The 72,089-nt window shown below is 44.6% G+C and overlaps 3 long non-coding RNA genes across 3 annotated transcripts; 2 read left to right on the top strand and 1 right to left on the bottom strand.

Moving 5' to 3' along the window:
- The first annotated feature begins 27,079 nt into the window (after window positions 1–27,079).
- On the top strand, window positions 27,080–34,566 carry LOC129528997 (uncharacterized). Its single transcript, XR_008674367.2, has 3 exons — window positions 27,080–27,449; window positions 33,682–33,931; window positions 34,346–34,566. It is a non-coding gene; the product is annotated as an uncharacterized lncRNA (long non-coding RNA).
- LOC129528998 (uncharacterized) lies at window positions 32,631–44,023 on the bottom strand. Its single transcript, XR_008674368.2, has 3 exons — window positions 43,972–44,023; window positions 43,702–43,819; window positions 32,631–32,861 (listed from the first exon to the last, which is right to left on the bottom strand). It is a non-coding gene; the product is annotated as an uncharacterized lncRNA (long non-coding RNA).
- LOC101143011 (uncharacterized) lies at window positions 40,379–46,343 on the top strand. Its single transcript, XR_008674366.2, has 2 exons — window positions 40,379–41,184; window positions 46,101–46,343. It is a non-coding gene; the product is annotated as an uncharacterized lncRNA (long non-coding RNA).
- Window positions 46,344–72,089: the final 25,746 nt, after the last annotated feature.

The raw sequence follows: 72,089 nt of genomic DNA on the forward strand, positions 1-72,089 counted from the left end.
CATATGGCGAGATGGTGAGGTCACACATCTCGCTTCGGCTATATGAGTGCAGTGAGAGGCAGGGCCTAAGGAAAATGCACTCGCAAGGGAGTAAAAAGGCCTGGCACCCCCAGAGCCAGTCGACCTCGGTTCAAATCCCAGTCTGCTACCTCCTAGCAAGTTTCTGTTTCTCTGAGCCTTGCTTTTTCCCTGAAAGAGAGCTGGGAGCTGCATCTGTGTCTGGGCGTAAGGTTATGGTAAAGATTCAATGAAATATCTATGTAAAGTGCTTAGAACATTAGTACCTGGCATTCAGAAAACATTCAATAAATGTTAGTGTTATTGTTATTATTTATTATTAATTTATTCTGCAGGGGAGGGGAGAACTATAATTTATTTTGGTAGATGTAGCAAATCACTAAGACTCCACAGGATGTGGAAATCAGGGTGTACTGTTAGGAAGGGGAGTAGGATACTGGGTGACTAAAAATGACAACTGTCCCCTCTAGCGGTGTTGTGAGGCTCCACCTTCATCATTCCTGTTCCTGAGCACCTACTGTGTGCCAAGCCTAGTGCAGGCGAGGCAGAGACGGGTGTCAACAAGAGGGACTTGGTCCCTACTCCCCTGGAGCTTGCCTTCTAGCTGGGGAGAGGCTGGCGATGAATAAGTGCATCAATAAATCACATGATCATTTCTGAGTGCTCCAAGTCCAAGATGCATGAGAAAAAAAGGGACAAGATGCTACTTAGGGAGTGGAATGGGGATGAAAGAAGTCTCATGATGCCAGTTGAAAAGGAGTGATTCAGCATTTAGTAGCTGCTGCACAGTCCCTATTGAGGAGCTGGCAGCACGTAAGTCCTCTGGACGTGTTGTTTCCAATCCACAAGATGGGCAGCAACGGGAACCCATGGTGGGGAGTGGAGGGGTCAGGGATCCTGGCTCCCAGTTCTTTTTTTTTTTTTTTTTTGAGATGGAGTCTCACTCTGTCACTAGGCTGGAGTGTCGTGGCGCCATCTCAGCTCACTGCAACCCCCGCCTCCTGGGTTCCAGCAATTCTCCTGTCTCAGCCTCCTGAGTAGCTGGGACTACAGGTGCATGCCACCATGCCCAGCTAATTTGTGTATTTTTAGTAGAAACAGGGTTTCGTCATGTTGGCCAGGATGGTCTTGATCTCCTGACCTCATGATCCACCCGCCTCGGCCTCCCAAAGTGCTGGGATTACAGGCCTGAGCACCGCGCCCGGCCGCCTCCCAGTTCTTGTGGTGCATCTTGGGCAAGTCCCTTCCCCTCTGTGATCCTCATTTTTCACATTGATGCAATTAAGGCACCGAATGGATCATCAATTTCCCCAAAACACTTTAGCCTTTCTTTTTTTCCTTGTGAGACCCAAATAAAATAGATGAAAATGAGGAGGGCATACCAGAGTGTCACTTGCGAGGTCAGCGTCTCTTTTACCTTCCCTCCAAGGCCCTGAGACACTTCTGCAGACACCTGAGTCTCCAAGGAGTCCCGCCTGGAAATCACAAGGGTACATAAAGGATGCTATAGTCGTCTTGGAATAGACAGACCTGGCTGGAATCCTAGCTTTGCCCCTTACTTGCTGCATGACCGTGAGTCAGTCCCTTGACCTCTCTCAGCTGTCTGCATCATCTTGCCAGTGGGAATTGGAATTAGGAGATCAGATCTATGTTCCACAGCCCATGTTGTATCACTGATTTGCTCTGTGTCTTGCTGAGCCCCTCCCCTTCTCTGGGCCCCAAACCTGGAGACAGATTGGGATTTCCAGCCTCTCCTGGATCATCTCTAAAAGGGGCATGGCAGGCCGGGCGCGGTGGCTCACGCCTGTAATCCCAGCACTTTGGGAGGCCAAGGCAGGCAGATCACGAGGTCAGGAGATCAAGACCATCCTGGCTAACACGGTGAAATCCTGTCTCTACGAAAAAATAGAAAAAATTAGCCGGGTGTGGTGGCGGGCGCCTGTAGTCCCAGTTACTTGGGAGGCTGAGGCAGGCGAATGGCCTGAACCCGGGAGGCGGAGCTTGCAGTGAGCCGAGATCACGCCACTGCACTCCAGCCTGGGTGATAAAGCGAGACTCCATCTCAAAAAATAAATAAAAATAAATAAAAAAATAAAAAAATAAAAGGGGCATATGGCAACTTACGGATTTCCCAAACCAGAGCCCAAGGTATGCTTCTCCTCCCACAGGGCTCAATTGAGGCAAGGAATCCAGGAGCACTGGCAGCCCCCATAGCCCAGAAATAGCAAGCCAGCTGGTGGGCAGCTGACCTTGGGGCTCGGGGCCTGAGCTGAGGCCTGTTGCTTGGCAACAGCCAGCATCACACACCGTGGGCAGCAAGGGCTCTGGTGGTGACCCATGCCTCCAGCCCAGCCCAGATCTGCCTGGGTGCTAGAGAGGGCTGGCGAGTGTCCTTGGAGGCTTGGAAGAAAAGCTTCCGTCTGCAGGAGCACTTGCGTGTGGTCCTGCCGACCTCCAGCTTTCTAGTACCTACTAGAAGGGCCAGCGACTGTGTAGTTATTATTATCTTTAATCCTGATGAGAACTCCGCAAATAAGGTCATCCTGCCCTCTTTATAGGTCAGGGAACCGAGACAGCCTGGTGAATGTCTTGCCAGGATCAGGTATTGATTCTGCAGCACAGCCCCTCCACTGTGGCTGGAAGAGGGGTGGAGGGTCTGTAGCTCCTAGGTAGGGTTCAGAATGGGTTCAGTGGGACTTGGAAGGTAAGCGGAAGGTGATTAGAAACAGTGTTTGTGGGCCTGATACCCCCTGAGTCCTGCTGATATAAGGACTACAAGTCCAGGGTGTGACCGCAATGGTGGTGGTGGTCCCAGAGGCGAAGTTTTCAAGGCCCTGAGCTCCTTGCAGTGGGATGGGCCTGCATGGCACGTGGGCCCTGGCTTGGGGAGGAAGGCCCTTTGGTGAACCGGCTCAGGATCATGGGCTGGGAAGCACTAAGCCTCTGGATACTGACTGTCTCTTCAGACACCACCACATCCAACACCACGACCACCCGGCTTGGATCCTTGGGGAGTGCCTCAGAGCACTGAACAAAAACACCTGCACTGTGTATTGCACAAACCTCAGGCTCAAGCCTGCACATCTCTGCTTGCTGTCTGTGGGGGATGCTTCACAGACGAGTTCCCCTTTCTGGGTGTTATGAGAATTTTTCATGAGATATTTATCCTCCTTCTGTTTTCTTTTTTTAAAATTATACTTTAAGTTCTAGGGTACATGTGCACAACGTGCAGTTTTGTTACATATGTATACATGCGCCATGTTGGTGTGCTGCACCCATTAACTCGTCATTTACATTAGGTATATCTCCTAATGCTATCCCTCCCCCCTCCCCCGACCCCATGACAGGCCCCGGTGTGTGTTGTTCCCCTTCTTGTGTCCAAGTGTTCTCATTGTTCAATTCCCACCTACGAGTGAGAACATGTGGTGTTTGGTTTTTTGTCCTTGTGATAGTTTGCTGAGAATGATGGTTTCCAGCTTCATCCATGTCCCTACAAAAGACATGAACTCATCCTTTTTTATGGCTGCATAGTATTCCATGGTGTATATGTGCCACATTTTCTTAATCCAGTCTATCATTGATGGACATTTGGGTTGGTTCCAAGTCTTTGCTATTGTGAATAGTGCCGCAGTAAACATACGTGTGCATGTGTCTTTATAGCAGCATGATTCTCCTTCTGTTATTATTTGTATTATTCCACAGTTGAGGCCACTGAGACTCAGAGATGTTAAGTGACTTACTCAAGCTCACACAGCTGGAAAGGGCAGGGCTGAGATTCAAGGTTATTTATTCCAGTTATCTATTGCTGCATAACAAACCCATAACATAATGACTAACACAGGAACACATACTGTGTGCATAAATGTACAATTTGGGTAGGGCTTGGCAGAGAGCTCATCTCTGCTCCTCTTGGCATTAGCTGGGCATGGAGTTTTCTGAAGGCTCATTCACCATGTGTTGGATGTGTGGTCTCGCTGTCCCCTGCAACCTTAGCTGAGTGCCTCTCCATGGGTCTGGATTCCTTCCTCACAACGTGCTACCTGTCTCCAGAGCCAGCACTCTCCCTCCCATCAAGGATTGAATGAGTCAAGAATAAAGCATTAAGCCAGGGGCAGTGTTTCACACCTGTACTTTGGGAGGCTAAGACAGGAGGATTGCTTGAGCCCGGGAGTTCGAGACCAGCCCAGGCAACATAATGAGACCCTGTCTCTAACAACAACAACAGCAAAATAGCCACAGTGAGCTATGATTGCAAGGCAAGCAGGCAGGCAGGCAATCAGGCAGACAGGCAGGCAGGAAAGAAGGAAGGAAGGGAGGGAGGGAGGGAGGAAGGGCAGGCAAAGAGCTGTCTGGAACTGAAAAGTCCCCATATAGGATCCAAGCAGAATGTTCTGTTCCTGAGCCCTGCAGGGCCCTGGTAAGCCTGGAGGTTAGGATGGAACCAGCTGTTTCCAGAACCTCCCTCCAAAAAAGAGGAGGATGGAGAAGGGACTGGCCCTGGAAGTCCTGAACTGGTCAGGTCAGGGAGCCAAACCATAGAGGTTTCAGGCAGAAACGAGCCTTTCAAATGCCAGACTGCCCCTGATACAGCTGTTCCCCTTAGAAGTCTTGGTTCAGGCCAAGAACCAGGAGCTGCCCTGCTTCCGCCTCTCGACCCCACTGTCAACAGTGCCACCTCCCAAATGTGCTGCGTCCACACACTTCCTCAGCCCCCATGGTCACACCGCAACTCTGGCCTGGACTGGTGCAGTAGCCTCCTCACCGTCACTGGCCCAATTCTAACACATTCCCACTCAGCAGCCAGAGATCTTTTGAAAGTGTAAATCAAACATCACATCGCATCACTTGGCTGTTCAAACATCTGAGGACTTCTTGTCCTTAGAATTAAATTCGAACACAAGAAACAAAAACAGCCTGGGTACAGTGGCTCACACCTGTAATCCCAGCACATTGGGAGGCCAAGGCAGGTGGATCACTGGAGATCAGGAGTTTGAGACCAGCGTGGCCAACATGATGAAACCCCATCTCTACTAAAAATACAAAAAATTAGCCGGGCATGATGGTGTGCTCCTGTAATCCCAGCTACTCGGGAGGCAGAGGCAGGAGAATCGCTTGAACCTGGGAGATGGAGGTTGCAGCAAGCCAAGATTGCACCACTGCACTCCAGCCTGGGTGACAGAGTGAGAGTCTGAAAGAGAGAGAGAGAGAGAAAAGAAAGAAGGAAGGAAGGAAGGAGAGAGAGAGAGAGAGAGAAAAGAAAGGAAGGAAGAAAGAGAAAGAAAGAAAAAGAAAGAAAGGAGAAAGAGAAAGAAGGAGAAAGGAAAGAAAGAAATTAAAAAGAAAGAAAAAAGAATTAAATTCGAACTCTTCAAACTCAAACTCCTACAAGACAGCACTGCATCTCACCTTTGCCCTCCCTGCTCCCTCTGCCTGGAACCATCTCCCACATCTATCTGTGCTTGGCTGGTTTCCTCTTGTCCTTCTGGTCTCAGTATGGAGGTTGCCTTCTTGGAGAGGTGCTCTGACCACGTGGTTCAAATCAGTCCCGACCCCCACCTTAGATCTTTATTATCTGGTGACATCACTTATTTATTTATTTATTTACTTACTTTACTTTACTTACTTACTTACTTACATACTTACTTACTTACTTTACTTACTTACTTACTTACTTGCTTTTTTCTTTGCTCCCCTCTACTGAGCTCTGGTCTCTTGAGCTGATCCCAAGTATCAGAGTCAGGGCTTGGCACAGAGTAGACACACAATAAGCCGAGTGAGAGTCTAATGAACACACACACACCTCACTTGGAGCGCTCTCACTCGTGTCCACTCAATCATATGCTGAGACCCTCTGCCACACTTGCAAACACAGACACACACTTCTCCACCCCTAGACACATCCTGCGCGGGAGCTCCGAGATGCGTGAGCGCCTGTAACCAGGGATGCTGCCGCCCCCTCCTGGAAAGATTGGGAAAGTACAGCCAGAGTCTTTCTGGGAAACCACTCCAATGCTAACCTCAGGCTAATCCTAACTCCCCTTCCTTGCAGACAGCTGTCCCTGACCGGGCAGGGTCTTCAGATCATTTCTGATATTTGGCCTAGGGCCTGGGCTGTATGTTCTTACCAGGTGCGGAGGAAGGAAGGAAGGAAGGAGGGGAGGGGAGGGGAGAGGAGGGGAGGAAACTGACGGAGGTAAGAGCATTCACCTCTTTCCCTCTCCAAGGCTCAGTTTCAGGATCATTGTCATAGGTCTGACACGAATCATGTGCAATAATTTTTTGTACATTCATAGGTTTGGAACAAGGTATAAAGGGCCTTGAATGCCAGAATGAAGCCTTGGGTTTTATCCTGAAGTCGTTGGGAGCCACTAAGAGTTTCTGAGCAAGAGAGGGACAGGATCCGAACTGTGCTTTGGAAAGATGAACCAGCCGGTGTGCATTCATGCATTCACTCATTCGTTCATTCATTCATTCATCTAACCAAAATGTGCTTTAAACATCTTTTGCATGCCGGGCCCTGGGAATACAGCAGTGACCAGAGGTGCTGTTGGACTTCATGGAGCTCATGGCCTCGAGTGACATGTGTGGGAGTGGACACTTGGACACAGAGGAGGCATCACCCCAGTCCTAGGCAAGGTGAGCCCTGGGGCAACATAAGGCTCACATAGGCGTCTTAGCTTCTGCCCTGTATGTAGACAGAGCAGGGTGGGAGTCAACTAAGCCACTGATTTAAGTACAGACCCTAGGACAGGGGCAAGCCTGTTGGTCCTCAGCTCCCATTCTAGGTCATGAGAGTCCAACTTGACCAATGCAGGAGGTGTATCTGTTCATTCCCCTCCCCAATCAAATAGATGCAAATAACATGCAAGAGGTCCGAATTTAAAGTGTGTTAGTGTTAAATAAATGTATTATGGTCTGCCTGGCGCAATTACAGTCAAACTCAACATGTAGGATGTGACCCACATGAAATACTGAACCGATTTTAGTATCTGACAGCATATTCACTTTGGAGACGAGAAGAGGCAGAGGCCCAGGGACACACCATATGGAGAGATGCACACACGGGCAGGTGTTCATGAATTTACTGCATTCAGGAGGTGAGAAGAAAAAAGAGACAGATTTCATTTTCAGCTCTGGCTGGAGTTACGGTCCTTCCTTTGAAGGAACATGGATGAGGAGCTAGAAGTCCTAGGTACTAGTCCCCACCACAGCCACTTGGTAGCTGTGTCAATTCTAACTGGCCACTGTATTCTCATCTGTACAATGGGTCCAATGACAGGGAAGCATGAAGGAGACCATGGAGGTGTCTTAGGTTGGGATCTCCAGAAGTTGACCCTGAACCAAGGATTCCTGTGAAAATGACTTACTGTGTGTGAAGCATTTCCAGGAACAGCTAGAGGAAGGGGAAGCAGGCAGGGCCAGCAAGGGTGTGTTATCACCAAGCCCCACCAGGTCAGTCCTGCAAAGGAGGTGGCATAAGTCATACCTCAGAGTTGGCCCACTTGGGGGGCAAGGGAGCTGGGGTATTCATACTCCTGCGCTCATTGGTAATTAGAGGGAGTAAATTCCCCTCTGGAGGACATACCTTTCCAGGCACTTCCAGCTCTCCATACATACAGGGAAAGCTGGGTCGAGCAGGCTACGAACTGTCCTCTGAAAGACACAGGTGCTGGCTGCTGGGAGTGACAGCATCCTGGGAGCTGCTGTACACAGTATGGGACCCAAGGGATGGTCTACTCTAGGACGGGAAGTGCTTTGTAAACTGTGAAGTGTGGCACTGGGATTGAGGAGGGTCCTCATCTGGGACTTCCTGCAGCTCACTGATCCGTCTCAGCCAAGTTGTCTTTCCTCGTGGGTCTATTTCTTCCTGGGCAATTGAAGGCAACAACACACACGGATTGTCATGGGTGGAGGGGTGTGGTGAAATGGTAACTACTCTGGTGGTGAGGCTGTGGAGAGGCGTGCACCTTTATGCACTGCTGGTGGGAGTGTAAATTGGCGTAACGTTCTGTGGAAGGCAATGTGGCAATGTCTATCAAATTACAAATTCACAAATCCTTCAACCCAGCAATTGTATTTATAGGATTTTGTCCTACAATAGATACTCACACACATGAAACAACATGACAGGCTTATCCGCTGCAACTCTGTAATAGCAAATAAATTAAAACAATTATTAAATAAATTATATACCCTCATGAAATGGAATATCCTACAACAATAATAACAATAAAAAGGAGAATGAGGAAGTGGCCTCTGTATTGTTACTGGATGATCTCCAAGCCCCATAGTTAAGTTACAAAAAAGCAAGATGAAGAACTGCATATGATATTTCTTTAACAAATTCTTCTATAGCCAAGTATTGTCTTAGGTGCTTTACAAATATGAATCCACTTAGTCCTCCTGACACTCCTGAGATAAATATTATTATGTCCATTTTACAGATGTGAAAACTGAGGCACACAGGTTAAGTAATTTTTTAAAAAACAGGTGTGCACCACCATGCCTAGCTAATTAAAAAACATATATATATATATATATTTTGTACATATGGGATCTTGCTATGTTGCCAGAGCAGGTCTTGAACTCCTGGGCTTAAGCCATCCTCCTGCCTTGGCCTCCCAAAGTGTTGGAATTACAGGCGTGAGCCACCACACCCAGCAGGTTTAGTAATTGGATGAAGGTCAGGAATCTAGTAAATGGCAAAACTAGGATTTGAAGAGGAAGGGGCTCCAAGAGCTGTGTTTTTTGTTTCAGCTTTATTATTATTATTATTATTATTTTGAAAGTTTTGGGGGAACAGGTGGTATTTGGTTACATGAAGAAGTTCTTTAGTTGTGATTTCTGAGACTTTGGTGCACCCATCACCCGAGCAGCGTATACTGTACCCAGTGGGTAGTCGTTTGTCCCTCACCCCTCCCACCCTTCCCCGAGTCCCCATAGTCCATTGTATCATTCTTATCCCTTTCCATCCTCACAGCTTAGCCCCCACTTATAAGTGAGAAGATACAATGTTTGGTTTTCCATTCCTGAGTTGCTTTACTTACAATAATGGTATCCAACTCCATCCAGGTTGCTGTAAAGGACCTGTGCCTTTGTATTACTAGGTTGTATTTCCTCTCTGTAGCTGAAGATTACTCCTAACTAATCATAACTCCATTTCCCGGTGATTGGTTTGGCAGTGATTGGTTTGAGGAGGGAACACAGCCCAATTCTGGCCAATGAGATAGGAGGGGATGTCTGCTAGGAAACTTCCAGGCAAGATTTTCTCACTGATGAAAAGGGATGTCTGGGGAGGCCATCTCCTCTGCTTCTTGAAGTCATGGTGAAGCTGTGGATGGAGCAGCCACCTAGTGATTGGGAGAGTCCGAGCCTGAAGTCAGAGGCCCACACACTGAGGATGGAGGAATGGGAAGACAGGCATAACCTGGGACCCTATAGTCATTGGGCCACTGAGATAACCAACCCTGGGCGTCTTGATTTGTGTGATGATAGACATCTTTACTGCTTAAGGCAGTGGATCTCAAGCTGGAGTGGGCATTAACATCACCTGTTAAAGCACAGGTGGTTGGACTCCACCCCCAGAATTTCTGATTCAGTAGGTAAAGCCAAGAACTGGCCTTTCTAACAAGGTGATGCTGATGCCAGCTGGTCTGGGAACCACACTTGGAAAACCATCAGTATAAAGCATTTTAAGTTAGAATTTTCGTTCATTAACAAAGGAAGCAGCCAGGCATGGTAGAGCTCACCTGTAATTTACATGCAGCTGCTCTGGAGGCCGAGGCAGAAGGATTGCTTGAGCCCAGGAGTTTGAAGCCAGCTTGGGCAACATAGAGAGACCCCCATCTTTAATTATTTAAAAAGCCAGAGGCATCCTGTGACCTTGAGTGACGTGCCTTTCAAATCCTCTGGAGTAAGGGGTGCCAGGGGTTGGGAATCAGAGCACCAGAGCAGGGGCCAGGAGCCCAGGATTCTCCAACCCTCCTTGTGACCTTGTGCAATTCATTTCTTCTCTGCAGGGTCTGCTCCCATCTGTCATGGGAAGGAGGTCAGATGAGACCACAGCTAACTTTCCTTCTGGCTCCAACACTCTGTGTTCCAGGATTCTCCAGAATGGAACAGTCTGACCTTGGGGATTCTAGCAGGATCAAGTCAGGTCCCCTTCATCATCCCCTCTCTCCCTCTCATGCCCCGGGAGGCTTCCACTCCTGCAGCATCAGGCACTGGGAGGCAGAGTGCAGCTCCACAGTCATTTTTAACATATTAAAGTTCTGGACAGAAAGCTCATTTGAAGCCTGTGTTTGTGCCGGGAGAAGAGGGGCCAGAGCCAAGCCTCTCCCCACGGGGGTTTCATCTCCCCCGGCTTGAGCAGAAATGCGTGGTCACAAGCAAGCATCCAAAAGGCACGGTGCCCACGCCTGCGGGACCACTCCACTCCCTAGGGGTTCTGAATATGAAGTCTAAACAGACTTTGGCAGTTTCTCCCTCTGTATTCAATCAACCTCCGAGTACTGTCTTCCACCCCCTAAGTGTCATTCAAATCTGCCAGGCTCACTATCTCTTTGCCTCAGATTCTTGGAACAGGCTCAAACAGGTCTCGCTGCCACGGTCTTGCCCCCTGTGCCCTCCTGCCCCACTCTTAACACGTGATATGGCCTTTGGATAAAGTCTAGACTCCTGAGCATGGGAGACCCACAATGCCCTTCAGTGTGGCCCCTGCCACCTTCTCTGGCATCCCATACCCTCTGTGCTCCAACCGAACCAAAGTACTACAGTTTCTGGAACATACTGGGCTCCCTTTCATCTCTGAGCCTTTACACACGCTGTGTCTCCTTCATGGAACACAGAGCTCTGCAGCCTACCTGCCTTCATGCAGCACCCCCGGTCTCAGTGGGGATATCATTCCAGGCAGGACCAGATACACGATTTGTGGGACTTAGTGCAAAATGAAAAAGTTCAAAAATAATTAGGAATTTCAAGATGGCAACAGCAAAGCATTAAACCAAGTTTAGAGGCCGGGTGTGGTGGTGCATGCCTGTAATCCCAGCTACCCAGGAGGCTGAGGCAGGAGAACTGCTTGAACCCAGGAGGCGGAGGTTGCAGTGAGCCGAGATCATGCCACTGCACTCCAGCCTGGGTGACAGAGTGAGACTCCATCTCAAAAAAATAAAAATAAAAAAATACGCCAAGTTTAGGGCCCTTCCAAGGGCAGGGCCACATGTGACCACACAGGTCACATGCCCACAAAGCCAGCCCTGCTCCAGGCTATCACCCCAGAGTGTCCACTGGGGCCTCGTCTGTGCCCCCACAGCCCTCTGTGTGTCCTTATCTCAGTACTGACGGCCTGCAGTGGGTTTGTCTATTTTTCTCCTCCCACTAGACGATGAGTACCAGGGGGTAGGACTCCCTTCTGTCTTGTTCCAGGTATGTCCTGGATGCCTGGCATAGAGCTGGCAAAGTAGGCACTTCAGAACTATTTGTTGAATTGCCATTCAGTGTGTAAACAATCTGTTCAACAAATGTTTTTCCAGAGCCTCTGATGTGCCAGGCACAATCCTAGGTGCTTGGACTACATCAGTGGACCAGAGTCCCTCGCTCCTAAGCGTGTACATTCCAGCAGGGAAGACACACAGTGCATGCTTTGCAGTGGGTTCTCTCAGAAGCAGACCCTGAGTTAGGATTTGAGCATAAGTAGATTGTTTGAGAGAGACAGGAAGCACCTGGTTCTCAGGCCTTCAGACTCAGATTGGAACTAACTACGCCACCAGTTTTCCTGGGCCTCCTCCAGCTTGCAAACAGCAGATAGCGGGACTTGTCCGCCTCCATAATCACATGAGCCAATCCCTCGTAATAAATCATTTTCTATCTATGTCTATGTGTAGATATCCCTTTGCTTCTGTTTCTCTGGAGAACATTGATGACTACACGGCTGGCGTCTCACCTGCGGAGCGAGGGGAATGGTGGTATCTATCCAGCACCTTTTGTTCTTTAGTGGCCAAGGGCTGCTCCCAGGGCCCTCAGCTCCTGGGCACTTCTGGGCTGGCCCGTGCAGGCTGAGCAGCTCCTGCAGCTTGAGGAAGTCCTCAGGCAGAGTCAGTGGTGCTGCCGTGAGCAGCTATGGGTGGAGAGAAGGGTGGAAGGGCCCAGAGGGATGCAGGAGTGCCAGAAATACACTAAAAATGAAGTGGGTCCTAGTGAGAGCTGTAAGTGGAGCACAGTGAAGGGGGCTGGGTGTGCATGTGGAGAGAGGTCTCAGAATGCACTTGACCTGGAACTGACCTCTCAGACCTCAGTCCACCCACAGCTCTTGGCAGCAGCCGGTGGCCCCGACACTCAGTCCCTAACCTACCTGCACTCCTGCCCCACCTCAGCCCTTGGTCTCATGCCATGGTATTTTCCTTTTAGCGTTTAATTCTAGCCATAAATTACAATTTCACAGACACCAATGGCATGAGAGATGAGGACGCAGATTGCCAGAGACTTTTAATTTGCTGTCAACAGTCCCTCCACTGGCCCTGCCAATCTAGGAGAGCTCCATCTACCCCTCCCTCCGGCCTGATGACCTGGAGCAGCCTCCTACTGTCCCGATGTGGAGGAGGGTGCTAACCGCGGTGATGTCAGCGGAGCCTCAGCTTCCACAGAGGGTACGCATGCCTGGGACACAGAGACCGGCTGCCCCAGTGAAATCACATTTGTCTTGATTTTGCCTTGATCTGCAGCCCTCACATAAAAACAGGATTCTGAGGTTCAGCACAGCTGATGCACAAGGCCAGGTTCTAATTTGCTTCTGTGAGGACTGAGTCACCCACTTTGAGCCGGAACAGCCCCCCTCCCACTGCCCCACACAACCACTTCCAAAAGGAGAATGATGCATGCTCACCTGGACAGTACGTAGACACATACCTGATTGTTTCCTAAGTCTTTTCACATCTATGATCTTGTTTGCCCCCCAAACCAGCCTACAGCTTTAGTGGAAGAAGTGTTGATATTCCTGTCTCAGAAATCAGGAAGCAGACATTCAGGCCATTAAGACAAGGTTGCCCAGCTAGTAAGTGTTGGGTAAGTCTAGAACCCAAATTTCCTAAGCCTTTATTCAATGCCTTCTCCATGACACCAAGCTGTGTCTGCCTTCCATCAGCCCTCTAGTAGGGATAAGATCTTGGAGAAGCAGTTTTTAAATATTTTTTAATTGAAATATAACATAGATCATAAACATACAGCTCTATGAATTTCACAGAATGAACACACCCATCTATCCAGCATCCAACATCCAGGCCAAGAAACAGACCATGTCCTCCAGAAGCTTGGCCACCACCCATCACTATTCATGGGTAAGTACTTTTACTTCCAGTTTTGCCTTTTAGCCACATCTTTATCCCCAAGGTATAACCCTTCAAGAATTTCCATTCTTGGTGGGGGAAGAGCAAAACCGTTTCTGAGTGGACATAGTTTAATGATCAAAGCTCTAGGCTGAGAGTCAGGAGGCTGAGTTCTCTTGTGACTTGGTTCCAAACTCACTGTGTGACTCTGGGCATGTCATCTGTCTTCCCTGGACCTCAGCTTCCCCATCAAAAAAACCTCAGTGATTTCCTCTGGCCTCTCCGCTTAGAACTGGAGCTGGAACCCCTCTTTGTGGGCCTGAAGTTTTAGTTTCCTATGGGACCCCAGCTTTCTGCAGCAGCTGACGGCCTAACCACAGTCCATACTGACCCCTAGTGACTGGCCTGTATGGTCTCTGTGGGGCTGGCCGCAGCATATGCTTGTCCCCTTTGGAAGTTGCTAATAGAAGTCCATAATGGGTGTGTGTTCTGTTTAGGATGAGAACGGCTAATGCCTTTTTGGGATGGACCGGTCCCCCATAATTGCCAATACCTGTAAACTTTTCCTGAGTGCTTACTGTATCCTAGGAACTCTGCTAAGGGCTCTACGTACATATCTCGTTTCATCTCCCAACACTCTGATGAATAGATATTATTCTTATCTCTTGTGTATAAGCTAGGGACCCCTTTGCAAGTAAAAGAGTGCCTTCTTTAAAACAGGACATTTAACTGTATAATCATATAATGAAGTCTGAAGGAGGCCTGTTCTACATTGTTGCAACAGCTCAAGAAAGTTGTCATCTCTGGCCAGACTTTTTCTGTTTTTCTCTTAACCATCCTTGTCTGTTGTGCTCGATTGCAAATGGCCCCATCAAAACATAGAGTCTATTTCTCCACCTTCTGAACCCAGGCTGGCTATGTGACTGTCTTTGATCAGTAGAATGCAATGGAAGTGAGAGTGTAAATGTTCTAAGCCTAGGCCTCCACTCTTGTCCGCTTGAAGTGTTGCTGCCGTGTGAATAAGCCTGGGTCAACCTCCACCTCATGGAGGGAGACTCAGCCATTCCATTGGACACCCCAGACATAAAAAGAATCCCAGGCAATACCATGTGGAGCAGATATAAGTCATCCCAACTGAATCCAGCCCAAATTTCTGACCCACAGAATCCTGAGCAATAAATGTTATTTTAAGCGACTACATTTCAGAATATTTTGTTTGCAAAAGCTAACTGATACAGCTGTGTTGGCTTTTTGTCCTCAGGTTTGTTGTCTGTCTCATGGTTGCAAAATAGCTGCTGTCATTTCATAAAACCAAAGTCAAAGAAGGAAGAAGGGCATGGATTAAAAAGGAAGTGTTTTCTTGCAATGCTCCTCAATTTTATCAGGAGTAATTTTTTTTTTTGAGACTGAGTCTTGCTCTGTCACCCAAGCTGGAGTGCAGTGGTGCCAATTCAGCTCACTGCAGCCTCCGCCTCCTGGGGTTCAAGTGATTCTCCTGCTTCAGTCTCCAGAGTAGCTGGGACTATGGGCATGCACCACTTTACCCAGCTAATTTTTGTATTTTTTAAGTAGAGACGGGGTTTCACTATGTTGGCCAGGCTGGTCTCAAACTCCTGACCTCAAGTGATCCACTGGTCTCGGCCTCCCAAAGTGCTGGGGTTACAGGCCTGAGCCACCAGGCCCAGCCGAAATGAAATTCTTAATAGCCTGCATGCTCCCAGATAACTCACTGGAGCTTGGTTTTAAGCTCACTAGGCTGTCATATTTAAGCAATGTGATCCCATTCCTCCCTCCATAGCTGATTAGATCCTTGATCCTAGCTGAACCAATCTCTTTCCTGGGAATATTGATTTGGGACAAAGAGCTTAGTTTGGATTGGTCTCTTGAATGCAGGAACTGTTATATAAAAGCATTGCAGCTCTTGGTGGTTGTGGCAGAGAAGCAGAGAAAGCCAGTTTGCATTGAAGGAAGGGTACAGCAGAATGAAGTGAGTGACAGTCTCTTGCAAGACTTCTGGGTCCCAGTTCTGGGCTCTACCTTTGTCCTTGGAGCATCAGGAAAAATAGCTGTGTCACTGTATACTTTCTTCCCTTAAGCTAAAGTTGGGTGGGGGTTGGGGGGCAAGGTCTCTGTTATTTGCAACAAAAAATCCTAACTCTTGTAATGGGATTCTCTAAGACTCAGGGTTGAAACTCAAAGGCAAATGGGCTCAAAGTCAGGCAGGCCCGGGTGCAGGGGGGACCTTCTCACACCTACCCCAGGATTCCTGAGAAATCTGGTGAGATGAAGGGCATGGAAGCCTTGTGTGAGATTTTATATGAACTCATACTCATTTATACAAGCTCACTGCACATAAAAAGAAGATGAAACTCTCCACCTCAGGATGTATATACATAAAGAAGGTCATGGTGAAGGAGAGGGTGTGATAAGACTTATGATTGGCTGAGCTTTGTCTCAGGTATCAAAGTCCCAAGACTTTATGGTTGGCTGTTACTCATTTGTTTTCTTTTCTTTGGCTGAAGGAGCACAGGGTGGTGATAGTGGAGAGGATGGAGCAGAATGAGAGACATTGGAAGGGACTCAGTGTGGAACAGAAACACCACTTGGGAAAGCAGGTGCCCAAAGCTGGAACTGACATTGAAGGCATCGGCCATCTTCCTGCCCAACCCTGGAAACTCAAGGATACCTTGAGGAAATCTTTAACAGCCAAGTGTTCTAGCCAATCATATTTAGATCTCAAGAGGCAAGGAGGCCCCAGCTCACACAGGGGTTGGATGAGAACATAGAAGATTGCAACTCGAAGCACTAATCCCTGAGTACAGCTGCAGCAGCATCTGAAGAAGGCTGAGGTAGACATACCCAGGAAGAAACATGAATCACAATTGCTCAAAGCTAGCTAAGGGTGACCTTGTGACCCACTTCTGGCTAACGAAACCTAAGGAAAAGTCTGCCACGTTGGATGTAGGGTGAGGGTGGGGGTTCTCGAAGTGTTTTTTTCCCCCTTCTGCCTTGAACACAGGCACGATGGTTGGTGTGGTGGCAGCCATCTCTTTACCATGAGTGAAAGGTCAAGAGAATCAGAGTCACGTCTCCTAACATAGTTGAGCTGCTGAACCAAAACTAGCAGCCATCTGCCTCTGGCCTCTTATATTAGAAAAACGAACCTCTATTGGTTTAGAACCAATACAGTTAGCTTTTCTGTTTCTTGCATTGAACACATTTCTAACTGGTATAGAGGAGGATGAAGGAAACTGCTCCCAAAGGACTTGGTTTTACTCATGTTTGAGAATTAAAGACAAATTCACAGGACAATTTAATCAGATGCCTGGAATCACAGGCTGAGCTCTAGCCCCAGTAGAGAATAGAAAAGAACTGCCAAGTCTCATTACCAAAGGCACAAAACAGCCCTCCAGTGAAGCATCAAAGTTAATGGTGTATCTCAATCTCATCCACTGGCAAATCCAAGGCAGAAAAATGACTCCAGTGATGGATGCCACCACATCAGCTGTTAGCTTGCTATGGTTTTAGTCCCTTAATCACCAACAGCTTCAGGATCCCACTGGAGAGATGGGTGATCAAACACGAGGTGAGACAGCTGAGAAGGGGTGCAATGCCTCTAGCTTGCAGGAACCAGAGTAGGCATTCATGGGCAAGAAGAATCCATCAAGAGCAGGTAACTACTGTCCCTATCTTATATGTATAAGAAAACAGACAAGATGAGAGTTTTAGGAGCTTTGTTTGTGTTTAAATTGATTATTCATCAAACACTTATTAAGTACCTGCTGTATACCAGGTCCTAGGCTGGGTGTCAGTGAGATGCCCTGAGTTCAGTGAGGACAATAAACTGTGAAAGCAAATAACTACAACATCAACCAAAGGGATCCTGGGAGTCTTGTCAGAGGAAGAAAATGCACTGGTGTCTTGGGGAGGGAAATAACTTGGACTCTGCGTTGCTGGTGGATGGGAAGAAGTGACTCAGTTCAGCTCCTCAATTACTTTTGGGACATGCATGATGTGAGCATACAAAACTAAAAGGAGAAAGAGGGAAAGAATGGGCTTATCCATGAGGACAGGGACTCTGCTCCTGATTGGTCCCTAGCACCTATAACATGCTAAATGAACACACTGATTAGGCATGTATAGTACTGCAGAGGCACTATGCTGGGTACCTTAGGTATATGGGTGGAGGAGTTATTGCCATTTTTCGGAAGAGAACTGCGACCCAGAGAGGAGAAGTATTGATCAAGCCCTCACAGCGAGTGAGTGCTAAGTCAGGATTTGAACTAGTTTATGTCTAAATCCAAATCCAGGCTCAATCCATTGCACTCTGCTGGATCCTTCTACTAGTCAGGACATGTTCAGAAAATTCAACTAAAATGGAATTAAACAGGAAAGGAGATTTATAGGACCATGTAACCAAAGAGCCTAGGTGTAGGTTCAGGTAAAGGTTGATGACATCAGTCACCAGGGGCCCATTTCCTTTGGCTCTCACAGCATTGTATTGCTTAGCTTCTTCCTCTGGCTTTACATTTGCACCATCATCAAATAGGCCTTGGTTCTCCTGGGCAGATGATGGTTCTCCTGTTCTAGACCTCGTATCGTCTACAGTATTGACTAAGGGAAGAGAAAAGGCATGCGCTGGTAGGCTTTATGGGGGGAAAAAAAACCTCACCTTTCCAGAAATCCTGGCATTTTCTTATATCTCATTGGCTCCAGTGAGTCACGGGCCCATCCCTGAAACATCAGTTTACGACTCCTGAGGATGACTTTTATACATGGATAAAACTATTTTTGATTACTTTAGATTTAATATTAAATGTATTAAGGTTAGAAATTATTAGTTCTAAGAAAATTCTAGTTCTTAAACTTTTAAATCCAGCTTATAAATCTTGCTTTTTAACCTCTAGATCTAGTAAACTTTAATAACCAAGTTTAAGGAAGCCTTTGCAATTAACTTAAACATTTTTAACTGTATTAATAAATTTAATATAATTGGTTTTCTTTTTAGGTACTTTAATTATCTGACTAATAACGTGTTATTTACTTATTTATTTACTTATTTACTTATTTATTTATTTATTTTGAGATGGAGTCTCGCTTTGTCATCCAGGCTGGAATGCAGTGGCGCGATCTCAGCTCACTGCATCCTCTGCCTCCCGGGTTCAATCCTGAGTAGCTGGGATTACAGGTACGTGCCACCACGCCCAGCTAATTTTTGTATTTTTTAGTAGAGATGGGGTTTCGCCTTGTTGGCCAGGCTGGTCTTGAACTCCTGACCTCAGGTGATCCACCCACCTTGGCCTCCCAGAGTGCTGGGATTATAGGCGTGAGCCACCAGGCCCAGCCCAAAACCTTTTAGATATTTAAATAACGCTTGTAATATATTGACCCTTAAGCCTTCTTAAATGTACCAAATCAGTTTACACACTTAACAAAATTGCTTATACTTTTTAATGTAAAATCATAAATCTAAACCAATTACTCAATTACACATTTCAATTAAAATAATGAATTAATCTCTTAGATACTCCAATATGACCCAAAATCTTAAATGTTACAAGTACTAAAAAAATACTAGACATGAACAAATTGTTTCTGAACCAAACATAAAAAATTCAAGTTGTGGATATGATTTATTCATTGTTTCTGTGAACAATACTAAAACATTTTGGAATTAGACTCTTCCCCACTTCAAAAACACTTACAGCATCCTTGGCGAGACAGTGTCCTTGTCACAGAGCAAAGCATACAGATAGACTTGTGAAAGATTGGGCTGTGGCCAAAACATGATTCAGGGCTGAGCTGCTGTTGAGACATGCTGAAACATACTTAGAGTTGCCACAACAGGGACCCCATAAATTCTACAGAGGTTGTAGCAAAGCAGTAGTGAGGGGTAAGAGGCAATGCTTCAGTCACATAAGCTATTGTAGCCCATCATAAGGACTTTAGCCCTGAGTAAGAAGGGAAATCTTTGAGGATTTTGAGTAGAGAAGTGATATTCTCCTGATATTAACGTTGGACATAAGGCCCAATTCTTACCAATGAGTTGTGAGAGGAATTGTGCCTGAAGGTTTCTGAGAAAGGTTTTTTCAATCTTAAAAAGAAATATGAGAAAGCAATCTCCTAACACACACTGTTTTATTTTACTCTAGATATTGTCTCATGGAGATATGATACCTGGAGCCATGGCAGTAGTTTTATGACTATGAGGAAGTTAGATGAAAACAATCTGACACTAAATACAACAAAGATGAAACTTTTAAAGAACAGCTTTATAGACATATAATTCACATACCATATGATAGACCTACTTCAATGGTTTTAAGTATATTCACAAAGTTGTGCGACCATTACTCCAGACAATTTTAGAATATTTTCATCACTACAGAAATAATTTACCATTAACAGTAGCTTGCCACTTCCTCTCAACTTCCCCAACTCTAGGCAGCCATTAAATTGCTTTCTGTCTGCATAGATTTGCCTATTTTGAACATTTCGTATAATGGAATCATATGACATGTGGCCTTTTCTTGCTGGCTTCTTTCACTTAGCATAATATTTTCAAGTTCGTCCATGTTGAAGCTTATATCCGTATTTCATTCCTTTTTATTGCTAAATAAGATTCCATTGTATGGGTATATCACATTTTATTTATCCATTAATCACTTGATGGACTTTCAGGTTGTTCCCACTTATTTAGGATTCCAGGTTTATCTCTTAAATTGTTTTCTAAATTTCATTTTTAGATTGTTGCTGGCATATAGAAATACAATTGATTTTTGTATATTTACCTTGTATCCTGCATAGTTTCTGACTTGTTCATTTATTATAATAGTTTTGAGTGATTTTTAAAGGTTTTATCTATACAAAATTATGTCATGTTTAGTAAAAATAGTTTTACTTCTTCCTCTCCAAGTTAAATGTCTGTATTTATTTTTCTTGCCTGTTTTTTCTGGTTATAACCTCCAGAATAGAAGTGGCAAATATCCTGTGTTAGTTTGCTAAGGATAAAACAAACAAACAAAAAACAACAAAAAAAGAAGTGGCAAATAGAAGTGTTGAGAATGGACATCTTTTTCTTGTTCTTGATCTTAAGGGGAAAGTATTCAGTTTTTCATCATTATGAATGATGGTAAGTGTGGGTTTTTGATAGAGGCCCTTTATCAAGTTGAGAAAATTCTTTTGTGTTTCTAGCTTATTGATCTTTTAAAATCATAGAAGTGTTGTATTTTCCCAAATGCTTTTCTGCCTCTGTTGAAATGACCATGTTGTTTTTCTCCTTTGTTCTATTAATATTGTATATTACATGAATTGATTTTTGGATGTTAAACCAGCCTTGCATTCCTGGGATAAATCCCACTTGGTTGTGGTTTATAATACTTTCTATATGTTGCTAGACTTGATTTACAGGAATTTTGTTGAAGATTATTGCATCTATATTTATGAGAGATATTGATCTGTAATTTTCTTGTAGTGTCTTTGCCTGATTTTAGTATTAGGGTAATATTGGTTTCATAGGAGTTGGGAAGTGTTCTCTCTTTCTATATTTTTTTGAAGAGTTTGTGAAAGATTGATGTTAATTCTTCCTTAAACATTTGATGGAGTTTACCAAGCCATCTGAGCCAGAACTTTTTTTTGTGATAAGTTTTCTGATTCAGTATCTTTACTTGTTATAGATCTATCAGATTTTCTATTTCTTCTTGAGACGGTTTTGATGGTTGTTTCTTTTTAGGAGTCTGTGTGTTTCATCTAGTTTACCTAATTTATTGGTATATAATCGTTGACAATATTCCTTTTTAGATTTTGTAATGTCTCCCCTTTTATTCCTCATTTTAGTAATGTGAGTTTTTTTCTCTCTTTTTTGTTTTTTGATCAATCTAGCTAAAAGTTTATCAATGCTGTTCATCTTTCCAAGAACTAGTTTGGGTTTTGTTGGGTTTTTCTCTATTGTTTTTCTATCTATTTCACTTCTTTCTACTCTATATTTACTATTTCTTTCATTTAGCTTTAGTTTGCTCTTCTTTTTCTTGTTTCTTAAAGTGGAACATGGAGCTGTTGATTTGAGGTTTTTCTTCTTTTTAAAAATATGTATTAACAGCTATAAATTTCAATCTGAGTGCTGCTTTAGAGTGTTTTGTTGCTTTTCCACATATTTATATAATTCTTTGCATGTCTCACAGTTTTTTTTTACCTTTCCTATGGTACTGAACAATGTTTTTGAAAAGTGGACATTTTAGATAATATGTTGTAGCAACTCTGAATACCAGTTCTCCATGCTCCCACAGATTTGTTGTTTGCTTGTTTATTTGGTTAGTAACTTTGCTAGAGCAATCCAGGACTCTTTCTATGTATTCAATATTTCTCCCAATATGAAAGGACAAGAGAAATAAAGCTTTCTTACATAATAAATATTCTTTTTATATTTCAGGAAAGTCTATTTCCCCCACAGGGTGCAGCATCTGATGTTGTTCCTCAGAGAGCTCAGCCTTGGGCATGAGCACAGCCTCTCTAGGATGCCACTGGTTTTAGCAGGGCTCTCTTTTACTGTCTTTTTCCTTTATCTCTGTTATGCTGTCTGCCTCTGTTGGTATCATACCTAGATATTAGCTTCTACCAGTTGATGGTTGATTGTTCTATTGTTTTTGACAGTGCTGTGAGGCAAAAAATGCTCTACAATAGGATTCTGTGATATTTGGGCCCCTTTACAGGGGTAGTCTTTAAGGCCAGTTTTTGAGTCTTGTTCTGATCCCAAAAGAGCTTTTCTTAACTGTCTCTTTCCCTGATTCTTCGTGTTAAACTACTAGATGGTTTAGGTTTAGCTTCTTTTTTTCAAGAAGCTACTTGTCTCCTTGTAATTGCTTACTACCAAAAGATCCATTGTTTAATTACCAACAGTTACCTCTCCTTGCCCACATTCATATTTTGTTCATATCATTTGATTTGAACTTCCCTCTACACTCTGTTCACAGTAAAGCCTGTTCCCCTAGTGGAGAACACTGAAGCTCTCTGTTCTGAAGGCCTTTCTCTCCCTCTGGACAAAATCTCTACACCACTGCTTCAGAGCTAGGGGTGAAGACAGCAGCCTCTTCCTCTTGCAGCAATATCCAGACTTTACAAGTAGTGTGCTTGTGGTGGTGGTTGTCTCTGGTCTGCTCAGTTTGCCTCTCCCAGTGCAGAACTTCTCCCTTATGAGCAACATGAAACGAGGGCAATCAGGGTCCCAGTATTCTCAGACTGACAAGTCTCGGGTAGAGCTCCTACCCTGTGAGTGAGCGGGGACAGGGTAGAGAAAGGAACTCCAGATCTCTCAGCTGCTCTTGCCTGGAATTTAGCTTCTACAACATAGAGCTAGGGGAGTAAGTGTTTCTGGTAACCTGCAATATTCCTGCCCTCTGGGGGAAGAGGAAATCCTATGTTCTTGTCTGCACCCACCTGTGGCAGAGCTTCATCGTGCTGAGCTGGGGGAAGGGGAAAGGAACAGGCTATGGCTCAGATACCCCAGATGCATGCTATTCTTACCATGAAATGTTTCTTTATTTGCTATATGCCTTTTTTCTTCTTCTTTTTTTTTTTCCTAGAGTGAGTGATAGAGTGATGGAGTCTCACTCTGTCGCCCAGGCTGGAATGCAGTGGCATGATCTCGGCTCACTGCAACCTCTGCCTCCCAGGTTCAAGAGATTCTCCTGCCTCAGCCTCCCAAGTAGCTGAGATTACACAGGTGTGTGCCACCACACCCAGCTAATTTTTGTATTTTTAGTAGAGATGGGGTTTCACCATGTTGGTCAGTCTGGTCTCAAACTCTTGACCTCACGTGATCTGCCTGCCTCGGCCTCCCACAGTGCTGGGATTACAGGCATGAGCCACCGTGCCTGCACTATTTGCTATATATCTTTAAGACAGTTTCCAGAGACTATAAATGCTTCTTTTTAAAAATAATTTTTACAAGGTACAGTTTTTTTCACCAGGGAAATATCTACACAGCTCCTCAGATGGCTATTCCAGAAATTGTTTCAAAGATGGGACTCAGATCTTTTAATTAGCCAACCCTGCCTACTGACTTCTTCAATTTCTTGTTATGTGAGGTTAAAAAAAATTCCTGACTGGGCACAGTGGCTCTCACCTGTAATCCCAGCACTTTGGGAGGCCGAGGCGGGTGGATTATGCGGTCAAGAAATCGAGACCATCCTGGCCAACATGGTGAAACCCTGTCTCTACTAAAAATATAAATATTAGCCAGGCATGGTGGCATGCGCCTGTAGTCCCAGCTACTCGAGAGGCTGAGCGAGGAGAATCGCTTGAACCCGGGAGGCGGAGGTTGCAGTGAGCCAAGATTGTGCCGTGCACTCCAGCCTGGCAACAGAGGGACACTCCATCTCAAAAAACAAACAGACAAACAAAACAAAACAAAACAAAAAATTAGCTGAGCATGGTGGTGGATGCCTGTAATCCCAGCTACTTGGGAGGCTGAGGCAGGAGAATTGCTTGAACCCAGGAGGTGGAGGTTGCAGTAAGCAGAAATCACACCACTGCACTCCAGCCTGAGTGACAGAGCGAGACTCTGTTTCAACAAAATAAGTAAGTAAATAAACATTAAAAAATTTTTTTAAATCCTTATTGTACATTTCTGTTGCTCATGGCCAATAGCGTCCTGATTGATCTTAAACTTAATGAGGACTGAACCAAGGCCAGCAGAGTTTTTTTCCATCTAGAAAGGTGACAGCAGGTAAGGCCTAGCCTAAAAGATATTCATTCACAACACCTGTGACACTTTAGTGCTCCATTTTTCTGTTTATTGGCATATCTCTTCTACTAGACTGTGGTCTCTTTAAGTCAGGATCACATGTCTATTTTGTCTTAGAATTTCCACTCTCCAGCACTGGGGCTGTTACTTAGTATACGTATAAAATATTGGCAAACTAATGAATAACTATTGTCAGGGTAGCTTAATTACTTTAGAGCTATTTGCCTTTTGGTCTGTCCCCACAAATGTCCTTGATTCATTTTGGTGCTTCGGACCGGGAACTGACCTACCCAACCGGTCCTATTTATCTCTGCTACTGAGAAGTCTGATAATGTAGGGCTTAGGGTTTGAATTTTGTCTCTGTTACTTTGCCTAAAAACGTTGGGCACATGCTTTAACTTCTCTGTACTCCAGTTTTTCATCTGCTCAATAGCATAACAATACCAGTCAACATTAAATGTTATAATAATAGTAACGAACATTATTGAATGTATACTGTGAGTCAAACACTGTTCTAAACTCCTTACATGTATTATTAGCTGCTGCCAGCCTCACAGTTACCCTACAGGATAAGTACTACCATTAACTATCATTATCCTCATCTTTCTTTTTTTATTTTATTTTTGAGACAGAGTCTCCCTCTGTCACCCAGGCGGGAGTGCAGTGGAGCAATCTCGGCTCATTGCAACCTCCACCTCCCAGGTTCAAGCGATTCTCCTGCCTCAGCCTCCCGAGTACCTGGGATTACAGGCATGCACCATCACGCCCAGCTAATTTTTGTATTTTTAGTAGAGACAGGGTTTCACCATGTTGGCCAGGCTGGTCTCCAACTCCTGACCTCAAGTTATCCATCCGCTCAGCCTCCCAAAGTGCTGGGATTACAGGTGTGAGCACACGGCGCCCGGCCAATCCCCATTTTGCACAAAACAAAACTGAGGGATAGACAGGTTAAATGATTTCCCCAAGGATACACAGATAGTAAGTAATAAAGCCGGGATTTGCACCTAGGTGTTCCGTTCTAGAATTCTTACCTACCATCTATAATATGTGTATACATGGCCCTTTGAGTTCAATATATGCCTGCAAAATCGTTTGCCATAGAGACCTTTTTAAAACAAAAATCTGATCATTTCACCCACCTACCACTGCCACCCCAGTTTAAAATGTATCAGTGGTTCTAATCCACTCTTAGGATCAAAGCAAAATCCCCTATTATGACTGATGAACCTCACCCACCCGGGCTCTCTCAGATCACCCTCCCTGTTACTGTCTCTGCTCCAGACACTCTAGCGTCCTTCTGCTCCCTCACACTACCAGGCTTCTCTATCTTGCCATAGGACCTTTCCATATACTGTTCATTCTGTCTAGAATGTTCTCCCCATCATCCTTCCTCCTCTCCACTTTTTTTTTTTTTGTTTTTTTTTTGAGACGGAGTCTCACTCTGTCGCCCAGGCTGGAGTGCCGTGGCGCGATCTCGGCTCACTGCAAGCTCCGCCTCCCGGGTTCACGCCATTCTCCTGCCTCAGCCTCCTGAGTAGCTGGGACTACAGGCGCCCGCCACCATGCCCGACTAATTTTTTTTAATTTTTAGTAGAGATGGGGTTTCACCGTGTTAGCCAGGATGGTCTCGATCTCCTGACCTCGTGATCTTCCCGCCTCGGCCTCCCAAAGTGCTGGGATTACAGGCGTGAGCCACTGCGCCCGGCCCCACTCCTCTCCACTCTTAACTCCTGCTTATTCGTCACTTCCTTGGGGCAGCTCTCCCTATCTCCCCAAACCAGATCAGGTCCTTTCATTAGAGGGATTCAGGGCAGCAGTTACCTTTCCTTGCCCCACATTCATATTTTGTTTGTGTGCTTGTTTGGTAGCATTTGGACTGTAAGCTCCAGGAGCATTGCTTGTTTTTGATAATCATTATATCTCTAATGCCTAGTTAGAGACTTGTACCTGGTAAGGATTCACTTAATATTTTTTTGAATATGAAAGAAAGATTATTCATTCTGACCTGGACTGTAGCACCAGGCCAAGGGCAGGAATCCCAAAGCTGTGTTGAAACTTGCCCAATGCAGCTGGTTACTTCAGCCAAGTTTATCTTGATAGCCTCATCCATTTATTCATCAAAGATTTATTCAGTCTCTAACATGTGTTTACTATTGTTCTAGCAGGTGGGGATTCAGTGGTGAGCAAAACAAAGTCTTTGCTTTCGTGAAATATATTCTGGTTGTGGGGGACTGAGTGAGTATATAAGAAACAGGCCGGACACCATGGCTCACACCTGTAATCCCAGCATTTTGGGAGGCCAAGGTGGGTGGATCACTTGAGGTCAGGAGCTTGAGACTAGCCTGGCAAACATGGTGAAACCCTGTCCATCTCTACTAAAAATACAAAAATTAGCCAGGTGTGGTGGTGTGTTCCTGTAGTCCCAGCTACTCAGAAGGCTAAGGCAGGAGAATCACTTGAACCCAGGAGGTGGAGATTGCAGTGAGCCGAGATCGTGCCACTGCACTCCAGCCTGGGCGACAGAGCAAGGCTCTGTCTCAAAAAAAAAAAAAGGAAGAAAAAGAAACAGATAAGTAGGTTGAATAATGTCAAGAGGGAGAAAACGAAAATAGATTGAGTAGAATGGGGTTGGGGGGAGGTTACTTTGGCTACAGTGGCCAGGGAGGCTTCTCTGATGAGGTGGCGTTTGAACAGAGACCTTCATACAGTGACAGAGCAGACCTCTGCAAAGACCTGGGGAAGAACATTCTAAGCAGGGGAAGGGCACACACTTGTGGAAGGGCAGGAAGGCCCTGGGCTTTAGCCTGAGGGCAGAGTGCAGGGCATCACACCCCAACCTCAGAGGGCAAGCAAGTTGACAGCTGCACACCTTTGTCGAGGTGTGCTTAAACTAGTTTGGAGCCACCTCTTTGAGGTCCTGCCAGAAGCCTGCATTCAGAAACAATGGAGCCAGAAATGAGTCCGTTTAAGAGCCACTTGTGCCCATTCGCCCACACCTCAGGCGGGTCAAGCAGGCCGCTGTCACATTCACTCAGGATGTCTCTCTCTGGAGGTGCTTCTGGCTGCAGAATTGTTTTCAAAACAGAAGAACGTTCTGAATTCCGCCTTCCCCCACTCCCCTCTGTCAATCTATTGATTATGTGTGGAATGAACTAGAGAACTCAACTAGGAGATGAAGAAAAACCCTCAGAAACCTCAAGGCCAAGAGGACGTGGTGGAGGCCAACTTGGGGGTTGCAGGACATCACCCACCTACCCACGAGATGATCCATTAATAGCTCGGTGGTTCTCACACCTGAGCAGGCATTGGCGCTACCTGAAGCTGAGATGAAACCCAAATGGCTGAGTGCCGCACCTACAGTGTCTGATTCAGTGAGTCTGGGGCGGGGCCTGACTGAATTTCCTACAATACGGGTGATGCATTTCTTTTTTATTTTTCTTTTTTAATTTGTATTTATTTATTTTTTTGGGAGACAGAGTCTTGATCTGTCACCCAGGCTGGAGTGGCAGTGGTGTGATCTCAGCTCACCGTAACCTCCTCCTCCAGGGTTCAAGTGATTCTCTTGCCTCAGCCTCCTGAGTAGCTGGGATTACAGGCATGAGCCACCACACCTAGCTAATTTTTGTATTTTTAGTAGAGACAGGGTTTCATCTTTTTGGCCAGGCAGGTCTTGAAACATGGCGAAACCCCCTCTCTACTAAAAATATAACATGGTGAAACCCCATCTCTACTAAAAATACAAAAATTAGCCTGGCATGCTGGCGCACGCCTGTAATTTCAGCTGCTTGGGAGGTTGAGGTGGGAAAATCGCTTGAACCCAGGAGGCAGAGGTTGCAGTGAGCCAAGGTGGTGCCACTGTACTCCAGCCTGGGTGACAGAGCAAGACTGTCTCAAAAAAAAGAAAAAAAAAGTTCTAGGGCACTGAGCAAGTTAGGTATCCCCTGTATTCCTCAGTTTCCTCATTTATATGTCAGAGAGGTCTTCCTTGACCTCAGTTTACATTGCTCCCTTTCCTGATTTATAACATACAATACAATTATTGTAATATAATAGAATATGAGGTAAGAGATGATGACAGCTCCAACTTCATGAATTTGCCAGGAAGATTTAGTGAGTTCCCTTGTCCTCAGAAGAGTGCCTGGTACATAGTAGTGTTGAGTTAATCTTTGCTCAGGTTTTTCTGAAGTCATTCTGACGAACGCTCAGGTGTGTTGAACCCTCCTTGTTTGTACCCAGGTCAGAGTGGACAGCCCTTATCAGAATCACCTGGCTACTTGTCAAAAATGAGGATTTCTGGCCAGGTGCAGTGGCTCATGCCTGTAATCCCAGCACTTTGGGAGGCCAAGGTAGGTGGATCACGAGGTCAGGAGAGCGAGACCATCCTGGCCAATATGGTGAAACCCCGTCTCTACTAAAATACAAAAAATTAGCTGGGCGTGGTGGTGCGCACCTGTAGTCCCAGCTACTCAGGAGGCTGAGGCAGGGGAATTGCTTGAACCCAGGAGGCAGAGTTTGCAGTGAGCCAGATTGCGCCACTGCACTCCAGCCTGGCGACAAGGTAAGACTCCGTCCCCCCCGCCCCCACCAAAAAAAGCGGATTTCTGCTCCCCAGCCCAGATCTGCAGGATCCTAAGCTGAGGGAGCAGATGAGGCTCTGGATTCTGCATTTTTTTTAAAACCATTGCCTCTGGGTGATTTTTGTGCAGAGTAGGCTGGAGAGCAGAGTGGAGTTAAATGAGTCTGGGTTTGAATCACCTTGCAGTTCGGGTTTGTATTACTCAGTGCCAGTGGGGCCCTGAGCAAAGTACTTTGCTGGGAGCCAGTGGAGCCTCACATACTAATGGAATGAAGGGTGCAGATGCCCTGGTGCACAGAGCCCTCAGCCCTCTGCCCCACCCCTGGCATGCCGGGAGTGCTCCACCATGTGGCTGTGGGCTCCTGGTGGCTCTGTCTCCTCCAGAGGGCCAAGTCAGCACTGGACACTTCCTCCGCACTACCAGAATCGGCCTCAGAGTCACCCAGACGACTCTGGTGGGCTTAACCCTCCTGGGTTCCCATTTGTCAAATATGGCCCTGTTCTCTCTCTTCCTTCCTTCCCTGATTATTAATACCTGTGGAGTGAGGAGCCCTATGTGGGGAACAGAGCTGGGTTAATGGAGGAAACAGAATCACAGAGAAATTTTACACTTGCAGCTTCCTGTTGTAAGTACCTTCATGTGAAAAAGCATCCTTTCTTTGTGTTTGAACAGTAATTATTCTTTTGAAGTTAGTTGTAGCATGTAAGCTGTCAATGCTAAATATTGGATATAGGAGAAATGACATGAATGAATGAATGAATGATGAATAAATGAATGAGTCTATGGATGATGAACTGATTAATAAACAGGCAGAAGTCCTTTGCCTGAGCAAAGAAAGCAGTCCCAACAAGAAGTGGGCAGCAGAGACACTCTGCACCAAAATTGCATCTGGACCCCTGGAGGGGAAAACTCTCTTCCTCCTGTCCTCTCACCCATTGCCCATATAATTGTCCACTAGACTTAAAGGCTTTTAAAAGGGTGAGACCCTGAATTTGGCAAACTCTCTTATTTCTTTGCTTTTTGGAGGTATATTTTTCTCTAGTTTCTTAGTTGATGCTCTATTTGAAAAATTCCAACCTGGTCTTAGGATACCGTAAGAAAAGGAACCTCCTCCACATTTCAGGGAGGTAGCGATATTCACTTCACAGTAACTTACTTTTGGATGGTGCTTTATAGATTGCAAAACATCAGCTAGCCCCCCACGAACAAGTGTAAGACTCTCTGCTCCTCTATGCTTGGCACTAACGCCCAACCCAAGGCAGGAGCTCCAGCAACGATGTTGAATAGACCATGTCTGATTTGAGCCTTTAACAACTAACATTCGACTTTTATCATTGGAAACAGGATCAGAGGGATGGCGTGGCCATCCATGGTTGCCCAGCCTAGATCAGAGCTTGGATGTGGGAGTCACATCTCTGGTGATCTACCATGGAGAAGGGCATGGAGGAGGGCCTGGCACTGGTAATACAAAGGATGGGGATTCACAGCAGAATGAGATGGTTTCAGTCAGGGGGACTTGATTTAAATCCAGACTCTGCATCCTGACTAAGTCCTATGACCTCTCAGCCTCTCATTCTCCATCCTTGAAATGGGAAGGGCACACACAGCTATTTAGCAGGGCCACTGGATTAAATGGGAGCACATGTGCAAGGCACTTGACCCACAGGTAGAGAATAGTAAATGTTAGTGCCCCCCTTGCACCCCCAAACACCGAGAATGACCTCCATGCCTCCCCCTCTTCCATCCCCAACCTCATGTGAGTTTTGATGGTACGATGAACACGTTCTCCACACCGTATTAAAAAGTGACATGAGTCAAAGGCACAACAACAGCTTCTTTGTTCCCAGATTTTTCAAGAAAGAGACATCTTAAGCTCTCAGTTGCACTCTCCCTGGCATATCCTGGCTAGTTTCCTGAAGAATGAATGACAAAGCTGATTGCTGCTTCACAGAGAGGAGGTGGAAAAAGAAAATGGGATGCATAATTTGTTAAGGAGCAAGTTTTTCAAATGTCAGTGACTTAGCATCAGGGAGCTGCAGGCTAGGGGGCCTATTGGGATTCTGCTTCTGGGAACTTCTGTGCCATCATTTTGCTCGATTAAATTCTGTATTTCAGCCCACTCCGCCTCTATTCATCTGCTTCAGTGCAACACTCCTAATTTGAGTAGCTCTAATTGGCTCAGATGGACGGCTGCAAGGTAGACACCCTTCAAGGATGGCACACTTCGGGGGCTGTTTATAGCGATGCTGAACTTTAATCAAAGATAGCATGGGAAGAACACAGCTTTGGAGACAAACAGGCATGGGTCATTTTCTGCATGACCTTAGGTAATACTAGGCCATTCTAAGCCTGTTTCCCTGCCTATAAAATGGGGATTATGTTGTGACTTCCTAAAGCCATTGCAGGGATAAATGAGGTCAGACATGGTATTAGTGCCTGGCACAGGAGGCAGAAATTTTTTACAATAAGCTGCTGCATTTTCATAAAAATGTTTTATTATGCCAAAGAAAATGTATGAATTCTGAAATGCCAGGTAGCATGATGGCTCTGTGAGCAATGTGGCACTAGTGACATCTGTTGTCAAATTTCAGAGATTCACAATCTCCTCCAGGTCATTACAAATCCAGCCCTTATTCCTGTGGACTACAGTCTAAATTGAGAAAATAAAATATGAACACGATGTCTGGAAAATGACTTTATATTTAGGCACTTAGATTAGAATGCAGGTTCAATTCTCTGGCTCCAAATGTTAGTGTTTCTATCAGTTATAACAAATAAATATGCAGAGGCAAAGCTGATCGACCGTTTCATTCCTTTTAAGAAATGGCGAGATGAACAGCTTCCCTAAGTCAGTGTGTCACAGCATTTAATTTCATGATGTTGTCTAGAAACTCTGTGTACTGTTTTCCAGGCCCAAACATATCACTCATTTACAAGAAGAAAATCAAAAGACAAGCTACCAATTCCCAGTAATGAGGGTTATTTGTTGATCATAAACGTAGACTCCATTCCCAGTGGAGGAGAGGCAGGGGCTCTTGTAGGATTAGAAATGATAAGGAAAAAACGCCAACAATCACGCACAGAGCGTGGAGTCAGAAGCCCAGGAAGTGGAGACCTCTGGGCCCCTGGTTACGTGACCTTGGGCAGGTCACCTGCCCTGACTAGACCCATCTCCTCATCCTGAAATAGGCAGCAGTCCTTCCCATTCGTCCTGTTCACACTGAGGCTTTTCAGAGCCAGCTCTTTATTCCTTGGATCTTTTTTCAATCTTTACAAAATCCAGTGAGGTTCGTGACTTGCCCAAGGTCAGAGATCTAAAAAGAAGCAAAGCCAGGATTAAAACTGTAGTCTGTATGCTGTCCCTATACACTATAAAATAATACGAGAGCTATTAAAAATATGATGACAGTAAGGACCACCAAGACATTGAAGTAAAAAGAAAAATACTCCTTCATTCATTAATAAATATTTGCTGTCTAGTATGAGCCTGGCACCGTTCCTGGCACCTGGCATCAAGATGATGGTGGCAGCTGAGCATAATGGGGAGACATACAATAAATAAGCAAGTAAATGACATAATTTCAGGTAAGGCAAGTGCTGTGAAGACAGTAGAACATGGGTTTTCTTTTCTTTTCTTTTTTGAGACAGGATCTGACTCTGTTACCCAGGCTGGAGTGCAGTGGTCCAATCTGAGCTCACTGCAACCTCCACCTCCTGGGTTCAAGAGATTCTCCTACCTCAGCCTCCTGAGTAGCTGGGACTACAGGCCTGCACCACCATGCCCAGCTAATTTTTGTAGAGACAGGGTTTTGCTATGTTGGCCACGCTGGTCTCAAATTCCTGGCCTCAAGTGATCCGCCTGCCTCGGCCTCCCAAAACGTTGGGATTACAGGTGTGAGCCACCGTGCCCGGCTGGAACATGGGTTTTCAATGATGAAGGTGAGGGGTAGCAAATTTAAATCGAGGTTGGGAAAGTCCTCTCTGAGGAAGTGACTTCTGAGAAGAGCCATATAGGGCTATCCTGAGAGGTCAAAGTACAGACCTCCTCTTTGCAAGGGCAAAACTCCTCAGAAGGAACGAAGCTCGCCATGGTGAGGATCAAGAGGAGGCTGGTGTGGCTGGAACTCAGTGAGAAAGTGCTAGAGGATGAAGGCAGAGACAGGCAGGCTGAGTTACGAGGCCTTGTAGCTCAGGAGTCTAGATTTTCTGTTAAGTGAAGACAGGAAGTGAGATAACTGAGTTAGTTATTTAATTAATGTAAAAAAGTTTTGTAGGAGGTGGGGGACAGAGTCTGGCTCTGTTGCCCAGGCTAGAGTGTAGTGGTACAATCTCGGCTCACTGCAACCTCCGCCTCCCAGGTTCAAGCAATTCTTCTGCCTCAGCCTCCCTAGTAGCTGGGGTTACAGGTGCGTGCCACTACACCCAGCTAATTTCTATATTTTTAGTAGAAATGGGGTTTCACCCTGTTGGCCTGGCTGGTCTTGAACTCCTGACCTCAAGTAATGCTCCTGCCTTGGCCTCCCAAAGTGCTGGGATTACAAACATGAGCCATCACACCCGGCCAAATTCATGTAAAAATTTTAATTTGACTTATTGTTAAACAGATGATATGACTATTTAGAGTCGTAGGATTCAAAACTCAAAAGCGCCAAAGGCAGAGAGTCTCCCTCCCACCCTATCCCCTTACTGTCCAGATCTTCTCCCCGGAAGCCATTTAGTTACAAGGTTCTTGTGTTTTCTTACAGAGATGTTATCCACATACGAAATCAAACGTGCACACACATGCATCCTCCCTTTTTCTTTTACAAATGGTAGCATAATATTCACACTCTGTTTTTTTGAATTCTTGTCTTGGAGAGCATTTGTGGCGGTATTGGTAGAGTGTTTGCATGGTCATTTGTTTGTCTTGACTGCATGGTATTGCATTGCATAAGGTACTGTTATTTATTTACCCAGTTCCCTATTGGGAACCATTTAGGTTATTTCACTTGAAGGTTTTAAGGTAACATTCTGATTTATATTTTAGAAAAATCTCTCTGGCTGCTGCCAGGAGGCTGCAGTGTAGGAGACTGAGCATGGAAGCCCCAGCCCAGCCCTGCCCAGTTAGGAAGCAACTATTGTATTCAGCAAACCCTGCTGGCTCTAACGAGAAGTATCATCCTGAGTGCATCACCATCACTTCTCACCTCCATGGCCTCTCATTATGCACTCTCTGCCTCTACTCTTGCCTTCCTGGAGCCGTTCTCCAGCCGTTAGCCAAATGGGTCCTTTCAAAGGTGAGTCAGCTCTTGCCACTTCCCTGTTGAAAACGTCAATGTTTTCCCATCACAGCTCAGGTAATATTAAAATTATTTCCTGTGGCTTCCGACTACCTCCCGACCTCACTGGCGCCTCTCTCCCAGGTTCCCTGTGCTCCGGCCCCTCATCACCTGGGATGGGGTTGTCTGCACCGCTGTCCCTGTGCCTGATGTCCCCACACACTCGCTCCTCCTCCACCTTGGGGTAGTCCCAGCTTGAAAGTCCTGACCTCATCCCCTTCCCCGACACACCCCTACTCCCTGTCACATCACTCGAATGTGCTGCCTACAACTGGTGGGAGTGAAACCACTTAGTTTGCCAACTTTGAAGGAATCCTGTGAAATGCTCAGGTAACTGGCACCAATTTCCCATTTGTTCCCTTGACATTTCAGTGCTGCTTATGGATTAGTGCTTTGGGCAGCTGCACAGATAACCCACCTTTTGATCTGGGTCCGCTTGGCACAAGATACAATAAATGTCACGATAAATGTCAGCCAGGATTACAATGCTTCCTTCACAAACCTTAGCACAGACGGTTTCAATAAAGATTGCTTGATTAACTTTTTTCTTCTAATTCAATGCCATTTTAATCATGTGCCTACTTTTTGCTTAAAAGGGCTGTGAATTTCATTCTGACAAAATAAATTATTTTCCAAAAATGTACACAATTGCTTTGGCGATGTTCAATTTTCATTTCTTTGCTTGGTAACAGTGCTTAGCATTTAGCTGAGACTTCTTTTTGGAAACTCTGCCTCCAGGAGAAGTAGCTAAAAGTCTGAAAAGTAATATTTGATGTATCATAAGGGGAGAGTTATTAAATTCTTTTATTAAATTTAAGTTTTTATGAAACAGAACATCTTCAATGTGGAAGAGCTACATAGAATCACACTGAATGACTTTAAAGACATTTATTTCAAAGACTGCCATGTATCACACTGGTTAACAGTCACTCTGGATACAATTTTCTTTAAAGAGACCACTTCATTCCACTACAGCCACTTCAACTGCTTCCTCAATGGCTTAGAGAGGTCCAGGGGTGTTAGAGAGTCAGTGGGAAGTCATCCTAGAGATCATCAAAGTCTATCTTCCTCCTTTCTCAGAAAACAAATACCTGATAGTGTTGGTGCTTCCTTTCTCAGAACAATTGTGTTCCCTGAATCATACACAGTGGATGTTTTATACACAAAATTGTATTCTGATTGCATATACATACTATGCTAATGAATCACCCTCCAATCCATTTGTACAGTGCTCTATCTGTAGAGTTATAGAAATATCAGTGTTTGCTCAAGATGATCCATTGGGATGAGAAAATATTAGGACTTATATTCATGGTTATGTTTATTTGAAACTAGGAGAGATACTAAGTTTTACTAGTGTTTGCTACATGGCCTGACCCCAAAGGCCACACTGGGTCATGTGTCATGGGTGGTAAGCATGGGGGCATCAGAGTGGTAGCCCGTGGCTCTTTCACTGACTTCTTGGCCTTCGGTGTATTACCATGTGTTACAGTTTCCCTGCTAGAGGAGGTTATCAACTCATCAACAGGGCTCATTTGGCAAAACCTAGATCCCTAAATGATATGATTTTTACAATACTTTAAAAATTGGCTGTATCTGTTTCCAGATTTTTTCCCCTAAGCATCTACTAACAAATAGTTATATGTATTAGAAAACAAAAAGAGAGCCGGGCACAGTGGCTCACACCTATAATCCCAGCACTTTGGGAGGCTGAGGTGCACAGATCACTTGAGGCCGGGAGTTCAAGACCAGCCTGGCCAACATGGCAAAACCCCATCTGTATAAAAAAATACATAAATTAGCTGGGCGTGGTAGCATGCGCCTGTAGTCCCAGCTACTTGGGAGGCTGAGGTAAGAGGATGGCTTGAGCCCAGGTGATTGAGGCTGCAGTGAGCCATGATCACACCACTGCACTCGAGCCTGGGAGTCAGAGCGAGACCTTGTCTAAAAAAACAAAAACAAAAACAAACTCAAAAAACAAAAAAAGCTCATAATCTACATACACCTCTTTTCTTCACTCAGCCATATGGTTTGGGCATCTTTTCATGTCACTATATATAGCTCTACCTCATTTTTCCCTACCTTATTCTTTTAAATATTTGCATAGAGTTCAGCAGTCATCCCTCTCATTACAAGGTTAATTTGTTCCTAAGAAAATTCATAGGGTGAATTTTCATAAATGGAAAAGATAATTACTATTTCAACCGATGGTACACAGTTACTGCACAATTTCAGAAACAAAATACACACATGATTCTCAAAGTTATAAAATTTTTTTTAAAAAGCAGTATAAGAGAGATAAAGGAAACAATGCAAGTGATGCCTGAGTCTGTTACTTACAACCCGCACCAACTATGTCACCAAAGAGAAGACCGTGTGGAGGCTGCTCCAGAGGCTCAATATCAGTCTTTGCTAATGCAGTGAAATCCTCACAAGCCAAAGAAAAGAAATTTAATGAAAATTAAACTCCTTCTAAAGTCAAAGTCTTGAACTTGCATGGGCATATTTTAGGGTAAGACTCTTTCCCATAGTATGGATGCATTATAATTTATTTCCCAACTGTTCATTATATGGACATTTGGGTTCGTATTAATCTGCCAGGACTCCCATAACAAAATACCACAGACTGAGTGGCTTAAACAACAGAAATGTATTTTCTGACAGTTTTAGAAGCTGGAAGTCCAAGATCAAGGTGTTGGCAGCTTGGTTTCTCCTGAGGCCTCTCTCCTTGGCTTGCAGATGGCAATCTTTTCAATGTATCCCCACGTGGTCTTTCCTCTGTGTGTGCACCCTGGGTGTCTCTCTCCTTAGAAGGATACTAGTCATATTGGATGAGGTCAATATGAGATCATTACCCATATGACCTCATTCAACCTTAATTACCTCTTTAAAGACCTTATCTCCAAATACAGTGGCATTCAAAATCATTAGGAGTTAAGATGAATTTTGGGGTGTGCAATTCAGTCCATAACTGAGTTGTTTCTCATATTTTTCACAGATATTCCTCACCTCACACGCTCCTCAATCCATTCTAATCTCATTTCCACCCTCAGTGCTCCAATGGATACTTCCCTCCTCTGAGTGCTACCTGGTCAATTGTGATTGTTGCTCCTGTAAACAACTACAGTGTTCTCCTTCTTATTGGTTCCATGATGTTTATCATCCCCCCTGCCGCCGCCCAATCTATTCTCCCATAGACATAGTAAAATGCATTTATAATCTAATCACCCCACTCCTTATCGTGATACTCTTCCCTGACTTCTTGCTTTTGAATTAAGATGCAAACAACTTAGGGTGGTGGACAAGCCCTTGCAGGATCAGATATCGGTCCACCTCATTCATACCCCAACAGCGTCCTCCAACCCACTTCATTCCAGCCACACTGGCTTGCTTTCATCCCATGAGAAAGGTCAAGTCTTTTCCCACTTCAGGGCATGAATTGTGTCCTCTGCCAAGAACAACCTCCTCTTTGTCTGTCTCATCCTTCACACAGATTAAAAGTGAGTTTCTCAGTGAAGCCCTCCTTGACCCCCACTTGTCAGGTTGCCATTGTCCCAGGCTCCCACAGAATTCTGGATTTTCTCTGCAGTGGTTATTACACATTGCAGTCACTAGAGCGATTGTTTCATATGCATCTCCCCCACCAGACCAAGAGCTTCTGGAGAGCAGGGGCCACATGGAAGATGCTCATTCCTGCATCCCCAGTGCTCAGCCCAAGTCCTGGCACAAAGTAAGTATTCAATAAATATTTAATGAATAAATAAATTCGTTGCATTTGGCTGTTTCCTCCATTTGGAAGGCCCTTTTCATTCTCATCCATCTGGCAAGTTGAGGCCAGCCAGCTCCTATATCGCTCTGATTAGACTGTGAATTACTTTCATGGCAGGACCTGTGTTCCCAGTGCCTGGTAAAGGGCATGGTGCACACAGTAAGCCTGCCAGTTGAAGCAGATCATTTTTACTTTGTTATGTGTCCAGGTCCTACATCACTGCCCTACTGAAGGTTCTTGAGTCAAGAAGCAGATGAAAAAATCATCAACCTTCTGTCTGATTCATAATGACTATCACCGGTAGTCATTTATTTTGTATGATTTGTCTACAAATCATACAAAATAAAATTGACAATGGTTAAGATGGCACCTGTGAAATTTGCTATGAAAAGAACTCAGAAGACTCACATCTTAAAGGTAACACTGGAAATTACAAGAAGCAAAGGAAATCAAATCTGGTTGAAATAATCAATGCAAACTAAAACAGACTGCCCACGTAAAATTTGCTCCTTACTAAACATTTATAGAGGACTGCCATTGACAGATTTTTGGACCCACAAAATTTTGCCAAAGGAAATGGAACTATGGCGGCTGGGCATGGTGGCTCATGCCTGTAATCCCAGCACTTTGGGAGGCCAAGGCAGGCAGATCCCTTGAGCCCAGGAGTTCGAGACCAGCCTGGGCAACATAGTGAAAGCCTGTCTCCAAAAATGAAAATCAGCCACGCGTGGTGGTGCATGCCAGTAGTCCCAGCTAGTTGGGAGGCTGAGGTGGGAAGATTGCTTGAGCCTGAAAGTTGACGCTGCAGTGAGCCATGATGGCGCCACTGCACTCCAGCTTGGGCAAGAGAGTGAGACCGTGTCTCAGAAAGAAAAGAAAATAGAACTTGCTAGTGACAATGCCTTTTAGCCAAAGACCACCAGGACACACCTGTAGTTGAACAAGTTGGGTTGCACTGAGGGAGAGTACATACCATGGCAGAACTATGGGGGGTATCTTCGAAAAGAGGTGTTATAAAGAACCTATTATGGATTTGAGCTTTTATGGATAATTTAAGGAGGGCCTATGGAAGTTGGATTCGCCCTAGATTGAAAGTGGTCAGGAAGCAGAAGCCAATTCCATGATTGGGTATCTCAGTAAATCTAATCTATAGAGAAGGCAAACTAGAAGAAAGATAAAACTGTAATTAGTTAGCAGAGGGCCGGGCACGGTGGCTCACGCCTGTAATCCCAGCACTTTGGGAGGCTGAGGCAGGCAGATCACGAGGTCAGGAAATCGAGACCATCCTGGCTAACACAGTGAAACCCCATCTCTACTAAAAATACAAAAAATTAGCTGGGCGTGGTGGCGGTCACCTGTAGTCCCAGCTACTTGGGAGGCTGAGGCAGGAGAATGGCATGAACCTGGGAGGTGGAGCTTGCAGTGAGCCGAGATCCTGCCACTGCACTCCAGCCTGGGCGACAGAGCGAGACTCTGACTCAAAAAAAAAAAAAAAAAAAAAAGGAGAGAGAGAAAAAAAAGAAGTAGCAGTCACTCATTTTCTCCAAGACGGGTGTTTGGTATTTTGTGAGTGGCACAGTGACCGTGTTTTTGTCTGTGCTTAGACAAAATTTCAAAGTAGATTTGCTATGTCTCACTTTATCAGGCTCTCTGTAACCATATCTGAGGTTGTTATTTTGTGACGCTACGTACAATAGGAGGATAACATGGTGGACCTGTGATGCCAGGCTAGCTTCTGAATGTCGGGGTTGCCTTTTTTTTTTCTTTTTCAATAAAATGAGCATGAAATACAAAATATCACAATGATGGAAACCAAAGTAAAATCCGACATACAAATTTTAAAGAAGTAAAATCTTTATCATGAAATTTATATGTAAAAGAATCACTCAGTAAAGACAATTTCCATAAAATAAAAATGGATATGGATACTATTTAACTATGTTGTATTAAAAAAAACTGATCAAAGAATTGGTTTAATGGAAAATGCTCTGGAAAATTCTTTTGCAACAGTTCATCACTGTTGATATAATCCTAATTAAAATTATCGGACTCCAGTTTTGGTGGAGATGTAAATTTGCTAGTGTCTTTGAAGAGCGATTTAGTCATATTCATGAAAATTAAAATTGCATTTGGCCTTTGACATAGAAATTTTACTTCTGGAAATTTACAGAGAAAGTTGCACGTGTGCACGTACATACAAGGATATTACCACGCCACTCTAGTATTTTTTGTAGTAACAAAGACTGAACAAACATTAATGTCCTCCAGTAAGAAGCTGATTAAAATTCAGTATGAGACATCCATTGTACCCAAAGCTAGGTGGCCTTAAAAAGGTCAGAGTCGCTCAGCGACAGGGCTCGGCCCACCCTGGTGCAAACCCACCCCGCGGTGTGAGGCCAGGAGGGTGCGGTCACGAGGCGCCCAGGAAGTGTGTCCAATGCCTGAAGCAGCCCCCACCCCGGCGGTCCTGAGTCTGGGTCGCGCTCTGGTGTATCTCTTTTGACGTCTACTACCCACAGCCTGGGGCAGGAGAGTGGCGACGGCGAGGAGCAACTGCACGCGACTTGGGACCTTGCCCTGCTCCGCGGCCCGCGTCACCATGGCAACTGCAGGCCGCCAGCACTGACGGCGGGAAAATGAGGACCGGAGCCGGGTTACAGGCTTGGACTTCGAGCAGCTCAGGGAGAGTCTCTGCGTCCTCCAGCCCCCGCTTCCCTTCACGTCGGAGATCCTAAGCCCGCAGCGAAGTCCGCAAAGAGCTTTCCCCGACGCCTACGAGACCGGAAGTGCCTGGGCCCAGGTGGAGGAAGGACCCGCGTGGCCTCCTCCGCGCTCTCCCTGGGGTCCGTGCCCCTTCCGGCGTTTCTCCCGCGTCCTTCACCATGGCAACTCGGGCGTTGGGAGCGTGGGCTGCGAGCCAAGTGGGTGGGGAGCCGCTGGGCTCTATCCGCCAGCCCACGAGAAGTGACGAAGGTGACGGGAGGCCGCAGGGACCTGAGGGCGGAGAGAGGAATTCAGAAAGTGCCGGGCGGCGGCTTCCGTTTCCTCTGCGGGGTCTCTGGGTGGTCGTGGCTGGGAGCTGCCGGGGCCCGGTGGCCGTGCGCCTCTGCTCCGGGCAAGCTCTCCCTGCAAGGCCCGGGCGGCGGCAGGGGGCAGTAGCGGCCCGCGATGCTCGGAGGCTCCCTGGCACGGAGCTCCCGGGCTGCGGCGTCCAGATCTGGAGAAGCCGAGGGCCTTGGTCACACTCAGAGCTGACGTCCAGTGCGGCCCTTGCTGAGGACTCGAGCAAGCAGATCTCTACCCAGCCCCCGCCCCACGCGCACCCAGCCTGGGTCAGCTCGCCCTGCCCTCAGCCACGCAGCTGGTGGCTAAGCGCGGGCTCCGGGTTCAGGCTGCCTTGAGCTCTGCTGGTTCCCTCTGAAAGTGGTGATAATGATAGCAGGTATCTTGGGATTGCTTTGAGTATTAAACGAGTTAAATGTACTTAGTACAATTTCTGGACTTAGTGTCTAGCACGTGGCAAGTGCTCATGGGCTTGCCTGGGGCAAGTTAGTTGACCTCTCAACCTTGCCTCATTAAAAAGTGGGGATAATAATAGTACCCACTTAATATCATTATAATAATTATAGTAGTTAATATTTGTAAAGCCCCTTGCCTTCAAGAACTTAGGACATTAAAAAAAAGATTGTGAAGTCCCTAGAATGGTGCCAGGCACATAGTAAGCTGCCTCTGTTATTACCATGGTCATATTGTTGTTATCACTATGTTAAATAAAATTTATAAGAAGCTATTGGTTTGGACTGAGCTCCTGCACTATGCCCAACAGATCAACCCAACATGGAGTCACTTATGCTGAAGTTCCATGCCACCAAGCTGAAACTAAGTTGCTTATTTGACTTTCCTAGAAATTAGGAGAGAGAGACAGTTAATATAGCCAAATCCCCAAATAAACCAGCTTTAGCTGGCGTGATGAGGAAGTCCTCTCTGCTTTAACCTTTACAAGGAAAATAACTTTGAAACAACCAATTCGCTTTTTGTTCTGTGTTTCTGCTTTCTTCAGCCCTTTTCTGTCTATAAAGCCAGCCTCCTCAGCTCAGCTCATCAGAGCACTCATTCTGTTTTATAGAACGAGGCATCGGCTGATTCTAGAATGCAAATATAAGCCAATTAAGATTTTAAACTAAATTGCTTGTAATTTTTGTCTTTTGACAACTATTATCGTCTGTTTGCCTTGTGAGGTTGGAAAGGATTGCACTTGTCCTGCTACAAGGACTCTTAGCCTCTGGCTGGATTACAGAAACATTTGCCTGCATTTCTCCTTTTATTTCCCAAAGTTTTTCAGCCTCTTACATGGTTCTGTAGAAGAGGCAGGATCGTGTCCTTAAAAGACCACTGGGCTGTGAGTCAGGTGGATTTTGGTCTTGATAATGCTACTTGGGCAGGTCACTGTTTCCTCATCCATCTGTAAGCCTCTTTCAACAAAGGGTAGCTGGTATTATCTATTATGCATGTTTAGCCTTTCCGGTAAGGTAATATATTTAGTAAAACTAAATTAGCATCTGTCAGCAACTCTCCAGGGTAGTAGGAGAAGGTGGCAGGTGCTTTGAGGAAGTTACAGATGAGAAGCTATGGGATTCTGAGAAGGGAGAGTAAGCTTCTTAATTTATACTTTAATTTCTAATAAGTAGAAATGTCAAGATGTACGGGGGTCAGATGAGAATGATTCTACCCCTCCACCCCACTAAAAAGTCTGGGAAAGTGAATTTTCCCCTCTGAGGCCTTCTTATTTCTCAGTTGGAAATAAAATGTATGTTGGCAGCTACATTCATTATTGCTTGCAGTGTAATCCGGCCCCTGTTATGGATTCCCAGACTTGGGCTCCTGGACTGACTTCTTCCATTGGCAAGAACATCATATTCACCATATTCTTCTCTTTCTCTCTCTCTTTTTTTTTTTTTTTTTTTGAGACAGTCTCGCTCTGTCACCCAGGCTGGAGTGCAGTGGCATGATCTTGGCTTACTGCAACCTGCAGCCTCTGCCTCCCCGGCTCAAGCAACTCTTGTGCCTCAGCTTCCCAAGTAGTTACAGGCATGCACCACCATGACCGGCTAAATTTTTGTATTTTTTAGTAGAGATGGGGTTTCACCATGTTGGCCAGTCTGGTCTTGAACTCCTAATCTCAAATCTGCCCGCCTTGGCTGCTTCCCAAAGTGCCGGGATTGCAGGTGTGAGCCACTGTGCCTGGCCCTTTGTTTTTTATTTGTTTGTTTTTGAGACAGGGTCTCACCCTGTTGTCCAGGCTGGAGTGCAGTGGCACAGTCACAGCTCACTGTAGCCTCGTCCTCTAGAGCTCAAGTGATCCTTTCACCTCAACCTCGCTAGTAGCTGGGACCACAGGCGCACACAACCATGCCCAGCTAATTATATTTTCATTTTTTGTAGGAACGGGTGGGGTGTCTCTATGTAGCCCAGGCTGGTCTTGAACTCCTGGGCTCAAGGGATTTTCCCTCCTTGGCTTCCCAAAGTGCTGGAATTACAGACGTAAACCGCCGCACCTGGCCTTCTTTCTGTTTTCAGAAACCCTCCCTTCACTCACCAGAGTGTAAGGTCCCTATTTATCCTACTTAGGTTAATGCACTAGGTTAGAGTAAGCAGTGTTTCCTAGCAGTTACGGGCATTGGCTTTTATAGTCAGGGGATTTGAGCCCTGCTGTGATTTTGAATCAATGTCTGAGCCTCAGTTTCTTCATCTTCAAAACAAGGACAGTAATACCCCGGGCTGTTGTGATGATAGCGTGAGATCTTGCACTTAAAGAATCCAGCATGGCCAGGCATGGTGGCTCACACCTGTAATCCTAGCACTTTGGGAGGCCGAGGCAGGCAGATCATGAGGTCAGGAGTTCAAGACCAGCCTGACCAACATGATGAAACCCCGTCTCCACTAAAAATACAAAAATTACCCGGGCGTGGTGGTGCAGATCTGTAATCTCAGCTACTCAGGAGGCTGAGGCAGGAGAATCACTTGAACCCAGGAGGCGGAGGTTGCAGTGAGCTGAGATCGTGCCATTGCACTCCAGCCTGCATGACAGAGAGAGACTCTGACTCAAAAACAAAAAATAAAAAACAAACAAATAAAAAAAGAATCCAGCGGTACCTGCTAGGACAAGTGCTCAAAAAAAAATGTTGGCTGCTCTTTTTAAAAATATACATAAATAAATATGGGGTCTTACTGTGTTGCCCAGGCTGGTCTCAAACTCCTGGCCTCAAGCCATCCTCCTGCCCTGGCCTTCCAAAGTGCTGGGATTACAGGCGTGTGCCACCACACCCAGCTGGCTGCTCTTTTTTAGCACTGTCATCATGGTTATTACATTGTTAGTTCACAAAAGGCAGGGTGATTTTTGTAGTCTTTTTCTTCTCTTTATTGCCTGGCAGATCTCTTTATTGCCAGCAAATGTTTGTTGAATGAATGAGTGAATCCACCCAGGAAGCTCTAGTAGCAGTGAATTTCACATTGCCCTGACTAATAGCAGCTCTGCGCCAGAAACCATATTCAGTCCCATTACCTTGTTGAATCCTCAAGTTTGATGACTTTGTCTAGCCTTCCAATTTGGCTCCTGAAGCATTGGTGTCATTGATTCACAGCCCAGAAGCTGGGAGTAATGTCTGCTGCAGATTTCTGTATTGTTTCCGTAATGAAGCTGACAGCAGCATAATATCCGTAGCCTGTGCTAAGATAGGAGTTGGGTGTCATGCTGACGTCAGGCAGTGTGTTCTCATCTCCCCAAGGATGAGCTGGCTTCCTTGATGCAGTTTCCTCATCTCATTAGTGCATTGCTTGACATTACACTTCTGAAACAGCAGGGCTCAATCAGAGTTTAGCACTGCAACTCTATCAGGGTGATAATGTCACAGGGCATCAGATTCCTTCTTTTGTCCCTCTGTGGCCACTTCCAGAGAAGTGTAGCAGCTATAGGGGAAGGACAGACCAGGGAAGGTCTTTTTGCTTCTTCTGATCCACTCACTGTATTTGAGTTTTGGGTTAGAGAAGCCTTTAGAAACCTCTAATTTAGTACTTTTTAAATACTGTTCTGTGGGAGTTTTGGAATTCGTAGGACTCCCTCATCCTGCCAGGAGCTGTTTCTGGGGAGAATAACTACCTAAACAGGTAGAACTTGGGGCATCCTACCTCTGGTTCAACCAAAGTGAGCCCTGTGACATCTCTGGAACACTGAAGAACAAATTGCTTTTTATTCCTCAGTAGAGACTCTGAAAGCCAGTCAGCAACATTGTTGAACTTTGAGCAAGCTATTTATGCATTTGCAGTGTTTATTCATTCATTCAGCACATTCTCAGACACTCTACTAGGGGGCTGGGGATAGAGCAAGAAATAAAATAAAGATCCTGCCATCAAAGAGCTTACATTCTAGTAGGAGGAGACAGACAGTAAAATATGTGCCATGCAGGGCCTCTCCAAGGATGTAGAATGAACAGACGGCTGAAGGAAGTGAGGGCTGATAAATGGTGGAAAAATGTTATAAGCAGGAGAAATAGCTGTGCAGTCTCTGAGGTAGGATGCCAGAGCAGCTGGAGAGGAGGGAATGATAGAGCCAGTGGAGGTAGACAAGAGGCTGAGGTCTAGATTACCAGGACCTTGGAGCCATGGAAAGGACTTTAGATTTTACCCAGAAGGAGATGGGAGGACATTGGAGAGGTGAAAGCAGAGGAATGACAGGACTTGATTAATAGGAACATTCCGGCTACTGGGTAGAGAATAGAACTTAGGGAGTGAGAGTGGAAGCAAAGACCAAGGAGGCTTTTAGAAGGGTCCAGGTGCGAGGTGACAATAGCTTGGACTGGCATAGTAAAGAAAGGTGAGAAGCACTTGGACTTGGGATGCATTCTGAAGGCAGACCTTACACGTTCTGCTAATGAGTTCTATGTTGGGTGGGAGAGAAAGAGGAATCGACCGTGACCTCAAGGCTTGGACCTGTGCACCTGGATGAAGGGCGCTGTTTACTGAGACATTTGTCACAGTCACAGTTTGCCAATTCAACTGCTTTTCACGATGGAGGAGGAACTGCTCTAGGGTGACGTCAGAAGGTCTGAGACCAGGAGGGTGTTTTAGCTGAGGTTTTCTCATAACAGTCACTTGCCCACAGTCACACAAGTTGGATCTAGAACTAGAGCAAATGATCCCTGGTGCTAAGGCTGCATAGTGCCTATTAGCATCCACAAAAATCTCATTTCTGTTTGGCTGCGCTTTAGGTTCAGGCAGCTGGTGTATTTTGATGTCTTGGTGGTTCCATGCTGTGAGAAGAGTTTGTGTCATGAAAATTAGCAGCCTTCTCTTTTCTCCCAGGAGCACCATTGAAAGAGAATTAGACGAACTGGAGTCTACTCAGAAGAGGCTGTTGGGAATGGCCCTGGCACCACATCCTGAGCAGGGATGGCCGATGGAATGGGGAGAAGACTCAGGTGGGGCTTGAGTGTGTCCTCTGATGACTGAAGAGCCTTGGGAGCAAGCATCCTTCCTGCTACTATGTGTTTGCTGGTTCCAATGATACATAATTTGTGCTTTTCGTAATTAAAGTATTATCCTGTAGATCTTGATGGTGTTGACTACTTCCCCTTGGAGGCGTGTGACCTGGAGATGAGGCTAGCGTATCCCACCACCATGTTTCCCCAGACCAAAAACTGAAGCAGCCTAGGGGGTTTCAGAAGTTTTAAAACTGGGCCTCTTGGGTCTTGATCTACAAGGAGATGAGATAGTTCCTGTGTGGGCACGAACGAAGGTGGGGGCCTTGCGCCAGTGGAGGAGTCCAGGGGGAAGAGCCTAGAGGAGGCAGCTAGGAAGCTTGTGGCAGCTACAGAGGCTACATATGTGTTGGCTTAGGGCCAGAGGCCTGTCCTATGGAGACTTGTCTGTTCTGTCATTTAGGAATATGTGCAGCTGCAAGAAACAGAATACCACTTAAGGTGCCTTCAGAAAAGCAGGGCTTTATTTTTCTCTCATGACAAGAGATGTGAATTGGTCTTGGTTCAGTTGCTAAACGTTGCCAGCAAGAATTCAGGCCTCACATCTCCCCTCCCTTGGCAGGCTGGCTTTTGTTCTCATGGCCACGAATTGCCTGCCTCGGCTCTGGGCATTAAGCCTTCATTCGGGACGGGAAGAAATGGGAGAGGGAGGAAGGGGCAATGCCAGCTGGGTCTTTTTTTTTTTTTTAACATTCTTGTTCTCTTTTAAGACTTTATTTATTTAAGTGGCTTTAGATTTTTTTTTTTCTTAGATTCACAACAGAATTGAGTGGAAGATACAGAGATTTCTCATACACCTCCTACCCACCCTCCACACCCACCGTCTCTCCATCATCAACATCCCTGAATCAAGTGCTGTATCTGTTACAACTGATGGACCTGTATTGACACATCACAGTCACCCCAAGTGCACAGTTTACATTAGGGCTCACTCTTGGTGGTGTACATTCTGTGGGGTTGGATACTTCTGTGATGACATGCATTCACCGTTATAGTCTCGTAGTCTTATACAGAGCAGTTTCACTGCCCTAAAAATCCTCTTCAATGCTTCACCTATTCATCACTCCCTTCCCCCAACCCCTGGCAACCACTGATCTTTTCACTGTCTCCATAGTTTTGCCTTTTCCAGAATGTTGTATAATGGGAATCATATAGTAGGCAGCCTTTTCTGATTGTTTTTTTCTTCATTTAGTAATATGCATATTGTAATATGCAATACATATCAAGCCATGTATTTCTATGGCTTAGTAACTCATTTCTTGTTTGTTTGTTTTTATTTTTTGAGATGAAGTCTCACTCTCGTTGCCCAGGCTGGAGTGCAATGGCACAATCTTGGCTCACTGCAACCTCTGCCTCCCGAGTTCAAGCAATTCTCCTGCCTCAGCCTCCAAGTAGCTGGGACTACAGGCACACACTGCCACATCCAGCTAATTTTTTTTGTATTTTAGTAGAGACGGGATTTCACTATGTTGCCCAGGCTGGTTGTGAACTCCTGAGCTCAGGCAATCCGCCTGACTCAGACTCCCAAAGTGCTGGGATTACAGGTGTTAGCCACTGCACCTGGCCGATAACGCATTTCTTTTGAGCACTAAATAATATTCCATTGTCTAGATGTACCATAGTTTATTCAATTACCTACTGAAGGACATCTTAGTTGCTTTCACGTTTTGACAATTATGAATAAAGCTGATGTAAACATCTGTGTGCAGGTTTTTATATGCACATAAGTTTTCAGTTCTTTCGGGTAAATACCAAGCAGTGAGATTGTAAGAGTGTGTTTAGTTTTGTTAGAAACTGCCAAACTGTGTTCCAAAATAACTGTACCACTTTGCATTCCCACCAGCAATGAATGGGAGTGTCTGTTGCTCCACATCCTCACCTGTGTTTGGTGTCATCAGTGTTCCTGATTTTACTCATTCTAATAGGTGTATTGTGTCAGTCTTTTTTAAATCAGGAAAGCCAAAACTTTCCCAGAATCCCATCCAAATCCCCACCCCAGCAGCCTTCCACTTGGCCAGAACTACGTCACTATGACCATCCCTAGCTGAAAGAGAGATGGGAAAATGAGTATTTAGTTTTGGAACCTCTCTGGGAGAGGCAGACAAGCGAGAAAGGGGGAAGAGCCCCCAGGGCAACACTGTCCAGTGGAAATAGAGCCACATACATAATTTTCAATGTCCTAGTAGCCACATTTTTTAAAAGGTAAAAAAAGAAACCTAGGTGAATCAATGTTTAAACATTTATTTTATCTAACCCAATATATCCAAAATCATTTCAGCATGTAATCAATATAAAAATTATTTAAGAGATATTTTACACTCTTTTTTAAAATAACGTTTTCAGGCCGGGTGCAGTGGCTCATGCCTGTAATTTCAGCACTTTGGGAGGCTGAAGGGGGGCGGATCACCTGAGAAGTCAGGACTTTGAGACCAGCCTGATCAACATGGTGAAACCATGTCTCTACTAAAAATACAAAAATTAGCCGAGCATGGTGGCAGCCATCTGTAATCCCAGCTACTTGGGAGGCTGAGGCAGGAGAGTTGCTTGAACCCGGGAGGCAGAGGTTGTAGTGAGCTGAGGTTGTGCCATTGCACTCCAGGCTGGGCAACAGAGCAAGACTCCATCTCAAATAAATAAATAAAGCTTTCAAAATGTGATGCATATTTTGCACATACAGCACATCTCAGTTTGGACCAGGTACATTTCGAGTGCTCAGTAGCCACATGTGACTAATGGCTGCCATATTAGACAGCACAGGGGTAGACGGCATGTTGGGTGAGCAAGCCGATTCTTGCCACGCCCCTTTTGCTGCTGCTAGTATTCTCTCTAATTATTTCCTTTTCATTCTCCCAGTTTGTTTTTAGAAAATGCCATCCTGTCTTAGCCTGCTGAAGAGAAAGAAGAAAGGGGGTTGTGGGTTGTATTTGGGCTAAAGTAATAATTAGGGAGACAGGAGCATCCTGGGGCCAGGCAAGGTAAGAGCAGTGGAATTCAAACTTTCAGAGCCCCAGGGGACTGGTGAAGGCTGGATGGGAGGAAAGGGACAGCAAGAGGTAGGCCAATTGCTGTTGTGAGGAAGAGTAAAATTCTTAAGTCAAAATCAAAATAAAGGCTGGGTGTGGTGGCTCATGCCTGTAATCCTAGCACTTTGGGAGGCACAGGTGGGAGGATCACTTGAGCCCAGGAGTTTGAATCCAGCCTGGGCAAAAAAGTGAGATCCCCATCTCTACAAAAAAGTAAAAATTAGCCGGGCGTTGTAGCACACACTTGTAGTCCCAGCTACTCAGGAGGCTAAGCTAGAGGATTGCTTGAGCCTAGGAGGTTGAGGCTGCAGTGAGCCGTGATCAAGCCACTGCACTCCAGCCTGGACAACAGAGTGAGACCCTGTCTCAGAAAAGAAAAAACAACAACAACAAAAAGAAAACTCTGTTGTTCTCTGATTACAGAAGTGAAACTTTTATAAAATATAAGGAAAACAAAAGCACTGAATAAATCTCTCTCTAATGTTAGTGATAGTCACTGTTAATAGCATATTAATTGTATATTTTATTTTATTAATTTTGTTTATACTTGTATATGTATACATGTATATGTAACACCTGTTTGTTTTTTACTTTAAAATATATTATGAACCTTTCCCCGTGTCATTAAGTCCTTTTTTTTTTTTTTTTTGGGACAGGGTCTCACTCTGTCACTCAGGCTGGAGTGTAGTGGGACAATTACAGCTCACTGCAGCCTTGACCTCCCAGGCTCAAGTGATTCTCCCACCTCAGCCTCCCAAATAGCTGGGACTACAGGCATGTGCCACCATACACAGATAATTTTTGTATTTCTTGTAGAGATGGGGTTTCACCATGTTGCCCAGGCTGGTCTTGAACTCCTGGGCTCAAGAAATCCTGCCTTGGCCTCCCAAAGTGCTGGGATTACAGGCATGAGGCACTGTGCCCTGCCTTTAAGTATTCTTTTAAAATAGGATTTTTAATTAGGTGATTGGATGGGATTTCATCCTATGAGTATACTGTAATTTAATTCAACCAGTCCTCTTTTGTCGGACATTAAGGTTTAATCAAGATTTGTCTGTGATAGGCAATGTTGCTATAAAATCTGTAATCAATCTTAGTGCACATTTCTGATTTGCTGGTTGAGGGGGTATAAATATTTTAGGGCAATTTATGCATATTTTCATCTTCTTTCTTTGTTTCTATTTTTTTTTTTTGAGATGGAGTCTCACTGTGTTGCCCAGTCAACAGAATGAGTGTAGTGGCGTGATTTCCACTCACTGCAACCTCCGCCTCCCAGGTTCAAGCAAGTCTCCTGTCTCAGCCTCCTGAGTAGCTGAGACTACAGTTGTGTACCACCACACCCAGCTAATTTTTGTATTTTTAGTAGAGTCGGGGTTTCACCATGATGGCCAGGCTTGTCTCAAACTCCTGACTTCAGGTGATCTGCCCACCTCAGCCTCCCAAAGTGCTGGGATTACAGGCATGAGCCACCATGCCCGGCCCATATTGTCATCCTCTTGAAACTGTACTAATTGGAACTACCTAACAATATTGTAGGAAACATTTTTCTCATTTTATAAGAAAAAACTTTCTAACAACCAAAGAAAGAATGGGAGGCAGCAAGCTTTCTGTCATGAGGCCTGTTGGAGTATGGGCTATAGCCATGGTGTCGATTCTTTTTCCCTCACTGACACTGAGCATTAGTTACAGTGGCCCATAAAGGGGAAAGTTGCCTTCTCTTGCCCTTAGTTGGACATTACAGAGTTAGATTGTTTGGCGGAGGCAATAACTTAAGAAATAAATAACTGCATTGGGATCAGCATCGGGCTAATGACCTTTAAGGTTTCCCCCAACCTTAAGGACCTACGTATGATACTTATACATATGAAGTTTCTGTGCTGATTCTGACATAGCCTGTACTATGCTTGTCTGTGCTCTCAGCAGGTAGGGACATGGTGAGCTCCTCAAGGGATTTTCCCAAAGTACGAATCTCTTTGAGGTAGCCAAGTTTCTCCCAGAGGATGAAAAGCATGTCGTAAAATGAGCATCGTGTTGTTCACCTCTTCTCTATCACTGCTGATCTTCCATCTAGTCATTTTATTAGTTGCTGTATTAGTCTGTTCTCGTATTGCTATAAAGAACTACCTGAGACTGGGTGATTTATGAAGAAGAGAGATTTAGTTGACTCTCAGTTCCCGGGCTTGGCAGGAAGCATGACTGGGAGGCCTCAGGAAACTACAATAAGGGCAGAAGGCGAAGGGGAAGTAGGCACAATCTTCACGTGGTGGAGCAGGAGAGACTGAGAGAGCAAAGGGGGAAGTGCCACACACTTCTAAACCATCAGATCGCATGAGAACTCCCTCACTATCATGAGAACAGCAAGGGGGAAATCACCCCATGATTCAGCCACCTCCCACCAGCCCCTCCTCAATTAGACATGAGATTTGGTGGGGGGGACACAAATCCAAACCATATCAGTTGCTTAGACGGGGATGTTGGAGTCCCCAACTGTAATGTGGGTTTATCTATTTCTCCTTTCAACTCTTATCATTTTTTGCTTTCGCTTTTGCTGTTATTTGGTGCATGCACATTTAGAATTGTTATGTCTTTCTGGTAAATTGATTCTTTTATCATTATGTAATGTTCCTCTTTGTCGCTAGTAAATTTCTTTGCTTTGAATCTACCTTATCAGATATAAATGTAGCTACTCCTGATTTTTTAAAATTAATATTATATTCTTTTACTTTCATCCTACCTATGTTATTGAATTTCAAATGAGTCTCTTATAAGCAGCATGTATTTGGATCTTTTTTAAATTCGCTCTGCCAATTTCTATCTTTTGATTGTTGTATCTAGACAAGTTACACTTAAGATAATTACTGATATTAGCTAATATTACTGATATTGCTAATTGCTGATAAATTACTGATATTACTAATTACCTCTTAGGTGTGCAATTTTATTGTTTTCTGTTTTTTCCTTCTAGTTCTTATTCCTCTGTTTCTCTCTCTTGTCTTTCTTTGGGTTTCTTGAACATCTTTTAGAAATTCATCTTGATTTATTTACAAGACTTCCAAGTGTATCTCTTTGTATAATTCTTTTAAAGGTTGCTGTCAGTATTACACTATACATATGTGACTTAACCATTTTGAGTGAAGCGTGGAAATCTTACTTTCATTTAGGTCTATTTACCTTCCATGATTTTAAATATAATTTGCATGAGTATCAGATAGGGTTTTATTTTTTGCTAGAATAGGTGAATATGACTTGTAAAATTCATGATGAGAATAGTCTATTGTATGTACACATATTTCTAATTGTTTCCACTGCACTTTTTTCCTTCTTGATGCTCCAAGATTCCTTTTTTTATAATTTCCTTTTTATTTGAAGAACTTTCTTTAGCCAATCTTTAAGGATTTAACTGATAGTGTCAAATTCTTTTAGCTTTCCTTTGTCTGAGAATGGTTTTATTTCCCCTTTATTCATGAAGGATAATTTTGCCAGATATAGAATTCATGACTGACAGTTCTTTTCTTTCAGCACTTGAACAATGTTGTGCCACTTCCAGCTGGCCTCCATGGTTTCAGGTGAGAAATCTGCTGTCATTCTTATTGGGTTCCCCTATAAGTGGTGCATAGTTCTTCCCTGGCTGCTTTTAGCATGTTTTGTTTGTCTTCAGTCATCAGAAGTTCAATTATCATGTGTTGTGGTATGGATTTCTTTGGGTTTCTCTTTGGGGTTTGCTCAGCTTTTGAATCTGTAGATTTGTGTCTGCCAAATTTGGAAAGTTTTCAGCCATTATTTATTCAAATACTATTTTAGGCCCTTTATTCTCCTCTCCTTCTGGCACTTCAGTGATACAAATGTTGGCTTTTTTGTTATAGTCTTACAAGCCTTGGAAGCTCCGTTCATTCTTTTTTCAGTCCATTTTCTGTATTCTCACATTGGTTAAATTCGTTGGTCTGTCCTAAAGTTCACTGATTCTATTCCGTCATCTCCCCTCTAATATTGAGATTATCTGTTGAGATTTCTATTTCTGTTACTGTATTTTTAGTTCTGTAATTTTCATTGGTTCTTTTTTATAACTTCTATTTATTGCTGAGATTTTCTATTTTTTGTTTTAAGAGAATTGGTAATTGATTTTTAAAACATTTTTATGACAACTGCTTTAAAGTCCTCTCAGATAATTCTGACATTTAATTCACCTTGGTTGGGATCAGTTGATTGGTTGTTCTTTCTCATCCAAGTTGTGATTTTTCTGGTTCTTGGTATAACAGATGATTTTTAAAATTGTATCTCAGGCATTTTGTCTGTTATGTTAGGATATTCAGGGTCCCATTTAAATATTTTATTTTAGTAGGCACTCACTGTGTTTACATTTGGCACACAGGTCCTGGCCCACTTTTGTGGACTGTGGTTTACATGACAGTTTCATTCTCAGAGCCTTTACAATGTTATTTGGGTCTGTTTGGTGTATTTGGCACTGCTGGGGCTCTCACAGGTCTTTGCTGGTGCTGCTTAAGGGGGCAGAAGGACTTTCCCCAGACCAGGGCCACTAGATTTCTCTCCACTGATGAGTGGAGTCTCAGGTCTGTGGAGACAAAGAGGCTTCTTAGGCCATGCCCTTTTGGCAGAATCAATTTTTCTTTTTTCTTTTTCTTTTTTTTTTTTGAGATGGAGTCTCACTCTATTGCCCAGGCTGGAGTACAGTGGCACGAACTTGGCTCACTGCAACCTCCACCTCCCGGGTTCAAGTGATTCTCCTACCTCAGCCTCCCAAGTATCTGGGACTACAGGCGCCCACCACCACACCTGGCTAATTTTTGTATTTTTAGTAGAGACAGGGTTTCACCATATTAGCCAGGCTGGTCTCGAACTCCTGACCTTGTGATCTGCCTGCCTTGGCCTCCCAAAGTGCTGGGATTACAGGCATGAGCCACTGCACCCGGCCGGCAGAATTTCTTTTATTGGCGCCACGGGCTACCTCCTATGTCCCTGGGTTGGGGGAATGGAGTTTCAGGCCTATGAGGATAGAGAGCCTTCCTGGACTGGGCTGGGCTGGGCCGCTTGTTATGGCTGAGTTCCTCCCACCAGTGCCACCCCACTACCCTAGTATCTCTTTGTGAGGTATGGAAGTCTCAGGCCCAGCAGGGAAGAAGAGCACTTCCCTTGGCTGCCTTTTTTCAGTTTTTTTGAAGCAGAACTCCCCCTCTATACCTTGTGTGAGTACTGCCAGGCTCACCTGGTGTTGTTGGAAGGGCTCTTGTTAAATCTGAGGGAGGAATGAGCCCACTGAGCTGCTTTCTGTTGCTAGGTTGGGGATCAGTAATGCTGGGCCCACGCTGCCTTCTGTTTGGTGGGAGGACAAAACACAAGAAATCTTCAGTTACTTTTATAACACTGCCCTGGCCTCCTCCCCCTTCCTTGCTTCTCTGGCCCCTTGTACAGTAATTGCTTGTTGAGTGACCCTCATGGTTGACTTGATGTTGTGCCTGGCACTTTGTCTGTACCTGAAGCACTCTAAAATTGTACCATTACAATGACTTGGGGGAGCCAAGCCCTGCTTGTCTTTTCAGAACACATACCTTATGCTTGTGTTGCATTCAGTCAAAAGCCTGTATTTGATGGCTAGGCAGGTCTCACTTAAAAGAATAACAAGAAAGCAGAAAAGAAAAAAATAATAATTGAAAGCTCTTCTTCATTGTTCCATAGGTTCGGAAAAGCACAAAAACTCTGGGCAGCTCTCTAGTGGGATTTTCTTTTCCTCCCTAGTGTGAATATTCTTAAGAGCCAGGAGGCTTAACAAACTCTGGGTTCTTATAGGAGCAAATATGGGTATATCAGACAACATTTTCACAATTCCCAGCCATCTTTTTTTTTTTTTTTTTACATATTTTTATCTCAAGTAAAAGGTCTTGTTGTCCATTATCAATACAGAGCTTCCTTCCTTTAAAATATTCATCTCTAAGGGTAGGCTTTTGGTTTTGATTTTGTTAAGGAAAGGGCTGTGGCATGTCCTCTGCCCACATGACCTTCCTCATCTGCCTGAGACGTCATCCTTCAGGTCCAGCCAACATTTTCCTCCTCCTTTGAAGCCTTCCCTAACTGCTCCTGCCCAGCGTCCTCACCCTCCTCTGAAGTCCTAACTGCTCTATCTGAACCATGTAATTTTATACTGTTTTGCTATCTCTCCTGCAAGGGCATTTGAACTCTTTTTTCCCCTTTTTTTTTTTTTTTTTTTTTTGAGACAAGGTCTTGCTCTGTCACCCAGACTAGAGTGCAGTAGCACAATCATGGCTCACTGCAGCCTTGACCTCCTGGGCTCAAGCGACCTTCCTGCCTCAACTTCGTGTGTAGCTGAGATTACAGGCATATGCCACCACTGCCTATATAACTTTTTTTTTCGTAGATATGAGGATCTCACTTTGTTGCCCAGGCTTGTCTCTCATTCCTAGGCTCAAGCAATCTTCTCGAAGTGCTGGGATCACAGGCGTGAGCCACCACACCCAACCTCATTTAACCCTTGCTTAGTGTTTTAGTTAATTCCATTTAGAATAAAACCCAAAATCTTTTCATGCTTTACAAGGACCTTTATAATCCTGCTACCTTCCAAACTCCCTACTCCTCCCTTCCTCCCTCCCTTGGCCTCAGCCACACTGCCCGTTCCGGTCCTTCAGATGCCAAACACACTTCTGAATCCCTAGCACCTAGAACACTCAATGAATGTCTATTGAATTAATTAATTAATTTAAATAAAGTTTATTATCTCGCCATAAAAAATGAAGTCTGTGCTTATTTTAGAATTTTGGGAAATATAAAAATGTAGCTTTAAAAAGCCCTATAGGTTGGGTGTGGGGGCTTACGCCTGTAATCCCATCACTTTGGGAGGCCAAGGCAGGTGGATCACCTGAGGTCAGGAGTTCGAGACCAGCCTGGCCAACATAGTGAAACCCTGTCTCTACTAAAAACACAAAAATTAGCTGGGTGTGGTGGTACATGACTGTAATCCCAGCTACTTAGGAGGCTGAGACAGGATAATCGTTTGAACCTGGGAAGCAGAGAGGCTGCAGTGAGCCAAATTTATGCCATTGGACTCCCGTGGGGGCAACAAAGCAAGACTCCATCTCAAAAAAAATAAATAAAAAGTAAAAAGCCCTATATAATTCCACATTTGAGAGGCAAAACATAATTTATACCTTTTAAGAAATATTTCTTTCCAGTCGTTTTATTATTTATGGCATTTTGGTTGGTTTGTTTTAATATGGTCTGTTCACAACGTATTTTATGTAGAATTTGACCTTTTTATGTGTGTATGCCTTGTTTTTCCTGTTATGTTTATTTATTTATACTGCTCGTTATTCAAAAATAATTTGAGGCCCTATTGTCAGAGGCATTTGAACCAGAACGACTCCATCTTGAATCGGGGCTGGGTAAAATAAGGTTGAGCCCTATTGAGCCGCATTCCCAGGAGGTTAGGCATTCTAAATCACGGAATGAGATAGGAGGTTGGCACAAGATACAGGTGACAAAGACCTTGCTGATACAACAAGTTGCAGTAAAAAAGCCAGCCAAAACCCACTGAAACCAAGATGGCTGCAAAAGTGACCTCCAGTCATTCTTACTCTCCGTTCTGTGCTAATTAGTATGCTAAAAGACACGCCCACCAGCACCATGATAGTTTACAAATGCTGTGGCAACATCAGGAAGTTATCCTATATGGTCTAGAAAGGGGGAGGAGCCCTCAGTTCTGGGAATTGCCCACCCCTCTCCTGGAGAATTCATGAATAATCCACCCCTGAGCCCTCAGTTCTGGGAATTGCCCACCCCTCTCCTGGAGAATTCATGAATAATCCACCCCTTGTTTAGCATATGACCAATAAATAACTGTAAGCAGTCGAGCAGCCCACGCCGCTGCCCTGCGTATGGAGTAGCCATTCTTTATTCCTTTACTTTCTTAATAAACTTGCCTTCACTTTACTCTATGGACTGGCCCCGAATTCTCTCTTGCACGAGGTCCAAGAACCCTCTCTTGGGGTCTGGATCAAGACCGCTTTCTGGTAACACTATGAGATATAGAAGTACATACAGTATTTCTTTCTGTTGTCTGCAACATGCAATCCTGTGCTTTGTTCCTACCAAGTGTTTATGGAGTGAACAGGGAATTGAGTCTGGGGAAGCTTGTTTTCCAGTGGAGGGCAGGTGGATGTGTGATTTTGTCTGACTTTTGGAAGCAGCCAGGACCTCCCACTGTTACCATGGTGTATCTTTGGAACTGAGTTCTGTCTCTGGTCATTTATTTGTTCCCATCTGTCTTTGTCTCTCCTTTCTGGAGGGGAACATGTCTGAAGGCCTGGTCTACAGTGATCTCCCTCTAGACCAGAACAGACTCATTCCATCCTGCAGATGTGTATTAATTACTCAAAGTGCTGTTTGCACGCAAAGAATGCTAAGTCCCAGCCCAGCAACTGGAACGTATCAACTCCTTCTTCTCTCCCAGCCCCTAGAGGCATGGCCCAAACTGCTGTAACCCTTCACCCTTCCAAGCTCTAGTACCCTCTGGCTTGGAGGTTGCAAAAAGGATGGCATGCCTAGGTTTCTTATAAGCCCGGGCCCTAAAATCGTGCTTGTGGTGACTGGTGTAAGTGATTATACCACATTTCCTCCTGCCACAGGGTCACTAATACATTTCAAGCTCTCACACACATACACATACCTACTCCCCCAGCAGATCTCAGCTCTGATGTGGCATCTTCAGGGAAGTGTTCCCCAAACCCTGCATTTCATCATGTGACCCATTAAATGGTCTCAGAGGAAAGCACTGTATGTCCTTCTTCCTTGCACTCATCACAGTTTATAAGTATACATTGTTGTATGTCTTGTTCTCCCATAAGACTGTAAGCTCAATGACAGGAGGGACTATATCTACCTTTTTTTTTTTTTTTTTGAGACAGAGTCTCGCTGTCAGGCTGGAGTGCAGTAGTATGATCTCGGCTCACTGCAACCTCTGCCTCCTGGGTTCAAGCGATTCTCCTGCCTTTCTCAGCCTCAGTCCCTCAGTAGCTGGGACTACAGGTGTAAGCTACCATACCCGGCTAATTTTTGTGTTTTTATTACAGATGGGGTTTCACCATGTCGTCCAGGCTGGTCTTGAACTCCTGATCTCAGGTGATCCACTCGCCTCAACCTCTCAAAGTGCTGGGATTACAGGCATGAGCCATTGCACCCGACCATATCTAGTTTTGTTCACAGTGACTCCAGTGCTTATCCCAATGCCTAGAGCATGGCAGCGCTCAGTTCACGTTTTTTGAATAAATGAATGAAGAATGGACATTTGGATTGAGGCAGTGAAGAGTACTAGTTAAGAGAGCGACATTTGGAGCCAGGTATTCGGAGTGCAAACCCAGACGCATGACCTTGGATAGTGTCATTACCTCTCTCCACCACTGTTTCTCTGCCTATAACATGGAAATAACAATACCGCCTATTTCATAGCGCTATTATGAAGATCAAGTGAGGGACTCTGTGTAAAGAGCTTCAATCAAAGCCACAGTAAGTCCTCAACATAGATTAACTATTAGTTTCTACTCTTTTGGCCAATAGAAATATTACTGTAGTAAATATTATTTTACATATTTTGATCCACTTTTTATGAGTGTTCAGTAGATGAAATTCCTGTAAGTTGAATTGTTGCATCAGAAGGTTAATTTATTTGGAATTAATTTTTGTGTCTAGAGTGAGGGAGAGTTCATATTTAACTCTAATTACAGAAAAAAATATATTTAAAAAAATAGAGTGAGAGAGAGGTTTAATTTTTCACTTTTCCCAGTGGAGAGGTATGGGAGGCCGAGACCTCTGTTAGTTCATTAAATATTTATTTTTATTTCTTTATTTTTTAAAGACAGGGTCTCACTATGTTTCTCACACTGGTCTTGAACTCCTGGGCTCAAGCAATCCTCCCTCGTCAGCCTCCCAAAGTACTGGGATTACAGGCGTAAGCCACCACACCTGGGCACCCCAGTTAGTTTCTGAGTCTGCAGAATTAAGATACTTAACATGTAGTTAGTGGTGGCAAGCATTTACTTAGCTCCTTAAAGGGAAGCTGTCACAGCTCCCTAAGGCCCACCTATTGCTCATTCTCACCGAGATGGCAGAGCTTAGACAGCCAGGACTGAATTATAGGAGTCTGCTGTATCTCCCCTGCTTTCAAACCCAGGATTATGGGGAGTCATATCATTAATACAATAGTTTCCAGCTCTGCCTCACATGACAGTGTCACTATTCCATAACCGCCCTGTGATCTACACTTGATTTCTAGATGTCTTGATGTCTGGATCCTTGTTAACAGATTTTTACCTGTGCTATAAGCCTAGAGCTTTTCAATTTAATATAAGGGCTTACCATGCAATAAAGATTTCCAGCTTGGGGCCTCTTCAGTAGCAGGCCAGGCCATGGCCTCTTATGCTAGCTAGTTACCCCAATACCATTTACAAATTTCTTATAAATACAAGGGCCTATTTCTGGTCTCTATTCTGTTCCTCTAATTCTGTAGAAGATCTTTCTTCATTTCATTCTCACTGTTTTTGTTTTCCAAAAAACCGTTGGCTATCGTCTCATTCAAGAAAACTGGAGAATTAACTTGTCCAAATTGTGCCCTCAACCCCTGCAAACATGCTTGTCTACATGCGTGTGCATGCGTGCCCACACACGCTCACACACACAACACTCTCACACACTCATTTTTCCACTAGAATTTTCACTGGAATTATATTGAACCTTTGGGATAGTTTGGAGAGGATTGATTTCTTTTCAGCACCAAATTTCCCATAGAACATGGAATATCGTTCCTTTTATTCAGGCCTTCTGTTTTATGTCCTTCAGTACAATTTTATAGTTTCCGTATGTAGGTCTCATGCATTTGGTATTCTTTGTTGCCATTGTCAGTAGGGCCTTATTTATTATATTTTTTCAGTTGGTTATTACTGAATATAGGAACACCATTTTTTACTTTTGCTACTTACTCATAGGAAGAGGTGAACTGAGAACATTTGAGACAGATGGCTAAGCTGATTTTAGCTGCCATGTTACAGGCAGAGTGCTAAATCAGATCCTATAAACAACTCCTAGGCAGGGATCAGAATGACCTATGGGTTGTTCACAGGGCGTGAAGTAGACACAATGGGCCAATAACACCTTTACCTGGTGTGACTGCTAAATAGCACTGGATACAGATTTAGCTTTTAACTTATAAATATTATTCCTGAACAATCCAGATTGGTTTGCAGAATAATTTATAGCAGCCTAGGCAAGGTGGTATTGAAGCATCTTTTTAGATGATCCATTTTTATCTGTTTTGGAAGGTTTGGATTTTCTTGGAGTGCCTTCCTTACAGCACGTATTACCAGTTTCATGCTGCTACTAGCCTAGGGCTTGCAGCTATACAAACTGTGTTTTGATCTTTGGTCTTTGTCATCAAGATAAGATCTTGTACTACTTATTTATTTATTTATTTATTTTGAGGTGGAATCTCACTCTGTCACCCAGGCTGGAATGCAGTGGTGTGATCTTGGCTCACTGCAACCTCTGCCTCCCAGGTTCAAGCAATTCTCCTGCCTCAGCTTCCCAAGGAGCTGGGATTACAGGTATGCGCCACCATGCCTGGCTATTTTTTGTATTTTTAGTAGAGACGAGGTTTTGCCATGTTGGCCAGGCTGGTCTCGAACTCCTGACCTCAAGTGATCTGCCTGCCTTGGCCTCCCAAAGTGCTGGGATTACAGGGGTGAGCCACCATACCTGGCCTTTTTATTTTTAATATAACCATTTTCTAGCGATATAATTCACATGCCATACAACTCACCTAATGAAAGCATACAATTCCATGGTTTTTAGTGCAGTCACAGAGTTGGACACCCATCACCACAATTGAGTTTAGGACATTTTCCTTGCCCTAAAGAGAAACTCTGTACTGATGAGTAGTCAGTCCCATTTCCCCCAGTCCTCCTCAGCCGCCGGTAACCACAAATCCACTTTCTGTCTCTGTGGATTTGCCTATTCTGTCCATTTCCTATAAAAGGAACAATACACTATGTGGTCTTTTGTGTCTGGCTCTTTTCACTTCTCACAATGTTTTCAAAGTTCATTTGTGTTGTAGCATGTATCAGTACTTCATTCCTTTTTATTGCTGAATACTATTCTGCTAGATGGATACATTACATTTGACTTATTTATTCATCAGTTGATGGACATCTGAGTTATTTATACTTTTTGGCTATTATGAATAATGCTACTGTGAATATGCATATACAAGGTTTTCTGTGGACATATGCGGACATTTCTCTTGGGTATATACCTAGGAGTGAGATTGCTGAAACATATGGTAACTCTATGTTTAAACTTTTGAGGAACTGCCAAACTGTTTTCCAAATCAACTGCACCATTTTACATTCCCACCAGCATTGCAGGAAGGCTCTGATTTCTCCACAACCTTGCCAATCCTTGTTATTATTTGTCTTTTTGGTGATTGCTGTCCTAGTGGGTGGGAAGTGATACCTCTTTGTGGTTTTGATTTGTATTTTCCTGATGGCTAAAACTTACTGTTTCTTGACTCTTTTTTTTTTTTTTTTTTTTGGCAGAGTCTCACTCTGTTGCCCAGGCTGGAGTGCAGTGGTGCGATCTCGGCTCACTGCAACCTCCATCTCCCAGGTTCAAGTGATTCTCCTGCCTCAACCTCCCGAGTAGCTGGGATTACAGGCACCCACCACCATGTCCAGCTAATTTTTGTATTTTTAGTAGAGACGGGGTTTTTACCATGTTGGCCAGGCTGGTCTTAAACTCCTGACCTCAGGTGATCCACCCGCCTCAGCCTCCCAAAGTGCTGGGATTAAAGGCATGAGCCACCACGCCCGGCCGACTCTAACATTTAAGAGCTCTCTTTTGCCTTTCCTTGGAGCTATCCTGGCTAGATTCGTGATAGGGGTTTCACACTTATTTTTTCTCTGTAGATTCCAGAAACCCACACATGTAGACAACGTGCCATATGATTATTGTTATTCTTGCTGAAGGGGTGAGGCCTAAACAGAATCTCAGGAGGAAAAAAGAATCTAGAATGTGTGCAGCATATGTCCAAAAAAGAAAATTGGTTGTTTAGCTATCTCAATCAATCATACACCCTTGTTACAGGCATTACAAAACTCAGACTAAATCAGGAAACAATTTTTTTGACTGGAAGCCCTCATTTATCACTAACTCTTAGTGATTCACTTGAAGAAAAATTAAGGTGTCCTATTTGACATGAAAATGCTGCCTGTAGTCTTGTTAAATTCTCTATGAGCATATGCTGATTGACTTAAGATGGCAGTGTTAAGAATGGATGGGTAAGAAGGAAGTATAGTGTGTACTTATAATAAAGATTGCGGCCAGACGTGGTGGATCATGCCTGTAATTCCAGCACTTTGGGACCCTGAGATGGGTGGATCACTTGAGGTCAGGAGTTTGAGACCAGCCTGGCCAACATGGTGAAACCCGTCTCTATTAAAAACATAAAAATTAGCTGGGTGTGGTGGCAGGTGCCTGTAATCCCATCTACTTGGGAGGTTGAGGCAGGAGAATTGCTTGAACCTGGGAGGTAGAGGTTGCAGTGAGCTGAGATAGCACTGCTGCACTCCAGCTTGGGCAACAGAGCCAGACTCTGTCTCAAAAAAAAAAATCTCTAAGCTAAGGGTACAAGTGCCAACAGAACTCAGGTTACTCAGAGAATTATCTATAAGGAGATAAGAAAAGAGAAAATACATAGCAAGTTATCAAAGATAAGAGAAAGAAATGGAAGAAAAAGCCAATGCTTTTGTCAGTGTGGGGGCCTCTAAAACCTGAGCTTCAGAGATTAAAGAGAACTGGAGGCTCAGAAAGGCTTAGCTGTGGCAAGTGGTGTAATAAACTGGCTCCCCTGTATTCAGTGCTTGCTGTATGTAAGGCATGAGGCCAAGTGTGGCACATAAATTCTTGCATTTATTCCTCATAGCCCCCTATTTCATAGGTGAGGAAAACAAAGTTCAGAGACATTATGTGGCCTTCCGAAGTCCACAGGTGGTATTTGAAACTGAGTCTTTCTGGATTTTAATGACTCAGAACTAAGGGTGTTTCTGCAAAGTAATGGAATATAGCAGGACTATTCTAGTCTGAGTATAAATAGAATAAGAAGAAAGTAGAGATTTCTTAGTAAACTGCCAAGAGAAAGACCCAGATTACAGGCAACGTTAGACTCAGATAACTATATGAGAGAATTAAGACTAAGAGTTCTCTAAGAAAAGGCTAGGACTTACAAAGACTTAGACGGTCTCTATAATTATATGGGAAAACCAATGACCGACTTATCCACGCACGCATGAAACTGTGCGTGAGTAGCATTCTCGCCGTACCCTTCATAGCCCAATAAGCTCTCCCATCTGGAGCTGAGTAGGGCTGTTACTTTCAAGACTGGCGTTGTTATATTTTTCTGGGAGGAGTGAGGCATTGTCAGAGAGAATAAAAAGGAAAAGATGACATGACTCCTGTCAAAGCTCTAGGAAGGAAGTCAGTCCCTCGGGTGACGGAGGTGGACAATGAAAGGCTTGCGAGGCCTTGTCTTTTACTCCAGCTGGTGATATGGCCTTACAAGGTGTGGCTGCAACGAACATTCTGACTTATAACACAAAAAGGCCATCCAACCCCCACGTTTCTCAAAGCAGCATCACTACTAAGTGATGCTTTGGCAGTTTTCAGAGTACAGCCAGCATAAGGAACCATTGCTTGTCCTAGTAGCTCCTCCCTGAGACACGCCTTTATGACTGAGACCTCCTGGAGCCAGGGCCTGGCTGGGAGAATGAGCAGTTTCCTGAACTGGACAGCTTGGGGATTATAAAGATCAAAAGTCCTGGGTGCATCACCCTTCATTCATCACATGTTAATAGGGGCTAGTTTGGACTCTGGCCAGGGGTGGAAAATTCTTCCTGCACCTCCTTTTACAGGCTTTGTGTCAATCAGCCTTTGTTTCCTCGGTTGAGATTTGTCTCAGGAGAATCTCAAACCATTCCAATATGGAACAATCACAAAGGCATAGACTGTCAGAATTAATAGGCACTCAGAGGACCATGCAGTCATCACCAAGCATTTTGCCAAAGCTTGGAAGTGAGCAGCTTGGTTTGAGGCATGCTACAGAGTCAGTAAGGCCCATGTTATGGGACAGGCGTAGCCGCAGGAGCACCCCTTGCTTGCACCACACCTATTTTTTTGAACCAGCGTCTCAGTCTGTCACCTAGGCTGGACTGCAGTGGCACAATCTCGGTTCACTGCAACCTCCACCCAGGTTCAAGTGATTCTCATGCCTCAGCTTCCTGAATAGCTAGGATTAGAGCATGCATCACCATGCCTGGCTAATTTTCGTATTTTTAGTAGAGACAGGGTTTCACCATGTTGGCCATGCTGGTCTCGAACTCCTGACCTCAAGTGATCTGCCTGCCTTGGCCTCCCAAAATGCTGGGATTACAGACGTGAGCCACTGTGCCACACCTTTTTTTATGAAAAACTCTGGGCTTTTAAAAAATGAACATTTAAGTTATATCTTCATAAGGAATTGTGACAGAGAGACATTGGTGGATGGTGAGGAGAACAGAGAGACCGTGCAGATTTAGATTTTGAGTGTATCTCCCACCTCAGCCCCACCTGAAGGAAGACGTGTTGAGGGTCTCTAAGACTACCCACAAGTTTGGTAATTTGCTAGAAGGAATTATAGGGTGTAGCATATAGTTATACTTGTGGCTAAGATTTATTACAGGGAAAGGGTACAAAGCGAAATCAATGAAGGGGAAAGCTATGTGGGGGAGTCCAGAGAAAACCAGGCGCTTCCACAGTCCTCTCCCAGTACAGTCACAAAGGATGTGCTGAATTCCTCCAGCAACAAATTATGACAACACGCAACAAATGTTGTCTACCAGGCTGGGCACAGTGGCTCACACCTGTAATCCCAGCACTTCGGGAGGCCAAGGTGGGCAGATCACCTGAGGTCAGGAGTTCGAGACCAGCCTGGCCAACATGGCGAAACCATCTCTACTAAAAATACAAAAATTAGCTGGGCGTTGTGGCACATGCCTGTAATCCCAGCTACTTGGGAGGCCGAGGCAGGAGAATCGCTTGAACCCGGGAGGCAGAGGCTGCAGCGAGCCAAGATGGCACCACTGCACTCCAGCCTGGGTGACAGAGCAAGACTCCGTCTCAAGAAAAAAAAAAATGTTGTCTACCAGAGAAACTCATCAGACTCAGTGCCCAAGGTTTCTACACGGGGGTTGGCTGCATAGACACCCTCTGCCTAGCATGTACAAACACTCCAGACTTCCAGAAGGAAAACTGGTATTCAGTATAAGTATAAACCATGTTGTTTGCACAAATATGACCTAGGCCTAGTGAGCCACTCTTATTTATCATTTAGTTTCATATCGGTATAGGGAACTCTTTACCAGGCAAGTTCGCAGAAGTCAGCCAAGATCCAGCCTTTCGAGGCAGGCCTTTCTCAGGATAGCAATCTCAGGCCCTCTATGTGGATGCTTTACTACACAGAAAGGTAATCTCATTTCATTCTTCATTGTTAGAACTTAGTAAATTGCCATCAATAAGGTAAATGGAATTGTTTATGATCAAAACCTTACACTCACTTTTCTAATAGGTCACCTCTATCTGAATGTCCTAAGATACTTCAAACCTAGCATGTCCAACACTGAACTCATTATCCTCCCCACATTCTGGCTGTTTCTTTTGCACACGTGTTCCTAGTGAACAGCTCCCCCGTCTCTCCTATTGCCGAATTTATTCTTAATGTCTACCTCTGTTATACACCCCGCAACTTAACGAGTTGCCGAGTCCTAGAGTTTTTACTGCTTAAATATCTCTCGGTTTTCTTCCTTAGCCCTACTGCCACTTCCTTGGTTCAATTTTGTCACCTTGCTGTAGGACAGTGGCTTTGTAATAGGCCTTTCTCTTTTTTTTTTTTTTTTTTTGGAGAGGAGTTCTGTTCTTGTTGCCCAGGCTGGAGTGCAATGGTGCGATTTCGGCTCACTGCAACCTCTGCCTGCAGGGTTCAAGAGATTCTCCTGAAGAGATTCTCCTGCCTCAGCCTACCAAGTAGCTGGGATTACAGGTACCTGCCACCACGCCTGGCTAATTTTTTCTATTTTTAATAGAGACGGGTTTTCACCATGTCACCCAGGCTGGTCTCGAACCTCTGACCTCAGGTGATCCGCCTGCCTTGGCCTCCCAAAGTGCTGGGATTACAGACGTGAGCTAACTTGCCCTGCCAGTAATGGGTCTTTCTCTATATAATTGATCTCTGTATCTGCAAGTTCCACACCACACCCGCAGATTCAACCAATTTTGGATCAAAAATCTTTGAAAAATAAAACACAATCAAAAATAACAATATATCTATGTTGGGTTAGGATAAAAAAATTATTTTTAATAGAAAAGTATTTTTTAAAAAAGAAATTTAAATAACAATACAATAAAAAATTATACAAATTTTAAAAATATAGTATAGCAACTATTTACATAGTTTACATTGTATTAAGTATTATATGTGATCTAGAGATGATTTAAAATGCAGGAGAGGCTGTGTGTAGATTGTACGTAAATCCCACGCCATTTTATACAAGGGACTTGAGCATCCATGTATTTTGATACCCATAGGGGTCCTGGAACCAATTCCTCCCTTCACCCCCTCTCTGCACATACCAAGGGACAACTAGAATCACTCTTTTTTCCCCACTTATCATCTATGCTGTACTGCTAGCAGTTTTTTCTCAGTTTTCCTTTTTCTTAAAAACTACTTTTTAACTTTCTGAGATTCACTATTTATTTTTTTTTAGACGGAGTTTCACTCCTGTTGCCCAGGCTAGAGTGCAATGGCGTGATCTCAGCTCACTGCAACCTCTGCCTCCTGGGTTCAAGCAATTCTCCTGCCTCAGCCTCCCGAGTAGCTGGGATTACAGGTGCGTGCCACCACGCTCGGCTAATTTTCGTATTATTATTATTGTTATTATTATTATTATTATTATTTTTAGTAGAGATGGGATTTCACCATGTTGGCCAGGCTGGCCTTGAACTCCTGATCTCAGGTGATCTGCCTGCCTCGGCCTCCCAAAGTGCTGGGATTACAGGCGTGAGCCACTGCGCCCGGCCAAACTATTTCTTTTATTTAAAAAGTAATAAATGCACATGGTAGAAATCCAAACAGTACTGAAAGATATGCAATAAAAAGTAAGTTCTCAGCTGGGAGTGGTGGCTCACGCCTGTAATCACAGCACTTTGGGGGGCAAAGGGGGGCGGATCACCTGACATCAGGAGTTTGAGACCAGCCTGGTCAACATGACAAAACTCCATCTCTACTAAAAATACAAAAATTAGCTGAGTGTGGTGGTGGGTGCCTGTAGTCCAAGTTACTCAGGAGTCTGAGGCAGGAGAATCACTTGAACCCAAGAGGTTCTATGAGCCCAGATCGCTACACTGCACTCCAGCCTGGGTAGCAAAGTGAGACTCCGTCTCAAAAACAACAAAAAAAGTAAGTTCTCTCGTGGTTCCCTTCCCCAGAGATCCTCACTGTTGACATTTGTTGTCTCTCCTTCTAAAAGTTTTCTCTGCCTGTAAAAGCATATCCTTAAAACATACATGCTTTCCATACCTCACACACAAGTGGGAATCCACTGTACACACTGGTCTGCACTCGGCTCTTTTCATTGACTGTGTTACCTTAGAGAGCTTTTCTCATCTGTAAATGCTGGTCTCTCATTCTGTTAGAGCACTGTAGTATTCCAGTGGATGAATGTAATTTATTTAACCAGTTTTCTCTTGATGGATATTTAAGTTATTCCTAGGTTCCTGCTATTCTGAAGAGTCACCTTTTGAAAACACAAATGTGCTGGGTCCGTCCCTGGCTCAGGCATCTTAAATGACTTCCTGCTGTTTACAGCTAGGCCTCCAGCTGGGGAGTCATGGATGCGAGCAGGTTGCCAGGGATACCCGAGGCCTCAAGAGAAATAATGGCATGTGTTCCTGGAGTTCTATGTAAAAATGTTAATTGAACTGCTAAGTGGTTAAAATGTTTTATATGGAGTCAACACAATTCTATTATGGTGTCAAATATAGAATTCTCATGAATTTTTCAGATGGTGGTGGGAGACTTCAAAAGAAATTTGTGGAGGTTTTTTCAAGCTACACTTCCAGATTCCCCTAAAGGCTCATGTTTTCCTTTCTTGCCTGAAGGACATCAGTGGAAAGATCTGAGCACCCAAGTCCACAGGATACAGCCAGAACCTACTGGCATAGATTTGAGAGTGCACGTTTGATGCACATAGAACTACTTGCTATTTTTCCTATTCCCTTTGCCTGGAAGGTTTCTGTCCTTTTCCATCTGGTATACTTACTACTCATCCCAAAAGGCAGTAAGTAAGCCTACTGCTGAAAAGTATGGAGTTTGGAGCCAGACTGCCTGGGTTTGAATCCTGACCATGTCATGTTTCTAGCTGTGTGATCTCGGGCAAGTTACTTAGCCTCTCTGAGACTCAATGATCTCATTGTAAAATGTAGGTACTGAAAGTAACTGGTAAGACTGTTATGAGGTATAAGTGGGTTAATATACATAAAGTGCTTAGAACAGTGTTTGGTACGTGGTTAGCACTTGATGAAGGTATTGTTGTTAATGTTATTATTTTTATTACTCAAGGTCTAGTTTCCATGATTCTCCCAGGTACCTTCTTCTGCCTTCCCATAACATCTGCTTACAGTACTCAGCACAATATTCTGTACTTTCTCCTCCCCTTTAGGGATGTGCTCTTTTGCAGAGAGGACCCTGTCTTATTTATCCTCATATCCCTTGTGTGGGATGCATACTAGACAATCAGTTGCTGTTGAATAGGTGTTAACTGAATGAGATAATAATTATAATAATAACATAATTATTATAATAATAATCTGAATTATTATATCTGTCTGTCTATTTGATTATGCAGTGACCAATGATTTTTGGTCCTAAAGGGGTTTTCACAGACCCCAACATGGTTTGTAAATAAAAACTTCACCGTAGAAACCATTCACACTAAACCAGTGCTTCTCAAACTGCGTTCATGCTTTATGGGCGTTTTCCGAACACAGGTTCCCTAGGTTTGGGAAATTCTAGGTTACATAAAAGTAAACAGATATCTTAGAGCCTTTTCTAGGCTCATGTCCATAGAGGAATGAGTGGAATGTGGGATTCGGTTAGTAAATTTCTTAATCTTTTTTGACCAGAGCACTTTTTTTTTTTTTCGCAGAAGGTGAAAACGTCTAGTGGGTTAATTCTATGGAATATAGTTGTTGATAAATTGCACGAACTTAGCTTCATTCCCTCTTCCAGCTGATTTGCCTAGAGCCTGGGAGTGTCACTTACATGCCATTTCCTGCCCTGACAGCATCTCTGCTTCCCTCCTGAAACCCTTATCAAGAAACAACTGTGCAGCTCACGAATCCATTCAGTCAAGATGTATTGAGTTTCTGCTATGTGTACTGACTGTGGGGAAAACAGGATTCTTGTCCTCGAGGAACTAGCTGGGGACTCGGGACAGAGTCAAACACATGCAACATGAGGCCTGGTATGTTAGATGGGCAGAGAGCCGGGACACTGCTGGCTGCACAGGGAGATGGGGGCTGGAACGTTTTTGAGAAGGATGGGGCTTTGATTTCTCTGGTCCAATCCTCTCAGTGTCTAGGTGGGTAGGTGGGGAGATTAAAGTCTAGAGAGTGGTAGGTGTTTTGTTTTGTTTTGTGAGCTCAAACAGGTGGTCAGGGGCAGACTGGGAACAATATTGTATTTTTCCATTGCATCACCTGCCTCTGAGGCTCAAGTATCGAAATCAGAGAATCCATTCACACAAAAAGACGAAACCAGGGAACACTTCCTTCCTTGTAGCTGCCTGTGGGTCCTTGAACTTGTTCAAGGCCATTCTGGGTTGGATATCTTTTCCGCTTCCATTTTCCTATCAATGACTCAAGACCATGTCTTATTTTTATACACATTTGTTTTCTCATAGCTTCCTTCTCTAATCATTTCTTGGCGAAGATGTTTGTGGCTTACAACATGCTGCAGTCAAAGCAGGGCACACTTTGGAAGCCAGAGGGTGAGGTTCGGCTGGCTGCGGTTTGCCAGTCTGGTAATTGCCAGTGGGAGGAAAGTGACACAGTGAGAGCAGGGCCTTCAGAATGCCAAAGAGTTTGCGGTACTGCGGTTCCTGGTGTTCTGTGCAGATACTAAGCTCACAGGAATGTAATACAAGCACAGCAGATTGGAATGAAACAGGTCACCCACTCTCACTCCAGGCTCCTCAGTAGCTGCCCTGCCTGCTCATCCGGGGGCCCAAGGCTCACTCGGTGCCAAGGAACTAGCGTCAACTCCCCAAGAACAGCACTGCTCACTTCCCCCAGCAATTCTTCCCTGCTTTCAGAATGAAATCCACATCCATCCTCTGAGCCTCCCTGGTCTTCTGTCCCTATCACAACGTCTCTTCTGACCTCCCTATCTGCTCCGCCTGCTTTGTCAAGAACATGCCCCCAGCTTTCCCTGTCTTGAGCGTTTCCTGGCACTGTCTTCTGCCTCTGTTTGTTGAAATCCCAAGACTTTTTCAAGGCCCATGAGCCATTCACAATTGTGTTCAGCTGCATATAAGAGAAGTGCTGCTATTTGGCTGAACCAAAGAGGGATTCATTTATCTCATGCAACAAGAAGTGTGGGGACAGGCAGTCTAGGGCTGGGGTGGCAGCTCAGGAATGATTCCATCCAGGAACCAGGTTCTTTCCATGTGCTCACTCCTCTTTCTTCTTTCTTCTTTCTTTCTTTCTTTCTTTCTTTCTTTCTTTCTTTCTTTCTTTCTTTCTTTCTTTCCTTCCTTCCTTCTTTCCTTCCTTCCTTCCTTCTTTCCCCCCTCCCTCCCTCCCTTCCTTTTGAGACAGGGGTCTCATTCTGTCACCCAGGCTGGAGTGCAGTGGCACAATCACGACTCATTGCAGCCTCGTCCTCCTGGGCTCCAGCAATCCTCCCACCTCAGCCTCCTAAGTAGCCAGAACTACAGGCTCACTGCACCCTCCGCCTCCCAGGTTCAAGCGATTCTCCTGCCTCAGCCTTCCGAGTAGCTAGGACTACAAGAACCCACCACCATGCCCGGCTAATTTTTGTATTTTTAGTAGAGATGGGATTTCACCATGTTGGTCAGGCTGGTCTCAAACTTCTGACCTCAGGTGATCCACCTGCCTTAGCCTCCCAAAGTGCTGAGATTATAGGCCTAAGCCACCACTCCCAGCCTCCACAGGTATGTTTTGATTTAAACTGAATTGAATTAAATGGGAGAATGATGGTATGGCTATCGGAAAGGGTGTTGGATCTAGAATTACAAAACATGAATTTGAATCCTGATATGACCACGTGACTTTGTGTGAATCACATGGACCTCAGTTTCTTCATCTATAAAATTAGGAGACTCAATGAAATGGTCTCAAAATTTTCTTCCAGCTTTAAGAACTTGAGGACTCTTATGAATGGAATCAATTAGCTGCATTAGGGAATTCCAAGGAGGTGGAGCCCATTCAGGCCCAATGACAGCCAGTAAAACAGGGAATGGAGAAATCCGGGCACTTCTCACTCAATCCTATAGTTTATGGGCCCAAGACAAGCCTAGAAGGGCAGAAAGGTGAGAGTTGGAAAGTAACAGGGAACTGGGCCAGACCAGCACGGATCAGGAGGCTGGAGATGAGAGGTCAGTCCTGGTGTA

Source organism: Gorilla gorilla, chromosome 21 (genome assembly GCF_029281585.2).
Source record: "Gorilla gorilla gorilla isolate KB3781 chromosome 21, NHGRI_mGorGor1-v2.1_pri, whole genome shotgun sequence".
Lineage (NCBI taxonomy): Eukaryota > Metazoa > Chordata > Mammalia > Primates > Hominidae > Gorilla > Gorilla gorilla.